The 72,089-nt window shown below is 43.9% G+C and overlaps 1 protein-coding gene across 1 annotated transcript; it reads right to left on the bottom strand.

The window, feature by feature from the left end:
* Positions 1 to 35,720: 35,720 nt before the first annotated feature.
* LPL (lipoprotein lipase) lies at positions 35,721 to 62,598 on the bottom strand. The gene is made up of 10 exons (XM_030567415.1): positions 62,347 to 62,598; positions 51,961 to 52,136; positions 51,426 to 51,605; positions 49,110 to 49,221; positions 45,899 to 46,132; positions 45,117 to 45,359; positions 43,857 to 43,977; positions 42,945 to 43,127; positions 40,828 to 40,929; positions 35,721 to 37,854 (listed from the first exon to the last, which is right to left on the bottom strand). Exons 1-10 carry the CDS (start codon positions 62,441 to 62,443, stop codon positions 37,836 to 37,838), a joined length of 1,467 nt encoding a protein of 488 aa, XP_030423275.1. The 5' UTR covers positions 62,444 to 62,598; the 3' UTR covers positions 35,721 to 37,835.
* Positions 62,599 to 72,089: the final 9,491 nt, after the last annotated feature.

Genomic DNA, 72,089 nt, shown 5'->3' with positions numbered 1-72,089 from the left:
ATTGAAAAGTGCATCCTTAAAGTTAAACACATGTTTAAGTGCTGTGTTGAGTCTGAATGGACTCCTCAAGTGAGTCCTTAAAGAACAGGACTTTGATTCTATGTGTCAGGCAAGAGACAGCTTGCCAACACAACAGGATTTTGTACTGCTCTAACATGCATTTTGAATCAAACGTTTCTAAAGAGTTAATATCCCTTATATTAGTGAATCAGATTGTGTGATTCTTAAATTAGTATAATTTTTCATTCGTTTTTCACCTATTTAAAATTTTTTTTTCCTCTGATGGCATATTCAAATTAAAATGTTTTTCTTCCTGGGAGCAAAGAAGAATTCATGAGCATAGCCCAGATAAAAAGCAAGATCTGTTTGGATTTGTCTGCAAAAAAAATAATCATAATGGAAGATAACTTAATCTGGAGATAAATTAGAGATAATTGAGTGTAAACTGCATGTGGTCAAAACCTAGATATTGCTTAGTGCTATAATTCTTCACAGGTATTGTGGTCCAGTGGATAAGGCATGGCTCAGGGGACATGGATTTTGTTCTTACCTCTGCCACTGACCTACTCTGTAACCTTGGCCAATCCACTGCCCTTCATTATGCCTCTGGCTACGTCCAGACTACCCGCCCTATCTGCGGGTAGCGAGCGATTTATCGGTGATTGATATATCGTGTCTCATCTAGACACGATATATCGATCCCCGAACACGCTCCTCATCGACTCTGGAACTCCACCGGAGCAAGCGGCAGTAGTGGAGACGACGGGGGAGCTGCGGACATCAATCCCAAGCCCTGAGGATGAGAGGTAAATCGATCTAAGATACTTTGACTTCAGCTGAAGTTGCGTATCTTAGGGCTGGTCTACACTACGGGGAAAAATCGATCTTAGATACGCAACTTCAGCTACGTGAATAACGTAGCTGAAGTCGAAGTATATGAGATCGAATTACTCACCGTCCTCACGGCGCGGGATCAATGTCTGCGGCTCCCTCTGTCGATTCCGCAACTCTGTTCGGGTTGGTGGAGTTACGGAATCGATATAAGCGCATTCGGGGATCGATATATCGCGTCTAGATGAGACGTGATATATCGATCCCCGAGCAATCTTACCATCTGTTGTCTGTCTGATTGTGAGCCCTTTGGGGTAGGGACTCTCTCGCTCTGGGCTGGTCTATGCTAGGGGAGGGGATTGAGCTAAGCACAGCCTATGAAACAATTCCCCGCCTCACCATCCCCACCCTGTTTGTCCTCTAGAAAGTCAGCCAGCGAGTCAGCTTTTCTTTTTTCAGTCTTTTCCCCATAAACCTGGGCAGTGTTCTCTGTTGTTTATGTAGCAACTTCAGCTACCTGACTAGTGTTGCTGAAGTTGAAGTATCTTAGATCGATTTATTTCTCGTCCTCACGGCGCAGGATCAACGTCAGCGGCTCCCCCTGTCGATCCGCTACCGCCGTTGGTGCTGGTGGAATTCCAGAGTCAATGGGAGCACATTCGGGGATCGAGAAATCAATTGCTACCCGCTCATATGGTAGGTAGTCTAGATGTACCCTCTATTTTATATATTAATACAAACAAAATCTGTACTGCCCCTCTGATGTAGTTTAGGTGCTTTACAAAATCCATCACTGATACCAAAGTGGCAAATTATCAATGAATGAATGATTGCTCACTGTCCTTCCAAGGTCCCAGCCCTGCAACTCAATGCACAGGGTGGGAAGCTGCTGCTCCTGCATGCAGTGCCATTGATTCCACATCCAGAGGAATTATTTTTTTTCTGAGGGCCCCCTTCAGTGCAAAGTCCTCTCCCTGGAAGCAGGATAGCTTCTGAGTCATATCAGCAAGTGAGCTGTGTGTAGGATTGGAAAGCTTGAATTCAGAATTAATGCTGAATATCACAAAGCAAATCTGGAGCTGCAAATGTGGCTTCCTTTTAGAAATGCAGTGAATCAAGAGCACTGTTTGCTCTGTGACCCTGCAGCAGAGAACACTGCCCGGGTTTATGGGGAAAAGACTGAAAAAAGAAAAACTGACTCGCTGGCTGACTTTCTAGAGGACAAACAGGGTGGGGATGGTGGGGCGGGGGATTGTTTCATAGGCTCTGTGTATTCTGAGCTTACTGGCTCCTTTGTGCCATTGCATCTGCTCTCTCTCTTGCTCGCTCTTTTAAGCTGTTTCCTTGCTTTCTAATGTAAGGGTTTCATTGTGAGGGGGAGTGCCTCTAAACGTCCCTACGGATTCCAGATACTGGTGTAGTGCAGAAATAGGCCAGGGAAATAGGCCGCTACCCCCTTTCTGAGAGGGCCCTGAGGCATTCAGCCACAGGAATATCAGTAGTTCATAACTAGACTGGATGCATGCTCGTATAGCCACTCATTCGGCTGGTGAGAACAAGCCATGGGGGCTGAGCTCCCCTGTTTACTCTAACACAGTTCCATCGATTTAACCAGCTGAGAACCTGGTCTTGAGTTTGTGAGATGAGCTGGCTTGACCTCTTCATGTTTCTCCCAAAATAGCATGCTGGACTTCCTTAAACAGCCTGGTTCTCACTTTGCGTTGAAAAGATGACACCGGAATTTGGGATGAGGTGTAAAAAGCACCTTGCCTGGAGATTGTATTATAAGAGGAGCTACTGCCAAGGCCAAAGTAATGGCCCCCAAACAAGAAGCCTTTGGTGCGCCTTCCCTCATGGCCATCTACTGCTTCCAAAACTGACCCAGGATTATGGGTGACAGTGTGGCTTTTGTGACATCCATGAAATCAGAGGAAAAGTTTCCTATAGCCAAACAACCTCTGTCTGCTAGACACATGCCTCTTGCTCAAAGCCTGAGGCCGGCTGCCCAGCAGGGCTGGCTTTAGGAATTGTGGGGCCTGATTAGAACAGTTTTGATGGGGCCCGGAAGAGAAGAAAAAAAAATGTAAAAAACACGTAGGGCTTGTACTCAACTGGGCGATGCTCCGAGTCTTCAGCAGCTCTTTGGCGGTGGGTCTTTCACTTGCTCCAGGTCTTTGGCAGCACTGAAGGACCCGCCGCCGAAGTGCCGCTGAAGACCTGGAGCACCGCCAGGTGAGTAAAAATTAAAAAGGCATTTCTAGCCAGGGAAGGGATTCTCCCTGGGCGCGGGGCCCTCTTAAGGCATGGGGCCTGATTTGGGGGAATTGGTGGAATAGGCCTAAAGCCGGCCCTGCTGCCCAGAAGGTACTGCCATTGCCCAGTAGCAGGTGGGATGTGTCCTGAAGAGGCAATAATTCCACAGTGTGGAAGAAGGCATTGAGAAGCAATAAGTCAGCCTCCAAGGGGCTTCTGCAGCAAAAGCTGGGAGAGGAAACCAAACCTCACTGGCAGTAAGTGAGGGGGCTGAACTCAGTCAGCAGGATCCTGACTGGACCAAACTTTGTCAGCTAGGACTTCATCACAGCTTGTTACAACATAATTTTAATCATTAGTTTTTATAGTGCTTGGAAAAGCGGGTAGGGGGAGAGGCTGATTCAATTTCAAATGTTTGTTTGCAGTAAATAAAAGGTAGCCTGGGAAGTAGTTTGCTTAAGTTTTGTAACTTAAAACCCCCTCAGAAAAACAACCTCACCTAATTTTTGTTAAGTCATTGTTTAAGAATGGAAACTTCCAAAATTCCGGGAAATGTCGAAGCAATGGTCATACGTGCTTTGTTGGACAGCAGGATACAGTACAACCTCAGAGTTACGAACCACACACCATATTTGGAACGGGAAGTGCACAATCAGGCAGCAGCAGAGATGAAGGGGTAAATGCAGTACAGTGCTGTGTTAAATACAAACTACTAAAAAAGAGGGGAAGTTTAAAAAAACAGATTTGGCAAGGCAAGGAAACTGTGTCTGTGCTTGTTTCATTTCAGTTAAGATGGTTAAAAGCAGCATTTTTCTTCTGCATAGTAAAGTCTCAAAGCCTGTAAAGTCATTGTTCCGTTGTAAACTTTTTTGAAAGAACAACCATAATTTTGTTCAGAGTTACAAACAAGCTCCCTTCCTGAGGTGTTTGTAAGTTTGAGGTTCTACGGTAATTGTTTTTCGTTTTGTTTTGTTTGCTGTCCAGCAAATCTCATTCTCTCCCAGCCCCACATCATCCCACTTTCTGCTGATTCAGGCTCCCTTGATACTCTCACACTACTGACCGGAGAGTCTTCAGATATATTTCCTCCTAGTCCTGCCCAGTTTGAGGCCCTTGCCACATTTAGAAAGCTTCTAATTCGGTGGCACTTCAAACAGGCAGTTCCTTTTCATACACAAGCTCTCACACACTTGTGAAATCCTACACAGTTCAGTCATCACTCTCCTCTTGTTAAATGTCATGTCAAGGCTCCTAGAGGTCTTATATAGGTATATTTTTTATGTAAATATAATAATAAGAACATGAGAACAAACACAGTGGGTCAGACCAATGGTCCGTTTAGCTGAGTGTTCTGTCTTCCAACAGTGACCAATGCAGATGCTTCAAAGGGAATGAACAGGCAATCATTAAGGGCTCCACTAATAGCTGTCCGACACTAGGGACACTCAGAGAATGGGGTTGCATCCCTGACCATCTTGCCTAATAGCCATTGATGGACCTTTCCCCCATCAACTTATCTAGTTCTTTTTTGAACCCTGTTATAGTTTTAGCCTTCACAATATTCCCTGGCAATGAGTTCCACAGGTTGACTGTGTTGTGTGAAGTAGAACTTCATTTTGTTTTGTTTTAAAGCTGCTGCCTATTAATTTCATTTGATGACCCTTAATTCTTGTGCTATGTGTAGTAGTAAATAAATACTTCCTTATTCACTTTCTCCACACCATTCATGATTTAGGGCTGGTATACACTAAGGGGGAAAATCGATCTTAGATACGCAACTTCAGCTACGTGAATAATGTAGCTGAAGTCGAAGTATCTAAGATCGAATTACTCACTGTCCTCACAGCGAGGGATCGATGTTCGCGGCTCCCCCTGTCGATTCCACAACTCTGTTCGGGTTGGTGGAGTTATGGAATCGATATAAGTGCGTTTGGGGATTGATATATCGCGTCTAGATGAGATCCCCGAGCAATTGATTGCTACCTGCCGATACAGCAGGTAGTAAAGACGTACCCTTATAGACCGCTAGCATATCCCTCCATAGTCATCTCTTGTTGAAGTGCAAATGTCCATGACTTTTTAATCTCTCCTCATGTGGAAGTTGTTCCATCCCCCTAATCATTTGTGTTGCCTTTCTCTGTACCTTTTCCAATTCTAATACATTTTTTTGAGATAGGGGGACCAGAACTGCACACAGTATTCAAGGTGTGGGTATACCATGGATTTATATAGTGGCATTTTGATATTTTTCTGTCTTATTATCTATCCTTTTCCTAATGGTTACTAGATTTTTTGACTTTCACTACCCATAGAGTGATATTTCAGAGTACTAGCTATAATAAAGCCAAGATCTCTTTCTTGAGTGGTAACAGCTAATTTAGAGCCCATCGTTTTGTATGTGTAACTGCTATTATGTTTTCCAATGTGGATTACTTTGCATTTATCAAAATTGAATTTCATCTGCATTTTGTTGCCCTGTACCCCTTTTGTAACTCTTCACCGTCTGCCTGGGACTTAACTATCTTGAATAGTTTTGTATCATCTGAAAAATTTGTGACCTCACTGTTTACCCCTTTTTCCAGATCAATTATGAATATATTGAATAGTAATGGTCCCAGTACAGACCCCTGGGGGATCCCACTATTTACCTCTCTCCATTCTGAAAACTTGTCCTTTGTTTCCCATCTTTTAACCAGTTACTGATCCATGACCTTCCTTCTTATCCCATGATTGCTTACTATGCTTAAGAGGTTTTGGTGAGGGATGTCATCAAAGGCTTTTGAAAGTCCAAGTACATTATATCCACCACACCACCCTTGTTCATGTTTGTTGCCCCCTCAAAGAATTCTAGTAGATTGGTGAGGCATAATTTCCTTTACAAAATCCATGTTGACTCTTCTCCCAACAAATAGTGTTCATCTGTGTCTGAGAATTCTATTCTTTATGATAGTTTCAAGCAATTTGCCTGATACTGAAATTAGGCTTACTGGCCTGTAATTGCCAGGATCACCTATGAGGCCTTCTAAAAAAAATTGGTATTACATAAGCTCTCCTCCAATCATCTAGTACGAAGCTGTTTTAAATTATAGGTTATCTACCACAGTTAGTAGTTCGGCAATATCACATTTGAGTTCCTTCAGAACTCTTAGGTGAATACCATCTGGTCCTGGTGACATTACTGTTTAGTTTATCAATTTGTTCCAAAATCTCTTCTCTTGACACCTCAATCTGAGATAATTCCTCAGATCTGTCACCTAAAAAGACTGGCTCAGATGTAGAAATCTCCCTCACAACCTCTGCAGTGAAGACTGATGCAAAAAAAATCCATTTAGTTATGACAGGCATTCAATATATTATGACAGACGTAATGTATTGAATGTGCTGCTACTATGTCTTCCAAATGTGTGGTATGCCAGCAAATGTTGAGCCTAGGGAAGGCATGCTGTGTTGTGAGTTTTGAAGTATTCTGGTAGAGGCAGTGGTCCTTGAAAGGGAGTTGTGCAAGCAACAGGAGGGTTTGCTCTCTGCCTTGGGCTCTGATTGGAGTCAGTTCTTGAGGCAGAGTTGCTCCCTGCTGGGACCCACCATTGATGTTGTACTGAGCTTCCTGAGAGAAGGGGTTGCCCTTCTCTCCAGGTCTAGTGAACAAGTGTAAGTAAAACAAATTAAACTTAGAGCATACTTAGACCCCACCTCACTGATTTCTCCCACACTGGGAGGTTACTTGCAGAGGCCCTGGACGCAAGCATCACTGACATCAGAACAGAGCTCTGGCATTGAAAGAAGGGACAATAACAATAAATAACTGTTTATTATGGTAGCATGTAGGAACCCCATCTAAGGATCTGAGCCCTATTGTGGTAGGTGCTGTACACCCTGCCCCAGAGAGATCACCACATAGGTTTTAGACAGAATGCAACAGGACTTAAAAATAGAGAAACAAAGGCGGAATGTTAGCAGATGGCTGTAATGCAAAAACATATTTCGCATAAAAGCAGAAATCAGAATTCACCACTTGCCTAAGAAAGACCAGACAGAAGTCAAGGCAGAAGCAGGCTTTAAGGACGGATTTAAAACATAAAGTGGCTGTTTTGATGGGGCGCTTTTCCCATGTATAAGGGACAGCATGGAAGAAATCATAGAGAAGTAGGCAAATACAGTGAAACAATATGAAATATTAAGTATTTTCCACAATTAGTCTAACCGATCAATCCAACAGTAATAAATCAACCACATATAACTGACTGAAACATGTCTGTGTCTCACAATTAGCCATTTTTCCATCATTCTAAGGATAATGTTGATAAAGTAACAGGTTTCTTAGCAACATCCTACTTTTGTGTATAGGCTCACAATACTAGAGTACTCCAGACAAGAATGATTTCTTTGGCATGTACAATATACATATGATGTATTAGAGTAAGAAAAGGGTGGGCTTTGTTGCAAATATTCTTTCTTAAGATCTTCAATGTCTAATTTAACAGTAAATTGGCCTAGTATGAAATATATTCTATAGAAGTAATGATATTGAGCAAGAGGAAAAGAGTGGGCCAGATCCTCACCTGGTGTAACTAGATAGTGCACCACTGAAGTCAGTGGAGCCACACCATTTGTATCAGCTAAGAAGTTGGCCCAATGTTATAATTTTGCATTCATTTTTTTCCTGAGGCCTTTTTGTGCTTAGAATCACAGTATTTGGCTTTTCTTTCTAGCTAGATTTTATATTGCCCCTGTTGTCATTTCATCTGAGCACCTCCCAGGAATTCATTTACCCTCACCACACTCCAGTGGGGCAAGATTTGACCCTGTTTTTCCTGAGGCACAGAGAAATTCAAAGTTTTGCCCAAGGGCATAAGGAGTGTCTGTAGCAGAGCAGAAAGCTGAACCTAGATCCCATAAAGCCCAGACCAGGGTCTTCCCCAGCTTTCTCATCCTCTTTTCATTGTCAGGATCAACCTTGCCTTATATTTTCCTTTTTTATGTAAGGGAATTAAATACCACTTAGAACTGATTCACCAAAACCCAGATTGGATGGGGGAGGTTCTGGTGCTACTGTAATGTCTTATCGTAATTCATAAATTGGTTATCACTGTTCTGCACTCACAGCCACAACAAGTAAGAGGTAACAAAAATTAACATCAGGTCCATGTTGACCTTTTGAGAGTGTTTTTAATGTAACAAAGTATTGTGGATGCAGCTGAGCTGTCTTTGCTTTCATATCTATTATTGTTTCACCTGCCTTGACAAGGGCAGTGGGAAGCACTCTGATAAGCAGACTGAAAGGTCATCTGGGCTCTACATGCTGCTGGATCTTCTAGTAGAGTGATGTGTTGAAATCTCCCAAAATTACCCTTTTCGGTGAATCATAGCTGATATCCCAGTTTTTCCTGCAGATATATCACAATTTTGTACAGCAATAGTATATATGGAGATTATAGTTTGAAGTCAATGGGAGTTTTACCATTGGCTTCAACAGGAGCAGAGTTAGGCTAGTGCTGAATGTTTCTGAACCCTTCCTTCCCCACTCCTATTCATTCTCTGTTTTGTCCAGTTGTGGGAATAAAGAAGTACTACAAAAGACTCTGCCATGCCAGTAGTGGCAATATAGAACTAACAGACACTTTACTCCAAGAGACAGACCTAGAACAATTAGATTAAGATTTATAATGTTACTAACTTTTATACATTTATTTTAAATTACAATCTTAGCATTTAATATTTAATGTTATAAATTGTCTGGAATTGGAATACATTACTTATTTCATTCCCAAGGATTCCTGAATATCATCCTTCAAGAATCTGTGTGAAGTCTCACATTTTCCACTGACTTTTTTGGTTTAAGGTCTGAAACAGAAGTGCTCTTTCTGGTGGGTTTCTTTTCTTTATACTATGTATGTATTAACATTTCTTTATCATACAAACACAATAGCATTCTAGTCCCAAATCTGCCCTGGATATGTTGTTTGGCCCTGGACAAGTTACTAAGAGTGAAATCTTCGAAAGCAGTGAAGTGCCTTCAGCACTTTTGACAATGTTACCCTTAAAAAAAACCAAACTCTTTGTGCCTCAGTTTCCCCATCTGTAAAATGTCAAGCCATACTGTTTACCCATATTTTTAAAGTGCTATATTTGGGGGAAGGGTGAAAAGCACTATGTGAATGCAAATTATTATACATCAAATATTTTCACATGGGGGAAGACTCTGAAGTTTAGCTTGCTTTAAAAAAAATCTGAAATTTTCAAAGCCACTAAATGGGATTTTGGCACCTAAATCCCTTGGGCTCTTTAAATCCCATTTTTTGTGTAAACCAACCTGTCACAATGTTAAATGTTAAATTCCTTCTCCTTGTATTCTTGTTAAATTCCTTCTTCTTGTTCTTGTACTGATTGCCCTCTAGGTCCATACCTAGTCTATTAGTGTGCTCAGTGTTCCCACTGTATTTGTGTATGTGCGTTTTTACAGACAATTTTAATCGTTTGGTTTAGGGAGCTGAGATTTCTAAACACCTGCTCCTAAGACAGAAAACATTTGTGCTTGTCATCAGGAGTGACAGACCTTCTGCTGTCAGAGCTTTCCATCAGAGTTTGGAATCTTAGGGAGAAGTGAGTAAATAAGAGGCATTTTATAGTATTCCAGCCTTTACATAGTAGCATACACCTCTTTATAAATTGACTCTTGTACACCATTTATAGAACATGTAATGTATCTCCTTGAAGTTGGATTGAGTCCCAGTAATAATGGGGAAAGGAGGAGCAGCGTGGGCTAGTGGATACTGGACTGGACTGGTCCCTGGCATACCTGAGCTCTGTTCATGCCACTGACCTGCTGTGTGACCCTAGGCAAGTTACTTCATCTCTGCATGCCTCTGTTTTCCCTCCCAGCCTCTGCTTATTTAGATGGTAAACGCTTTGGGGGGGCGGCCTGCCTCTCCCTGTGTCTGTACCATGCCTAACACAATGATGTCATGATCTCAGCTGTGCCTCTCGGTGCGACTGGGATATTAATAATCAATACAGCATGTGGCTGATGCTAATTGAATGATCATGCTCTGTTTCTCCCCTTGTGGAGAGGTCACTTTGCACCGGTGCTGCTGAGGGAACTTCACGGGTTGCTCCCACCTGTCCGTTAGCGCTTGTGCTGTGTCCTGTGCTCCTGCTGTCAGAAGGGCAGACGAGGGAGATATTGGCATGTAGCATGTCCCTTTGCTCCTCTGCTGTTCACATCGCTCTGCTGAGGGGAAGAGGAGGGAAGAATTTCAATCCATTCTGCAGAGCAGAAAGCTGGCACAGCCCTACCACATGGGAAATGCTTTGGGGACCTCACCTTTTCCCATGGGTCCTTCTGGGCCTTTGCCAAGGACCCAGGTCTTTGGGAGGTTTGTGTGGGCATTTTGGGAGGGCACAGCTAGCTGGGTTAACGCCAGCCATCCCTCATCTGCATTTGGTTTATAAAAACGGCCAGTGCTACCATTAAGGCACACTATGTGGTTGCCTAGGGTGCCAAGATTTGGGGGCACCAAAAAGCGGTGTCCCCAATTTTTTTTTTACAGCGGTTCCTCCCCGAGCGCACGGTTGCTGCTCCACTTCTCCCGCCTCCCAGGCTTGCAGCACTAATCAGCTGTTTGGCGCTGCAAGCCTGGAAGGAGAATTAGAGCAGAGCTGGTGCTTGGGGAGGACGTGGAGCAGAGGAGAACTGGGATGGGGAGGTGCTGCATGGCTCCCGAGGGTCGGGGGGAGCCTCAGGGCAGGGAGGGAGCTGCCGCAGGGCTGGAGGGAGGGCACAAGGTGGAAGTTTCGCCTAGGGCCCAAAACGTCCTTGTTCCGGCCCTGCTTATAAACCTCAAGGGCTGCTCTCTGGGCGTGCTGGTCAGCAGCCAACAGAAAATGTCTCTTTGTTCTGAAGACTGAGGTGGGGGTGGGGAGAGAGGAGTACAGACTACCTGAGAGTGTGCTGTCAGCCATCTGTTTTATTTGGAGCTGGTGGCACCTTACCCACAGCTAGTCCCATTCGGGTCAATGAGCACACCCATGGAGTAAGAGCCTAGTCACCATTAGGAAAGAAGGGCCTCACAGTCTGTTCCTCAGAGCTTTGAGCACCTGCCACAATGATTAGATTGGCAATAGCAAAGCCTAGTCGGTTTCAAAGAGTCTCTGACTCTTTCCCCCTTTGCTGTCTCATGCCACTGTCCTGCGAACCGATTTTATGGGCTGGAAGCTGCAGATCTGGAGCAACGCCATTTATAGAGCAGGCAACCTCCATCTCCCAGCTTCCCTGGTCCGAACTGTCCAAAGGATTAGTGATCTGCTCACAGCCAAACCTCTGAGTACCAGTTCAGAGGTGGGGTGCAAACCACCAGTCGCCCTTGCATTCTTCTGGGCTTCTGCTCAGAGAGGCTGTGATGCTTCAATTCACTCTGCTCAGAGGCCGTGTTCAGATACCAAATCGAGTCTTCACCCATTTCATACACGTCTTGAAATTGCAGCCAGTGCGAGAGGGCAACCTGAGGTCAGGGAGGAATTAAATAATGATGCAGTATCTGACACAGTGGGAAAGAGGCAACAACCGATATGGACAAATTGTGATCCAGGTCAGCATCTAATGAGATAGAAAGGATAATAAAGGGACTGTCTGAGTCTAAAGCAGATGGCTGACAAAGCAATCTGTTTGTTTTTCTCGCAGATCACCATTGCTCCTACCTCGCCTTCCATCACAAGTCAGTTCCAGGATCCTGCAATCAGCAAAGCAACTATTTGTTGATATGGTCACTCATCTGCCATAGCATCACTGCACCGATAAAACATTAGTTCAGAATGTGGTTGCTGGAGCCTGATAGAAGAGGATATATAAACCACAGCTTTCTCTCCTTGTCCGGTCTTATATTAGTTTTGCCAGAGGCAGTAATTTCTCATTTACTACCTTACCCATTGGAAGGAAAAACTTCCAAAATCTCACCAAGAGAAACGTATGACAGAGCAAAAAGAAAACAAAGTGCCCACACTTCTCTTTTGTACGCAGTCACACACGTAACAGTAGTAATCATTGGGACTGCTCTGAACCCAGGTACTTTTGACTAGATTACTTGAACAAGCAGTGACTTGTTGGAGGTCACCACTGTGGCTTTTATGACATGCATATACAGTCCAAGTCTCTCATCCCTAATGTCATCTGAGATGTTTTCCTATTCACTTCCACCGTTTGGTTTCCCTGAAGCATTTGTGGATCTGGTACGAGGGTGCCTGGTTCTCCTCTTGTTGACTCTAGCACCACTATGCTGGAACGCCATTGATTTCAGTGGCGTGACTTCTGATTGGCAGGGGCCAGAAATGGATCCCTGCAGCGTATAACTGTCAAAGCGCAGCACTGGCTGAAAGGCTAGGGTGACCACATAGCAAATGTGAAAAATTGGGACAAGGTGTGGGGGGTAATTGGTGCCTATATAAGAAAAAGCCCCAAATATCAGAACTGTCCCTATAAAATCAGGACATCTGGTCACCCTATGAAAGGCTAATGAGTACCTTAGAAATCCAACTCACTCTGCAGGAGGAGGTGGTGCAATTCCCTCCCCTTAACCCTGTTAACCATGTAGTAACATGCAGCTTGTCTCTGACTTGCTCTGTGACTGCTGTCTCTGGCTTCTGCAAATGCAGCCTCTCCGAATGCTTGCAGGGAGCAGCTGAAGTGCCCAGGTGATGTCTCTGAGGGCCTTAGGTGGAGCACACTGAGCAGTGCCTCTGGCTGCCCCTCCCAGTGGGTGTTGCCTTTGCACCCCTGCCAGCATTTGTTGGTACGTGCTTGCACTAACATGTTCCATCTGGTATAGCAGCAAGGCTGCTAATTATGGACAAAACTGTGGCTTGCCCTGTGCTCCGGCTCAGGGGAGAGAGGGAGTGCTGGGTGGCCTCTTATCCGGCTACCCGTATCATGAGTCACAATCCAGGAGAGAGTGCTCTCTGCAGGGCTGCTACTCCCCATACCGCACAGGTGGTGAGGAGCAGGGGCAGCCTTGACGCCTCACCCACACAATGCATTAGCTATGGGGCCAGGGTGCCGGACATCAGCAGCTGTACCAGCACTTTGTATAGCCAATTAAATAGCTGTGGAGTAAACCTGAGGGACAAAGCTGGGCCTAATGGGCAGATTAGATGGGCCTGGACAGCATGGAAGCACTAATTAGCTTATGAGTGCAGGGAGTAGAAGGAAGGCAGTGGCAGGGGGGAGGGGGTAGAGAGAGTGAACAAGGCTTTGTGAGCTAGAGCCAAGAGAGATCTCCTCCCCATCCCATCCTGGGTACAAAGGGCTGAGGAACGCTATGCTGTTGTTGTCAGCAAGGTGCTGAGCAAAGCTGTGATGGTGAGGGGGGAATGCTGTCACCCCTGGGGTTTACAAGCAGTGAGTCTCCAAGCTGTCTGTGCATGTATAGGATATGCTTGGTCACAGGCAGCAATCTGCACCTGGGAAAAGCTTTGGTTCAGTCCCTGACCTGTGGCTGGGCTAGCATAGCTATGTAGTGGCCTTTACTTGGGACTATTGGAAAATCTATAATCTAGCTCCCGGAGTTGATGGCACCTTTCCCATGACAGCACCTATTATTTGACTCTCAAAGTATTTTTTTTTCCTTTGCCAGATATTTCCAGGCTCTCATGCAAAGTTGGATTTGCCTCAGGAGCAACTGACATTTCTCATGGCATCCTCTCCAAATCTATTGCAGACAGACACGCTAGCAAAGTCCTCCCACTCAGACACAAGCCATGAAATCTCAGGATCTTCATTTTACATCACATCGCTGTGATTACCGAGGCATTCCAAAGCCCTTAGAAAGCATCTGTCTCTGATGTCCCCATCGGGGAATGATGAGACCAATTTAGCTTTAGAGCCTGGGTTCCCCTCCTGTCTGTGCCCCATACCTTCCCACTTGGGTACATGAGTGAGCAGCCCCCGCTCTCCCCACCTTGGCTGGAGTTAGGAAAGGCTGGGAGGGCCATCCCCCACATGGTTGGCCTCAGTGAGCTCGACCATTAGCCAAGCAGTCTGGTGGCAGGAAGGCTCAGAATCCCATATGGAGGAGGCATGAGCAGGGAATAGTCTAACTACCTGTTGTGCTTTATACCACTGATCGCAGGTCTAGCTGACCAGTCTGGTTGATGGTACATCAAGAAGTCGGGCTCACACTGCAAGGGCCCAGCTGCAGCTTCAGGATGTGCACTGGACCTCCAAAGCTCATGGGCCAATGGACTGTGGCCCACGTTCTCAAAGGCATTTAGGCACCTCTATCAAGCACCTCTATCAATGGCAGTTGGGTGCCTAAATACCTTTGAAGATCTGGGCCTGTGTCACTAAGGCTCCAACCCAGGGACTGAGGGTCTCAGCCTTTGCTAATCTGTGGATCAGGACTCTAGTTTGTGGTGGCAGTGTAGTTGGGAATATACCTGCTTAATGAATTGTTATACCCTAGATCATGTGCTTGCTTTCTCATTATGACCCCTAAGGGCATAATTTTGCACCTTGATTTACCAGGCTTCTGTCTGCTCTTAATTAGGCTGAAAGTATGAGTTCCTTAGGGAGGGAAAAGGAGCACAAAAAATATCTCCCTCCCTCACAGTGTGTTCTCAAGCCATCACCCATGAATGACTGCCAGGTGATAAGTGTAATACTTAGATAATAATCCTTGTTTTTTTACGTGTGCTTGCTCCAGGCCATGCTCATTGGTATTTTCTTGGAGACAAAATAGTCTCAGATCTCAGTCATTCAGTCTAGGACTGTCTTTCAAGATGTCTACTCTTTATGCCTATCCACTGCACTTCTGGCTCTGTGCACTTTAAATAAAATAGCAAAAAGAAGTACACAGAGTCCTTCCGAATGTCAGACCTTATGTTTTCTTCCCATGCCAGCAATAGTCACATGGGAGTGACAGTCCTGCAGTCTCAGCAGGAATTTGGCCGATAGTAACCTTTCTTCCCTGAAGCAGTCAGATTGTTTTAATGCAGTTCTCAGAGTTAACATCATGGTGAGCTGTCAGGACAGATGATTCCCGAGTGAAAATCAAGAAGGAAAAGGAACTCAGTATTTCAACACAACTTAATTTATTTTTGTAAGGGAAGTTGATATTATTCCTTTTTCAGAAATCAATAGCGCTTTTCACTAACCAGTCACAGCTTTCTCTTTAAGGCAGCAGAAGCCTTAATTTTCTTTAGGGAGTGAACTTGACTAGGGTTCCTTGGTGTACACTTTCATATACCTCTCTCTGCTATTTACCGTGCCCTGGGGCATGTGGAAGAATTTAAATCTCACTGCTTTTGGAGGGGCATGTTCTGTGCCGGAGGAGTTCTGTGCCCTCACTGATTATTGGGGGGGGGCATGCCGCCGCTTTCCTCCCTTGTGCACGCCCCTGACCATGCCCTCTGTTATGTGAAAGCGCCATGGAAACAGATTTGCACTCCATCCTGCAGTCTTGGAAAGTTAAAGGGCTAGTTTGTGATTTACCAACCCCCCTGAGTCAAGGGTGGCACAGAGAGGGCCAAGGAATGAGTTGGGGAGCTCATTTCGCGGTTCTCCCACCTTGTTCCAGTGGGATGTCATCTGCTCCTGGTCCATATCAGTTGCAGATTGCATCCTCTTTTACAGCTGTTCAGCTCCACTGGCTAATGGACTGGAAACATGGAGTCAGGCAGTACTTAATTTGTTCCAGGGCTGAGTCTCCACACTTCTAGGCTAGGCAGCTCACAGCCCTGGCATCCTGGGCTTCCTGCGGCAGTTATGAAAGTGAAAACATTGCTTGAATCTCAGCACCTCTTTCGTTACAAGCTAAGCCCTGGAATCAAAATTCCACTCACTCTCTGCCTCCTTGCCTGCTGGCATCCTAAAGGCTCTGAACTAGAAGCAAGCAACAATGTATTACTACTTAAAAATGTCATGAGGGTGAGGGGTGGAGTGGGGGAGGCAGCTGACTCATTGATTTTGAACATTTGTGGCTGGCAGTGATGGGGACCTCAGACATGTATAGGAATGTACAATGCAGTGCCACCAGAGGTGGTTGTGGAAGAAGTCATCTAAAATTTTTACAAAAAGGTAAAAACGCTTCCTCTCCCCCTAAAAATGCAATGTATGCTGCTCTCCCCCAACTCTCAAGATACAGGAAATATTTTCCCCAGTCAAATTATTTAATATTGGCTGTACCATTGCAGAGCTTCTTCACTGCTGTCCTGTCCTGAATCCCCTCATGGTTCCCAGAAGGCCTTCAGCCCCTAGCTGTCTGTGGCCTAGGAGCTGCAGTGCGTTCTGGAGATGGGAGCAGAGCCACTGCATGTTTAACATCTGGTGGGGTCGGGCATGATGCCTAGCAGCCTGAGGTGCTGCTCCTCTCACCACACCCTGCTGGTGAAAATAACAGGGCCACTCAAAGTCTGCTTTTCTCCATGTGAACAGTATATAAGGGAGCCACACCATCCCTCAAAACCAACCAAAGGCTCCTGGGTCACTCCATTAGTCCTCTCAGTCTATCTTGTGATTAAAAACCCATGGCTGGCTCATGCCAGCTGACTCGGGCTTGCAGGGCTACCAAGCTGTTCAGTTGCAGTGTAGACACTCGGGCTGGGACCCAGGTTGTAGGGCACTGCAAGGTGGGGAGGGTCCCAGAGCTCAGGCTGCAGCAGAATGTGTAGACTGCTATTAAACAATCCTGCAGCCTGAGCCCCACAAACCTGAGGCAGCTGGCACAGGCAAGCTCCGGGTGTCTAATGGCAGTGTAGATATTCTCTCCAAGGCCTCTAACCCCTGCTGGAAGGGAAGTGGGAGAAGGAGAGGCACACAGCACATGATTTAGCGCAGGAGAAGTGATTCATGTGAAAGCTAGAGCACACTGCATGGCATGGAGCTGCGTTCCGGGATAATCATTTTGTTCAAAGCTGGTATAAAATAATAATTACAATAAAATCAGTAGCAAATACTGCAGAGATGCAGTGGAGAAACCTGTAAAGCTAGTCCCTGCATACAAGATGGCCAGCAAAACATTGTGAGCCTGCAATCCATAAATCAATATCTTTCCTCAAATGAATAGCGGGGGAAGAAAGAGTGCCAGCTTTTCTGAGTTCTAATCTGGGCCAGCTCTAGGCACCAGCAAACCAAGCACATGCTTGGGGTGGCAGAATTCCAGGGGCAGCATTCCGGGTGGTTGGGGTGGCACAATTCTAGGGGCGGCATTCCAGGTTGTTGTGTGTTTTTTTTTGCTTCAGCAGTTGCACTCTTGGAGGGTTTGGTTGTTTTTTTTTGTGTTTGGGGCAGCAAAAAACCTAGAGCCGGCCATGTTTCTAACAAGGGTTGGTCTCTATTTATGCCTGCCAGAGTGTTCAGTACTGTGGGTAAGAGTCAGTTTGTTTCACCACCTCCCAGTCTTTACTTAACAGTTTGTCTTTTAGGATGGCTCACTCACAGTTGCAATCAGGGTTGTGAAAAGATCTCTTGCCCTCTGCCTGTTTTTTCTCTTTTTTTCAGAACAGAAAAAAAAATGCATTTTGTATTTTTTTAAACATATTTTAGGATTTTTCCAGGTCTGTTCAATTTTTAGTTCCCAAGTCATTCTGTAGTGTTTACCATGAACTTCAATGAAGAGATGAAAAGTTTCCAAGGCTAGAAACGTTCAGCTTGGATTTCAGTTTGTGAATGAAAACTTCATTCTGAAAAGTTAAACAGGAAAGGATGAGGTTCTTGTTATTCCCTTCAGGCCTGTGAGGAAATGAGATGGTTCTAGAAGCCTAGAGGGGAAGGGGAATAGTTGGAGATGCTGGTGATTGGAGAGAAGGGTGTGGCTGGTAGGTGGTAAGAACTGTCATTGGTAGTTGGAGAGGAGCGTGGGTGGAGTCATAAAGTGGTAAATAGGACTTTATTGGCTAGACTGTGGAATCCCCCTAGAAAGTGAGTAGGACATGTGATAGCCTGGTTATATTTGAAGATGACTAGCTTATGTTTAGGTTTCAGTCTTCAGAATCTTGAATTCATTAGGAGGCTTTTTTTCCTCCTTCTGTCTGTAAAAGCTGCTGATAAATACCACAAATGTGTTATTAAAAATACTGAAAATGGGTGATTAATATTTACAGATCACTGATCCTCGGTGTGTGAACCTGAGACCCAACATAGCTGACACTGAAGGAAGTGGTAGGAGACAAACTCAAAGGACTGAAGAAATGAAAGTAGATAATTCCTCTGAAGTGAAATATATTTAAGGAACGATATGAAAAGGATTTATGTAGAAAATTGATTTCTTTGGATTCTTCAAGATCAAATGTGCCATTGAATGAAGCCTTGTCCATTGAAGTGGAAGGCGCAGAATACTGATAATTCTGATGACAAGTATGCTGTTAGTGAGATGTTTTCAATATTTTATGATCATCATCTAATAAAGCCATGATGACTTAAATCCCTGTTCCAGACCATCTAGTTGCTCTTCCATTTCATTTGGAAACAGAATTCATCTTCAACATCCAAAAACTGGCAACAACCAGTCTGCAATGAGATCATTAAACAAAGGAAAGAAAGGGAGACGTGAACTTGATGAACAAGTGGCAGTCTTCTGTTCTGCAAACAACCTTACCTTTACTGTAGCTCAAACTGAGTGATTGAAAGGAACACTTGAAGCACACTAAATCTGTCTGGAGGGACATAGCTTATCTCACAAGCCCACTTCTATGTGGTGAAAATGAAGGAAGAGAGGAAAAATTCAAGGAAGAACTAAAAGTATCTACCCTGGTATTAATGCATGATGAGTGGTCAGATAAGAGACATGAGCCAATAATAGCAGCATACAGCTATACAGGGAAAAATGAGTTACACTCAATAGCATTAAGTAAGATGTCAGACAAGAAAACCACAGGACATACATTGTGTCAAAGCTGAAAACGCCATCCAATAATGCAGAAAAGATTCTGACTACAAGGTCTCTCCTATTTGCTCAGACAACAAAAATATAATGAAAAAGAAGAAACCTTTTCATATAGTAGTCATTCATCCTATACTGGACATGAGGCTGTACACCACACTAGTTAAACCTTGGTGAGAAAGGAGTATCACCTAACAATTCTGAAGCATATCGTGGAAATTCAGAGTGGGGTTTTCAAAAGAACAGGCCCTCAACTTTTATTGAATTTCAGTGGGATTTGGGTGCATAGCTTCTTTAAATGCCAGCTTCAAAAAAGTCTCCCATTTTTCAAATTTAAATCAAAATGATTAATATATAAAAATGTTATGTAAAATCTTTTCAAAGTTCTTCATGAGGTGTCAGTGGATCTTTTAAAGTGCTGAAGTTAAAAAGAGAAACAAAGAAATACAGCCCAAGTTGCATAATGAAAAAGCAAGCCATGTTCCAAGTCCTGAGCAAGTCCTTGTGCTTACATTTTTACACTCACCATATTCCATGATTTATCTCTTCTCTGAAAACTTAAAATCGGATTGATATGGGGCCATGCTTTTCCTGGGCCCAGCTTTGGCCTGTATCTCCTTTTTCAAAGAAATTAAGATTGCTGGGCAAAGAAGATAAGCCAAACTCCTTTAAACTGCAGGCAGAACTTTGCCAAAAATAATGAGGAAATCTGGCTTAATTTTGTGTCTGGCCTCTAAATATTATTTTTTAAAAATTAGTGCATATATAAACAATAATTTTGATTAAATTCCAAAATATGTGGGTGGGTGTTCTGCCTTAGCAAAATATTTCATCCAAAACACTCCTTTACTTTCCCATGCCTACATTTCACACATCTAATAATTAACCAACTGCAAATGTAGCCTCTACTCATTTATTCTGTATTTCTATCTGATGTGTATCTTACTCTGTTATTGTGTAATCAAGATGATCTTTATACAATAGTTAGATTCATCACTTTTCTTTAGGATTTATTTATATTTATTTGCTTTGCAATTTTTAATAAAATTCACCACAATATGGCCCCATCTGGCAAAGCACTTAAGCATGGGTTTAAGTGTGGGCTTAAATACCATTTAAGTCAGTGGAACTTAAGCACGGGTTTAAAGTTAACTTCCTTGACTTTCAATGGGACTGGAGACTATGGAGCACCATTTAAAGGGGGCCACTATAGATTTTCTCCCCTTGCCTGACCCTCCTCTTCTCCCTCTCAAGCATTCTCCCCCCGCATCATTGACCTGACCTCTCCCCCTACACCTATCCCCTTCAACTCTGAGTGAGTGGCCTTGCAACCTGCTACTCAGGTTTGACCCGGCCAAAAAGTGATCAGTCCACGGCTCAGGTAGTCCCCAGCTGCATGGCCTCTGAATGGGAGTTTGGTGAATAAATACATTTGTGAATCTAGGCCCTAAGGGGTGGGTGTCCCACAGCATTCACAGTCACTTCCTGCAGCAAGTCAGCTGCAATATACCTGTAAGTGCGAGAAGCAAAGTCAGTAGCTGCCTGTTTTTTTCTGCTCTAGGTAAGGGTGAGTTGAGTTTTCCTGTTAAAGTGAGATATCGTTCTGTCTGTGATGGCCTGATACGTTGAAATCAATGAGAAGACTCCCACTGACCGCCATGGGCTTTGAATCAGTCCCTCAGTAAGGAATCCACTCACCTCCCAGCCTAATAGAAATTCACATGTTCACTGGTAGGGTAGAGATGGAATTTTGGGGAAAGTTACAAGGAAATACTTCAAAATATCTAGGAGCTCTAAAGAATTAAAATAGCTTCTTTTTAAAATGGATGGGTTCTCTTAAGTGGGCAATATGGGGCCAGCAGCCCATAGCCTTGGGGACTTCCAAGAGCTAAGCAGATCAATGCAAGCATATCTATCATACTGAGGAGATTTAAACTTCAAGACTCCCTTATCAGAAATGGAAAGGGAGGTGGATATATTTTGCTGTTTTTAAAATTAAATAGGCTGCTAGTGTCATGTATCCGAGGGGTAGCCATGTTACTCTGAATCTGTAAAAAGCAACAAGGAGTCCTGCAGCACCTTAAAGGCTAACAGACGTATTGGAGCATAAACTTTAATGGGTGAATACCCACTTCGTCAGACACATGTAATAGAAATTTCCAGAGGCAGGTATAAATATGCAGGCAAGAATCAGTCTGGAGATAACAAGGTTAGTTCAGTCAGGGAGGGTGAGGCCCTCTTCTAGCAGTTGAGGTGTGAACACCAATGGAGGAGAAACTGCTTCTGTAGTTGGCTAGCCATTCACAGTCTTTGTTTAATCCTGATCTGATGGTGTCAAATTTGCAAATGAACTGAAGCATAGTAGTTTCTCTTTGAAGTCTGGTCCTGAAGTTTTTTTGCTGTCAGATGACTGCCTTTACATCTGCTATTGTGTGGCCAGGGAGGTTGAAGTGGGCATTGCTGGCACATGATGCTGTATATAACATTGGTGGATGTGCAGGTGAATGAACCAGTGATGTTGTTGCTGATCTGGTTAGGTCCTGTGATGCTGTCGCTGGTGTAGATATGTAGGCAGAGTTGGCCAGTGGAGTTCTGTTGGTTTCTTTCTTGGGCTTGTCTTGTAGCAGAAGGCCTCTGGGTACACGTCTGGCTCTGTTGATTTGTTTCCTTATTTCCTCGTGTGGGTATCGCAGTTTTGAGAATGCTTGGTGAGGACCTTGTAGGTGCTGGTCTCTGTCTGAGAGGTTGGAGCAAATGCGGTTGTACCTCAGCACTTGGCTCTAGATGATGGATAGTGTGGTGTGTCCGGGGTGGAAGCTGGAGGCATGAAGGTAGGCATAGCGATCGGTGGGTTTTCGGTATAGGGCGGTGTTAACATGACCATCACTTATTTGTAATGTGGTGTCTAGGAAGTGGATCTCCCATATAGATTGGTCCAGGATGCGGTTGATGGTGGGGTGGAAGCTGTTTAAATCGTGATGGAATTCTTCCAGAGTCTCCTTCCCATGGGTCCATTTGATGAAGATGTCATCAATGTAGCGTAGGTAAAGAAGGGGCATGAGTGGACAAGTTCCAGGTCGGCCATAAAAATGTTGGCGTATTGTGGGGCCATGTAGCGGTGCCACTGGTCTGGAGGTATATATTGTCACCAAATTTGAAATAGTTGTGCATGAGGATAAAGTCACAGAGCTCAGCAACCAGTTGTGCAGTGGCATCATCAAGGATACTGTTCCTGACAGCTTATATTCCATCTGTGTGTGAGATGTTTGTGTAGCAAGCCTCCACATCCATTGTCTCTAGTATGCTGTTTTCTGGGAGATCACCAATGCATTGTAGTTTTCTCGGGAAATCAGTTATGTCACTGTCATAACATTTCTTCCCAGATCTGGACCTTAGCGTCCAAAATATGGGTGTTAGCATGAATTCCCCTAAGCTTAATTACCAGCTTAGATCTGATAGCACTGCCACCAATCAGGAATTTTTAGGGCCTGATACCCTCTGGTCCCCCCAAAACCTTCCCTGGCGGACCCCAAGACTCAGATTCCTTGAGTCTTACAACAAAGGGAAATAACCCCCTGCCCTTGTTTCCTTGGTACTTCCTCCCAGGCTCCCCTCCCTGGAATACCCTAGGAGATTCCCTGCTTCCAGTCCTGGAAACACAAGTACCGAGAGAGCTAATCTCTCTCCCCCCGCCTCACCCAGAGGGTACGCAAAGTCAGGCTTAGTAAATCTAACAAACAGATTTTCCCCCTGACTTCTTCCTCCCACCAATTCCCTGGTGAGCTGCAGACTCAATTCCCTGGAGTCCCCACTAAAGAAAAACTCCAACAGGTCTTAAAAAAAAAGCTTTATATAAAAAGAGTGAAAAAGGACATAATATATAGTCTCTGTATCAAGGTGGCAATATACAGGGTCAATTGCTTAAAGGGAAAAAATGAATAAACAGCCTTATCCAAAAAGAATACAATTCAAAACACTCTAGCAACTACACACATGTAAATACAAAAAACCAATATAAACCTATTGTCTTACTATCTTTGTACTTACAACTTGGAAACAGAAGATTAGAATACCAGGAGATAGAAAAATCACTCTCAGAGCCGAGAGGGTCAGACCCAAGACAAAGAACAAAGAACTCACACCCAAAACTTCCCTCCACCCAGATTTGAAAAAGTCTTGTTTCCTGATTGGTCCTCTGGTCAGGTGTTTCAGGTAAAAGAACATTAACCCTTAGCTATCTGTTTATGACAGTCACGAAGATAGCTGGGAGAGTTGGTGGCATACAGTCGGAGTAGAGAGTCCACATATCTGGATAGTCCTTCAGTGAGAGTGCTGATTCCAGAGACGATAGAGCGTCCAGGGTTTCTAGGTTGTGGATCTTGGGTAGTAGATAGAATAACCCTGGTTGGGCCTCTAAGGGTGTGTTGATTTGTTCCTGTGTTAGTGTAGGGAGTGTCCTGAGTAATTGGTGCAGTTTCTTAGTATAGTCCTCAGTGGGATCTGAGGAAAGTGGCCTGTAGAATTTGGTATTGGAGAGTTGTCTGGCAGCCTCCTTCTGATAGTCAGACCTATTTATGAGGAAATAAGGAAACAAATCAACAGAGCCAGACGTGTACCCAGAAGCATCCTGCTACAAAACAAGCCCAAGAAAGAAACCAACAGGACTCCACTGGCCAGCACCTACAGTCCTCAGCTAAAACCCCTTTAACGCATCATCAGGGATTTACAACCCATCCTGGACAATGATCCTCCCTTTCTCAGACCTTGGGAGGCAGGCCAATCCTCGCCCACAGACAACCCACAAACCTTAAGCATGTTCTTGCCAGCAACCACACACCACACCATAACAACTCTTACTCAGGAACCAATCCATGCAACAAACCTTGATGACAACTCTGCTCACATATCTACACCAGCAACACCATCACAGGACCTAACCAGATCAGCTACAACATCACTGGTTCATTCACCTGCACATCCACCAATGTTATATACTCCATCATGTGCCAGCAATGCCCCTCTGCTATGTACATCAGCCAAACTGGACAGTCCCTAAGTAAAAGGATAGATGGACACAAGTCAGATATTAGGAATGGCAATATACAAATACCTGTAGGAGAACACTTCAACCTCCCTGGCCACACAATAGCAGATGTAAAAGTAGTCATCTGACAGCAAAAAAACTTCAGGACCAGACTTCAAAGAGAAACTGCTGAGCTTCAGTTCATCTGCAAATTTGACACCATCAGCTCAGGATTGAACAAAGACTGTGAATGGCTAGCCAACTACAAAAGCAGTTTCTCCTCCCTTGGTGTTCACTCCTCAACTGCTGGAAGAGGGCCTCATCCTCCCTGACTGAACTAACCTCGTTATCTCCAGACTGATTCTTGCCTGCATATTTATACCTGCCTCTGGAAATTTCTATTACATGTGTTTGACGTGGGTATTCACCCATGAAAGCTCATGCTCCAATACATCTGTTAGGCCTTGGCTACACTTGAGTTGCAGCACTGGTGGTGGCTTTATGGCGCTGTAACTCACTCCCCGACCACACTGGCAAGGCACATACAGCGCTGTATCTCCGTGGCTACAGTGCTGCCTGTACTCCACCTTGACAAGAGGAATAAAGAAAAATAGCACTTCAGCTGTAGCACTGAGGTGCCAGTGTAAACAGGGAATAATCTAACTACGCTGTAACTGACCTCCAGAAGCTTCCCATAATGCTTTTAAGTAAAGATAACTCTCTTTGTTTTGTTGTGAACTCGGGGCACCCGGAGCTGCTTATCAAAAAAACAAACACAGCTCCTGTTTGCTGTGAATGAGCTCCCTTTGGAACGCCCACAGCTAGTGTTTGTTGAAGAGAGGGGAAGGAAGGGGCTTGAGGAGAGAAGCAGAATGACGTGGGGAGAGATCCATTTTGGGGAGGCTGCTTATCTGGTCTGTGAGGAAAAAACCAAAGAGGGCTATTTGCTTTCAGTGAACGGGTTGGAACTTGCAAGGCAGCTGCTGACAGAGTGTCGGCTCCAAAAATCCACTGTCTCTCCCCCCCACTCTCCCTGTCACACTCCACCCCCCCCTTTTGAAAAGCGCGTTGCAGCCACTTGAACGCTGGGATAGCTGCCCACAATGCACCTCTCCCAGTGCCGCTGCAGATGCTGCAAATGTGGCCACGACAGTGCGCTGGTAGCTGTCAGTGTGGACAGACTGCAGCGCTTTCCCTACACAGCTGTACGAAGACAGCTGTAACTCCCAGCTCTGTACAGCTGCAAGTGTAACCATACCCTCAGTCTTTAAGGTGCCACAGGACTCTTTGTCACTTTAGGCTGCTAGTGTTGTTTTTAAACTTGTTATGAAGAACAAGTGTAAGCTTCGTTGTAACATACGTTGTGCCTGGACTGCTCAAGACCTGAATGCTTGTGTAGGAGGAACTCTTTGAGATGGCTTCTTAAATACCTTCATGCTGTTTCACACCTGATACTCCTCAATGAAACACAGGAGCCTTGTCTTATAACAGGCTTATTCAAAGAGATACAAGCTACGAAAGTGAGATCTGGGAAGAGTGTTGCCGTTTTCATAATGTAATAAAAATACTGTAATGATAAAAAATAATTAATAAATAGTGTTGAATAAGCATGTCATAAAAACAAATTTTGTATTTCCAAGATCATTGATTTTATAATTTATACTCAAGTAAAGGAGAAAATCCCTGGAAATATTCATCTTTTAGGAGGGGGTTCATGAACCTTGACATTTTAGTGAAAGGGGTATGACGGGTTGGTCACAGAGACCCCCTTGGGACTGTCACCTGATGTGTTGAGACTACCTCTGAGCCCATGTTCCCTGGCAGGTTAGGACTTCAGAACCCTGTCCTGTTGAGCCAGAAACACCAGGCTGCTCCAACACAGACCCAGGGTCTGAACCACATCCCCCCAAAACTTCAGACTTAACTGAAAACAGCCTAGAAAGTGCTCCTGTCTCTAGCACCCAGACACCCAGCTCCCAGTGGGATCCAAACCCCAAATAAGTTCGTTTTACTCTGTATGTAACCCTTTTGCCCATTTGAGTTGGCAGCAACAAGGACTGTGTTCAGTATTTAAGGGGTTCCGTTTTAATAATGCAAATTTAAAACCAGCTTGAGCACCCACCCAGTGACCTGGGACAATTACATACCATGCCCTTGGCACCTCTAGGAGGCAATACTTCCCCTTTTGCAAGCACGGAGTCTGAGTGTAGCAAAATCCTTTTAATAAAGGAGGGAAACAATGTGGCATTATGTTGGGGAAACACCACAAACAGGATTCATAACACAAACCATGAGCCAAAGACCCACCCCCAAGTAAGTTGGCAGTGTCCTTTTGCCCTCAGGGTCTTAAGTCCAACCACCCAAAAGATCACCCCAAAGGTCTTTTGAGTCCAGCAACCCAAAAATCCAACAATCCAAAAGTCTCTGTTCCTGATCAGTGCAGCCCCAGAGTTCAAAAGTTCATTTGCAGAGGTCTACTCCTCACCCTCTTCAGCTGGGTGGAAATGGGGGGGAAGAAAGGGGCACATGGGCACCTTACATGGTCCGAGGCCGACTGCCCCGCCTCTCTATGGGGTTCTGCTTCCGCCTTCACCACGAACTGCTCCGTTCTACCAGCTGCTCCGCTCCTCCAGCCGTTCCCGCAAAGTGCTCCACTTCACTCACCATCCCATGGGCTGCTTCAACTGGCCCACAAACTGCTCCACTTTGCTGACCACTTAACAATATAGCTATAGGCTCTCCCTCTAGTTAATACAGCACTCAGTGATTTTAGCTTTTAGAGATTTTTGTTTGTAGTAGGGAAGCCCAGTGCTGGTGCCCCTATTAGCCCAAAATGAATTCATCACAGCAGTCTGTAATTAGAGTCCTAACAGAATCAAAATTAGCATTATTATTTAACAGTGGAGAAAGTGCAATTGGTGTTTAAAGCTGGCAAGGAGTGCTTGGGAGAGCATTACATGCACCTACCTGCCCCCAACCTTTCTCAATTCACCAGGTTTTGGAACCCATGTCCCTTGTCTAGCAAGTGCTACTTACTTGATGGTGAGACACTCTGTCATAAAACAGTTTTATTGTCCTTGATTCACATAATTAGGGTAACAACACTTTATTCCTCCTGCCCCAATAACAGAGAAACTGGGGATCCCACAGCTGCCAAAGTGACAATTTTGGGCTGCTGTGCACTTATGCTAGGCAGGGTGGGTGTGCCTACACAAACAAGATCAGTCCCTGAAGTTCTTTTCCACACTCATCACAATTCACCGCCAGATGTCAGGGTAGAGCTCATACTGGGACTCTGCTTACATGTATAAAGCTTATATCTGAAATTGTGAAATTTATTATTATTTAAATCCTATGGCCATGAAATTAACCAAAATGGATTGTGAATTTGGTAGGGCCCTAGTGATAATAATTGATCCAGAGTCAATCTGAGTAAAGAAAGAAAAAGGTGTCAAGTTACAATTGCATGTTACATGAGACGTTCCTGTGACTAAGAACACAGAGTTGATGTGACCCAAATGACTTTTGGATTATATTATCTGAAGGTGATGATACAGTTTGTATCCAGTCCTGGAGCATCTACTCTCCTGATTTGTACACATTGTTCTAGCTGGGTTAACTTTGAAAGCACTAAGACCTCCTGTCATAAACAGATAGCTAAGGGTTAATGTCTCTTTCACCTGAAGCACCTGACCAGAGGACCAATCAGGAAACCGGATTTTTTCAACTCTGGGTGGAGGGAAGTGTGTGTCTGAGTCTTTTGTCTGTCTGCCTGCTTTCTCTGAGCTTTGGAGAAGTAGTTTCTGCTTTCTAATCTTCTGTTTCTAAGTGTAAGGACAAAGAGATCAGATAGTAAGTTATATGGTTTCTTTTCTTTGGTATTTGCATGAATATAAGTGCTGGAATGCTTTGATTTGTATTCTTTTTGAATAAGGCTGTTTATTCATATTTCTTTTAAGCAATCGACCCTGTATTTTGTCACCTTAATACAGAGAAACCATTTGTATGTATTTTTTCTTTCTTTTTTATATAAAGCTTTCTTTTAAGACCTGTTGGAGTTTTCCTTTACTTCAGGGAAATTGAGTCTGTACTCACCAGGGAATTGGTGGGAGGAAGAAATCAGGGGAAGATCTGTGTGTGTTGGATTTGCTAGCCTGATTTTGCATTCCCTCTGGGTGAAGAGGAAAGTGCTTTTGTTTCCAGGACTGGGAACGGAGAGGGGGAGTCACTCTGTTTGGATTCACAGAGCTTGTGTCTGTGTATCTCTCCAGGAGCACCTGGAGGGGGGAAGGGAAAAAGGATTATTTCCTTTTGTTGTGAGACTCAAGGGATTTGGGTCTTGGGGTCCCCAGGGAAGGTTTTTCAGGGGGACCAGAGTGCCCCAAAACACTCTAATTTTTTGGGTGGTGGCAGCAAGTACCAGGTCCAAGCTGGTAGCTAAGCTTGGAGGTTTTCATGCTAACCCCCATATTTTGGACGCTAAGGTCCAAATCTGGGACTAAAGGTATGATACCTCCGTTCAGGGAAGTGAACTTTGCTGAATAGTGAGACACACGTTCTAAAAGTTAAGCATGTTCTTGAGTGCATTGCTGAACTGGATCCTGCCAAAAGTCATTCTCCCTCCCCTGCCACTTCCCATTCCCATGTTCCCTTTGTGCGTCTTGTGAACTCCAATCCCGCCTTCATTTATTTGTGACTTTCTGGGCATGCTGCAAAAGGTATCTGTTTGGAGGGTTTGGAGAGGAGGACTATGGGTGTGCTTCCTAGAGGATGAAGATGTAGGTGGCAGGCTGAGTTCCTGTAGCAGTGATGATTTTTAATGTTGATGAGGTTTAGTTCAGTTAATTAATGATAGGGCATCTAAAGCCTCAGATAGATATCTCTATTTAAAATGTAAAAGCATAACTATTTTATTTAATCTTTATTCTTCTGTCTTTCTTTTTATTAAAAATAAAGTGACTAGACACTAGTCATCTGGTCACGTTATTTTTTGTGAATAGACTGAAGCAAAGTAGGCATTGAGCAGCTCTGCCTTCTTATCTTTCATTGTCAGCTCATTTTCTCCATTGAGCAGCAGGGCCCACACCATCCTTGATCTTTCTTTTTTGTCTGACATATTTGTAGAACCCCTTCTTGTGGTCTCTTAACATTTCTTGCCAGTTGTAACTCATTCCTTGCCTTGACTTTCCTTACTTTGTTCCTGCGCTCTCATGTTGTTCCCATGTATATTTCCTTAGTGACATACCCCTCCTTCCATTTCCTGCATGTATCCTTTTTGGTTTTTAGATAGCTAAAAAGATCCTTGTGCAGCCCTATTGGTCTCCTATGGTGGCTCTTATCTTTCTTCTGCACTGGAATAGCTTGATTTTTGAGCTTCTAGTATTATAGCTTTTAGGAACTGCCAGCCCCCTTTGACTCCCTTTCTTTCTAATTGGTCTCTCCATAAGACCTTGTCTACTATTGCTCCAAGTTGGTTGAAATTCATTTCCACTAGTGCTACAGTGAAGTGCTCAGACGCTAGAGGGATAGGATCAGAGGGCAGAATTTGGCCCTCTGGTTTTCCTGGTATTTCAATTCTCAGTATTGTCTGTCCAAAACATTCAGAAATCAAGAGTGAGAACCTAAAAAATTCATGAAATTGGCTTAAAATTGTGCATTTTTTAAAAATCGTGTGTCTGGGATTTTAAGTCTGTCAGTGCCACGTTGAGCTTTTCTCTGCAACACTGAGGGCTACATACTTATTTTGGTATCAGGGCCTCACTTAATCCATGATTCCAGGACCTGGGTGCTTTAAGACCAAATATTGTGAGACTTCATATAATTATAGTGAAAGCTGGGAGCTCTGAGTTCCTTCAATGGGCGGGGGAGGGGGCAGAAGTACGACACATGGCCAGGAGAATATCCCCTGCTCTTATTTTGTGAGATTCTCTTAGCGCTGGTAGAAAAACAAACATCCAACAGAGGGACTATAACAAAAATGTTGAGGTCACCACTTCCTCTTGCATCCTATATTCACATCAAATACTCCTGCCCCTCCTCTACCTCCCATTTCACTTCCCCAGCTGACCCACCCTCTCTCATCTTCCCTTCCACCCTTTTCTTTGGAAATCTCATGTCTCCCTTCCTTCTTGCAACATTCTGGAGAGCATTACAGGGTCAGATAAGCATTGCTGTGGGATTACTTGGGGTTGGTCGTGCTTTGAGGAGGGGGTTGGACTAGATGACATCCTGAGGTCTCTTCCAACGCTAATCGTCTATGATTCTATGATTAGGGAGACGTGCCCTGCTGTAACTTTCCTATGAAATGGCAAAAGTTAGATAAGAACAGCCAATGCAGCCTCTCCCATATAAAGAAAGGAGAACTGGGTCAGCTACAATAAGCGTGAGATCAGCTTTATCCCCTCCCTCAAACCAAACCTCTCTTATGGCTCATCTCAGGACTCCAGAACTGGTTCCTGAATTTATGCCTCTGACCATCCATCTAGAGCTGAGAGAATTATTGTTTTTTCACTTCACTGGCCAAAGTGAAAAAATATATATAATTTTGGTTTGAACAAAACATTTTGCTCCACTTGAAGTTTTGTTGTGGAGAGTTGACATATTTTCAGGGGATTTTTGCCCTTAATTTTGTAAAACAACTCTAGCTAAATTTCAGAATGAAATATTGTTTCAAAGTGGAAAGTTGACATTGATTTCAACTTTTGATTTTTTTTCCCCTTGTGCATGTGGCTGAAACTGTTCATGGAGGTTTTGGCTACACTTGCAGATGTTAAACCAGCCCTTGGAGACTGCAGCAGGGAAAGCACTGCTATGTGTTCATGCTGTCAGCTGCAAGAGCACTGGTGTGGCCATATTTGTGGCACTTGCAGTGGTGAATATATATATATGGAGATATTACCTATCTCATAGAACTGGAAGGGACCCTGAAAGGTCATCAAGTCTAGTCCCCTGCTTTCACTAACAGGACCAAGTACTGATTTTGCACCAGATCCCTAAGTGGCCCCCTCAAAGTTAGAACTCACAACTTTGGTTTTAGCAGGCCAATGCTCAAACCACTGAGCTATCCCATAGAGTACCTCTTCCCATTCTGGCACTGTGTCTTCTGAGAAGGGGGAGGGAGGGTGCAGGGCATCCTGCATCCTGTCCCAATGGTCCGTGATGCATTGCTTCGCATCCCAGTAATCCCTCTGCTTCCATCAACAATTGGCACCATCTTTCAATGGTTTTCGTACTGCATGCTCTGTTCAAGGGTGGCTCCAGACACCAGCATGCCAAGCGTGTGCCTGGGGCGGCAAGCCACGGGGGGCACTCTGCCAGTCGCTGTGAGGGCGGCAGGCAGGCTGCCTTTGGCGGCATGCCTGCGGAGGGTCCTCTGGTCCCGCGGCTTCAGCGGACCTCCCTCAGGTGTGCCGCCGAATCAGTGGGGCCAGGGACCTCCCAGAGGAAAGCCGCCGAAGGCAGCCTGCCTGCCATGCTTGGGGCGGCAAAATACCTGGAAGAGCAGCAAAGAATCCTGTGGCACCTTATAGACTAACAGACGTTTTGGAGCATGAGCTTTCATGGGTGAATACCCACTTCGTCAGATGACATGCATCCAACAAAGTGAGTATTCACCCACGAAAGCTCATGCTTCAAAATGTCTGTTAGTCTATAAGGTGCCACAGGATTCTTTGCTGCTTTTACGGATCCAAACTAACACGGTTACCCCTCTGATACAAAATACCTAGAGCCGCCCCTGGCTCTGGCTCTCTTTTGGTCTCTGGGAATGGATCCCAAACTGCTGAGAAATATGCTAATGGGTCTCGCCAGCACGTCTCAAATTACAGTCAAGTTACTCCTTAAACTATGAAGTGACATGAAGAGTCCAACAATGATGTCAACTCACATAACGCAGATTACACAAGATTGCTTGTGGCATTCATGGAAATGCTCACCACAGTGGAACGCCGCTTTTGGGCTCAGGAAACAAGCACTGAGTGGTGGGATCACATTGTCATGCAAGTCTGGGATGATGAACAGTGGCTGCAGAACTTTCGGATGAGGTGCCCTGCTGGTGGAGAAGTGGGTGGCTATTGCAATCTGGAAGCTGACAACTCCAGACAGCTACCGATCGGTCGCTAACCAGTTTGGAGTGGGAAAGTTGACCGTTGGAATCGTGTTGATGCAAGTTTGCAGGGCCATTAATCGCATCCTGCTTAGAAGATCCATGACTCTGGGCAACATGCGTGACATTGTGGATGGCTTTGTGTGATGAGTTCGCTCCCACCCTGAAGCAAAAGGACATTTGATGCCAAAAGCCACCAGTAATGTTTGGTGCCCTGCATGGGAGTGAAGTGCTGTGGTTCCAATGCTAGTAGGCATCTGTGTTTGCTACATATGATACATTGACTAGTAGTGCCTGTTGCTTTCCTGGGCTATGCTATCTTTTACTTAATGCAGTAAAGAATGTTTCCAAAACCAAAAAAATCATTTATTTAAAAGAAACACAACTGCTGGAGAAATACACGTGGCATGACACATCTGTGCTGAGGAATACGCTGAAGGGTCTCGCCAGCACGTCATGAATTACAGTCAAGTTACTCTTTATGCTACAAAGTGACAGTAAGGAGTCCGATGATGTCGACTCATGTAACGCAGACAACACACGATTGCTTGTGGCATTCATGGGCATGCTCACCAACGTGGAATGCTACTTTTGTGTGGGAGGAGGGAAGGCGGCAGGGTGGGGAATGGGACAATCACAGATTTGTGTATGTCCTGTTATCATATTCAGCCTTCCTGGCTGGAGTGCCGCACAATGAGTGTGGCAATTCAGGCTGGCTAAAATGCATGGTGATGGGGGTTGAGTGCAGTGGGTAAGGGTCATAGTTTGCAGGGCTGGGTGGTGAAGCTACAGGTGTTGGAGGCAGATGGTGGTGATAAGAAATCAGATGTTGGGTAGTGGGTTGGCAGTGACAAGGAGGCACAAAGGAAAGAGTTTTGGGACAAGAGCTGCGGGTGCGGGTGTGGATCTGCTCCATATGCGGTGCTATGAGCGCCTGCATCGAGTCTGCTTGGTGCTCCATGATGCTTAGCAGCCACTCCATGGCTTGCTGCTAGTGATCCGCATTCTGCTGGTGGAGCCTCCTTTCAGTCTCCCGCCACTCTTGTACTTTTTGATTTTCAGTAAGGGACAGCTGCATGACTCCATGCAGAAGGTCCTCCTTGCTTCTTTGTGAAAGCTTCCTGAGTCTTTGCAGCCTTTTGGCCGTTGATAACAAGGACAGCTGGGATCTCAAGGTTTCGTCTGTAAAGCTAAAATGCAACATTTAACAGAGGCAGCATTGTTCACACCAGGCCGAGCAATGATTTGGCTGAATTTAAAGACATGCACAGTGCACACAATAGCACAAACAGCCTGTTTCAAGGAAAGTGCATATAACCCACAAGAGCCCCAAAATGGTGAGTAACCACAGGGATGGGGAAGACTGATTGTTCCTGGGTTGTACTGTCCTCTGGGGTCCTATGCCTTGGGGAGAGCCAATAGCTGCAGGTGGCCCCTATACTCAACACTGTCCCCACATTTTCTATAAGATTGGTTCGGCCTGGAAGGTATCTCGCTGCTGTGGGTGACCTGGAAAGCAGGGGAGGGTCTTCTGCAATAATGTGGCTTCTGCCGTGGCCCGTACGCGGCTTTCCTGTGTGCAGCAATGGTCCCCCCCGTCTGTCACGGCACAGTGGTGCGGACATGTTAGCCTGACTGGGACAAGGAGCACAGCAGCTCTGCCAAGGGACCTGCGCAAGCAGATTGCCCAGCTTCTGCCTGAGACCTTCAATGAGATCACTGAGGCCGATTACCGCAATGTGTGAGAGCACATCAACTCCCTATTCTGCATCTAGGCATGTATGGAGCCCTAACCTTTCTTTCTGCAACCCTCCTCACCCCAACAGCCCGCACCCAACAACTCCCTTCCCAAAATAAAAACCGCTTACCGGGCACCTCCTCTGCTGTTTGTTCTTCCACAAGCACCGTCTGCTGCAACTGGCTTCCTTCTGCCTGGCTTGAGAACAACTCCTGGCTGCATGCATCTAGGGATGCCGGGCTGTCCTCTGGCTCTGGGCCCCCCTCCTCCTCAGCACCCTCGCTCCCACTTTCCTCCTCCTGCCTTGTTGCACTCTGGGCTGGCATGGCCTCTGAAGTGTCCATGGTGCTCTTTGGAGTGGAGGTGGGGTCGCACCCAAGTATTGTGTCCAGCTCTTTGTAGAAACAGCAGGGTGTGGGGGCAGCACTGGAGAGGCAGTTTGCCTCTCGTGCTTTATCGTAGGCTTTCTGCAGCTCCTTCACTTTAACCCTGCACTCCTTCCTGGTCATGGCCCCTTTCTATCATGGCCCTTTATATCTGCCCAAAGGTATTGTAATTCCTATGGCTGGAGCGCAGCTGGGACTGGACAGTTTCCTCCCCACTGATGAGGTCCAGCACCTCGCCATTGCTCCATACTGGGGATCACCTGGTGGGTGAAGGCATGGTCACCTGGAAAGATGCACTGAGAACACTCCACACCTGGTTGAGCAAACAGGAAGGGGATTTTCAAAATTCCCAGAGAATTTAAAGGGCGCGTCTGAAGGTTGGTCACCTGAGGGCAGGGCAGTAGAGGTCAAATTGGTGACCAGAGTGGCTAGAACAGGCATTGTGGGACACTTCTGGAGGCCGATCACAGCACATTAACAGACCAGGGCATCAACACTGGTGCTGCGGCAAGTATTATGCCTCTCATGGAGGTGGAGAACCAGGATTGCTCCAGCCACAAAGTATGAGTGCGCTACGTGCCTTGCCACCGTGGACACTTCAGGAGTTAGGGTGCCTGGGGCTGACTCAATGCGCTCTAACTTGCATGTGTAGACAAGGCCTGAATTTGACTTGAATTCACAAATGGCTTAGGTTGCACTCAAACTGCATTTTCAATTGAATAATCTATTTGTCAAAAAGTTCACCTACCTCTGCAGCCACAAGCCTAGCTTTATTCCCCACCAGTGTCCCAGCTCAGTGGTCACTTAAGCCTTGCCTTGTGCTAAACCAGGGCTGCTTTAATGGCTCCTACGGGTCTTCTGTCTTCACTCAGCAAGTGACTGGTGCTTCTCTGCTTTCTAGCTATCCCAGTCTATTGTGGTACAATACATCGTAAATTACAGCTTGTGCCGGGTGAATTATTATGGTGCAGAATGACCCCAAGAGCAGGGTGTAGTGATACAAATGCTAAGTGGATTACATCTATCTTTGTCATACACAAAGCCACCCATCCCTCTGGCTGCACCAAGCACACCTCAGTCATGAACAAGTTTCTAGTCATGTGTTTGGCAGCCCTAGAAATGTAATTATGCCACATGCAAAAGAAAAGAAACAAGACTTTCAACATTATAGAAATGGACAGTGTCAAGTTTGGAAGGCCCAACATTCGATTAACTACTTTTTTCCTTTGGGCCAAGATTTTCAGGAGTGGCTAGTAATTTGAGGTGGCTTGATTTGGGGGTGTCCACCTTGAAGTATCTTAGAAGGGTCTGATTTTTTCTGCCATTTCCTTAGGATCTGGCCCCTTTAAGGCATCTCAGGCAGGACAACCAAAATTAAAAGCACTGACAATCACTAGTCGCTTTTGAAAATGTCTCCCTCTACCTGTTCCCAGAGTCCAGCAAATTGTGTCAGTTTTAAAATACCACTAATATTCAATGCTTATTTCTGCAAAACAAAACTAGTCTAACTAGGGAATTAATTTGACAATTTTATTAAAACCTTAGGTTTCCATTCTGTACAAATTGAGATGCTTTCTTTAGAAAATGCATATTACAGTGCATTATTTCGTAAGCATGGTTAAGTAGCTTTTTGAAAGCTATATACAGGATTAATAGCACACAACTGAATAAATGGAGATAGTCTTGATAATCTCAGCAATATATACAAACTACCTTTATACACATAAAAATATATATATTTACAGGTAATAAATAACATTTCAAGCTAAATCATGTGTCCACATGTATAGAGACCTTTCACCACTGGGCATTCAAGTGCTGTAGGTGTTTTATTAGATCCTGTATTAAAAGTATACATGTCCTCACATCTTTCAGGAAAATGCAAGTAAAAGCAATGTCAGCTGGAAACATGAATCACTTTGTTTTATCACTTTTAGAGGTCTTGAGTGATATGCTCCAATACCCACGGAACACCTCTCTCAGCTATAATTCATTGGGTTAAGACATCACATTTTTAGCACCTTTTGAGCTGTTGGCATTCCGACATATTGCACTGGGTTAGCTCTTTGTTCACCTGATCCGCTAATGGTATGTCGATTGAAAAATAACATACAGATAGGTGTCATTTTTTTGTTCTGGAAGACTTAGCACAAATGCCACCTTCACCATATGCTTTGTAATAAATGCAAGGATTACGAAAAATGGCTCTGTAATCATATTCTAACTCGTATTTCCTCCCCAATTTTTGATTTATGGTTTAAGAGAAGAAGGCTATTGAAATTTTCATGGCATTTGAATAAATATACATTATTTATTATAAAAACCCCCAACCCTTCAGTTTTACAGTACTTGTGTGTTTGTTTGTGGCACTTTTAATTCAAGTGATCTCAGAGCATTGTGTTTTGTGAACAATACACTCAGGCTCCTTGAATGGCCTAGATCCTGCACCTTACTGAAATTTGTGACATTTCAGACCATCTTGCAGCTCACAGCTTCTACCCCTATGTCATAGGCAAGAAATAAATAGAGAGTAGTCTTTGGAAACAAGAATATCAGAAAAGAGAAGGATGATCATGCAGCCCGTCCATTTTCATGTCTGGAAAATACAGGAGAACACAAGGCTAGAACAGCTGTGGCTCGAATGACTGAAACTCCAGGGTCAGAGCAGAATGGTCTGGTTTTCACCTCATTTTGCATTGGTGTTGTAAACAGGTGATGAAAATAAGTTTCTGCAGTTTTCAGTTTGTTACTTCTTTTGAAGCCCCTAACCTAGAGCGATGTCAGAGTTTAGATGGCTTTATTTGAAAAAGATGTTACCCATTAATGTTAAAATATCATCGTAGGACAATGAAAATGCTAGCATCTCCTATGACTGGAAATTTATTGCAGGATGAACTATTTAACAGAGTATAGATTAACAGGTCATACCTAAGGATAAATCAGTACTCATAGCACTGGAGTTTACCTCAAGTGCAATGCATTATTATCCAGAATTTTCTCTTTCCATATTCATTCAGGCCTGGGCATCTTTTGAGTACTAGCCTTAGCAAGAGCAGGTGTATGCTTTCCCGAATGCTAAATACATATTTGACCACCTTGAGCGACGGTCAGCGAAGGGCCTTTAAACTCATTAATTAACTGAATGGATGTTGCCCAACCACAAAAACAGACATCTGTCCAGTTTTAGAAAAATCTTTAAAAGTAACAAATCAAGTTTAAAAAGCCAAAATACAGGCCCAGAAATTAGACTTTTCAATAAATACTAAGAATTTGCTATACAGTACATTATATCAAGAAACCTTGTTACAAGGTGGTATTTTGAGGCAAAATATCTCTTAATTCTTCCCGGTAATCAAGATGTTGCACTTTCTGTAGATGTATTTTAAACTACTTGGCTAATATGTTCTTTATAGTTAAGTAACCACTTTGTGCGTTCTGAGACTCTGTACAAAAGAAAGAGTCTACTAGAATAACTAGGAATAGCAGACGAAAAGGCCAGCAGTATTACAGCTGCTAAATATTTCAATACATTCAGTTCTCAGCATCCGACATAAGGGGGATTATTTTTCCATCCAAAGCAGAAATGTTTCATCCACTTCATTCTTCAGAAAATTCACGAGCTGATCTTTCTTTAAGGTCTTGACTGGTCTCTAAAAGAGAAATAGGAGAAGTTTATAACTTATATTAGCTTTATTTGTGGGATTTTTTCAAAGTCTAAACAATTGTTGTGTGACAATATGTTAGCTGCTCAACTCTTTGATGGCTGTTGGTCACTAATTATTACACACACCTGATTTTTATAGAAGTGCTGAGCGCCAACAGTTCACATTGACTTCAGTGGGACTTAGCCGTGGAGTGAGGGCCTAGTGCACCACTATGGCGAACTGAGACCTAAATAGGCAGGTGCATCCATGAGACCTAAAAATAGCTACTGTATCAAATACTGCCCCACCACTGACAGTCTGAAACCTAGCTGTAAATCCCAAATGAAGATGGACATGTTTTAAAAGAAACCACAAATGGTCCTGAAGACAAGAGTGTGCTTGTTTCCTGCTGAGTTAGATGGTATCACTTTATATCCTACTTGGCCCCTCATGTGCAAAGCATGGTAGGGCTTTACACCTCTTGTGCTCTCCCTTTGCACAGGGGTCTATGACTATACAGGGTGGCAGAGAACCAGGACCAAATATTCAGTCACTTGAGTTTTGATAACCTTGGCAAAGTTCAGACGCTTCCCAAAGCTCACCTAGCACTGACCAGCATTACCATGGAAGTCAATGTGGCAATCTCATGAGACTGTTTTCTCACAAGAAAGCTACCTTATTGAGGTCAGAACATGTAGGGATAAAGTTAGAAAGGCCAAAAGCTATGTAGAATTTTTCCTTGCAAAGGGAATTAAAACCAACAGTAAAAGGTTCTCTAGCCATATAAATAAGAAGAAAACAAAGAAAGAAGAAGTGGGACTGCTAAACACTGAGGTTGGAGTGGAGGTTAAGGATAACCTAGGCATGGCCCAATATCTAAACAAATACTTTGCCTCAGTCTTTAATGAGGCTAATGAGGAGCTTAGGGATAATGGTAGGATGACAAATGGGAATGAGGATATTACCACATCCGAGGTAGAAGCCAAACTCGAACAGCTTAATGGGACGAAATCAAGGGGCCCAGATAATGTTCATCCAAGAATATTAAAGGAACTGGCACACTAAATTGCAAGCCCATTAGCAAGCATTTTTAATGAATCTGTAAACTCAGGGGTTGTACCATATGACTGAAGAATTGCTAACATAGTTCCTATCTTTAAGAAAGGGGAAAAAAGGTGATCTGGGCAACTATAGGCCTGTCAGTTTGACATCTGCAGTATGCAAAGCCTTGGAAAAAATTCTGAAGGAAAAAGTAGTAGAGGACATTGAGATCAAAGGTAATTGGGACAAAATACAACATGGTTTTACAAAAGGTAGATTGTACCAAACCAACCTGATCTCCTTCTTTGAGAAGGTAACAGATTTTTTAGACAAAGGAAATGCAGTGGATCTAATTTACCTTGATTTCAGTAAGGCATCTGATATGGTTCCACATGGGGAATTATTAGTTAAATTGGAAAAGATGGGGATCAATATGAAAACTGAAAGGTGGATAAGGAACTGGTTAAAGGGGAGACTACAACGGGTCGTACTAAAAGGTGAATTGTCAGGCTGGAGGGAGGTTACTAGTGGAGTTCCTCAGGGATCGGTTTTGGGACCAATCTTATTTAATCTTTTTATTACTGACCTTGGCACAAAAAGTGGGAATGTGCTAATAAAGTTTGCGGATGACACAAAGCTGGGAGGTATTGCTAACACAGAGAAGGACCAGGATATCATACAGGAAGATCTGGATGACCTTGTAAATTGGAGTAATTGTAATAGGATGAACTGTAATAGTGAAAAGTGTAAGGTCATGCATTTAGGGATTAATAACAAGAACTATTGTTATAAGCTGGGGAGGCATCAGTTGGAAGTAACAGAGGTGAAGAAGGACCTTCACAGGCTGTGAAAAAAGCTAATGTGGTCTTGGGAAGCATCAGGTGAGATATTTCCACTAGAGATAAGGAGGTGTCAGTACTGTTATACAAGGCACTGGTGAGACCTCATCTGGACTACTGTGTGCAGTTCTGGTCTCCCATGTTTAAGAAGGATGAATTCAAACTGAACCAGAGAAGGGCCACTAAGATGATCCGAGAAATGGAAAACCTGTCATATGACAGGAGACTCAAAGAGCTTGGCTTGTTTAGCCTAACCAAAAGAAGGTTGACGGGGGATATGATTGCTCTATAAATATATCAGAGGAATAAATATCAGGGAAGGGGAGGAATTATTTAAGCTCAGTACCAATGTAGACACAAGAACAAAATGGATATAAACAGCCAACAGGAAGTTTAGACTTGAAATTAGACGAAGGTTTCTTACTATTAAAGGAATTAAGTTCTGGAACAGCCTTCCAAGGGGAGTAGTGGGGGCAAAAGACATATCTGGCTTCAAGACTAAGCTTGATAAGTTTATGAAGGGGATGGTATAATGGAATCGCCTAATTTTGGCAATTACTTAGTCTTTGACTACTAGCGGTAAGTATGTCCAATGGCCTGTGATGGGATGTTAGATAGGGTGCGATCTGAGTTACTACAGAGAATGCTTTCCTGGGTGTCTGGCTGGTGAGTCTTGCCCACATGCTCAGGGTTTAGCTGATTGCCGTATCTAGGGTCGGAAAGGAATTTTCCTCCAGGGCAGATTGGCAGAAACGCTGGGGGGTTTTTGCCTTCCTCTGCAGCGTGGGGCACAGATCACTTGCTGGAGGATTCTCTGCACCTTGAAGTCTTTAAACCATGATCTGAGGACTTCAGTGGCTCAGACACAGGTTTGATAAAGGAGTGGGTGGGTGAGAGTCTGTGACCTGCATTGTGCAGGAGGTCAGACTAGATGATCATAATGGTCCCTTCTAACCTTAAAGTCTAGAAGTCTATGATTGAGTCTATGAAGACTTTCAGCACTGCCTGGTTTCAGCCAATACTGAGAACATCCTTAAAACAATGTTCTACATTCATTGATTTGTATGTGTGGCATCATATGTTGCAGTAGAGCTCTTACCCTGTGTCTGTATTGTTGGGCTTAGCAGTGCATTTCACAAATACCACAGCCTCCTTCCCTTTTGTGAGGTGAGAGATCCCATCGCGAGAGCAGAACACCATCCTGCAGATCAAACATAAGAGTTTTCACACAGTTGAGCAGGGACGACCATTTTAGCTCTTAAAATGCAACCAATGCCCAGAAACAGTGTGCCTTTGTCAAGGATGGGGTCATTTGTTTCTTAAATGCATGAGCAATTGGTTAAGGAATGGCTAGAGCTGGGAGAAATTTTTCAGCTGAAAATTTTTTCAGCCAAAAAAAGTACGGTCGGTTTGGCAACACTGAAACATTTCACCAATTTGTGCCAATTTTGCCAAGTTTTTCATTTCAACCCTATTCTCCCCTCTATCCACCGCCCTTCAAAAATTGAAAAATTTGTTTTGACACTTTCTTAAAAAAAATGTTTAAATTTCAGTTTGCAATGGACTTTCCATTTCAAAATTTCCTTTAAATTTTACTTAATCCAAAAACATCTAAAAGTCTAAACAAACTATTTTACCAAGACAAAACATTTTTGTCCAAACTAATTTTTTTTAAAAATGCCAACAAACCAAAAAAATCTATTTACACGGTGCTAAAAATAACATTAGATATCCTATGTGAAAAATAAGACCAATATTTGTTTTTAAACATTCCAGTAATGTCATTTATAAAAATTCTGTACAATCTCAAACAGCACAGGCAGTTTCTAGAGAACTTAAGTACAACGAAACTTCATTGGTAAGAGATTTTAAAAAGACACTGACTTGTTTCAATGCACTGTTATGGACAAATGGCTACTCCACTTGGAGTGAAAACTGCATGCAGCCAAATTGTGTCATTTATTGGCCCAACTCTGCGAAGTGCTAAATGACCTCAACTCCTAAAGGATCACAGTGCAAGGTGCTGAGCAATCAGGCCCTTGGGACCTGATTCAGGAAAGCACTTCTTTCCCAAATTTATTTCTGCATGTATAGGAGGTAAACTGGACTTTTTGCAGGCCCTCTCCACAGAATTTCACCCTTTGTGATTAATGACATGTTTTTTAAATAGCTGTAAGAACCTCACTTCCTGTGCAAATTCTGGCCTAGGAGTTTACACATGTGAATATTCATGTGACTTTGCATTCTCTGAACATTCTTGGTTAAAAATCTTGCTCCCCTGAAACTTTGTGAATGAAGTATGTTGCCAGTTTCACCCAAACCCAGCAGCTGCTTTTATTGGCCAAAGTTACTTGATTATTTTTTCCATATTTGTCCAGCTCTCATTACTGTGTATTTTGGAAAACTTACTACTGTACCAAATTCAGAGCTGGATGTATTACACTACAAACAATTGGTCAGATTTAAGTCCCTTTTTCAGTTCAGATTTTCTGCCAACAGATTTCGAGGTTTATGAATATGGTCACTGTTCAAAATTTGGTTTATGTGAATGCATTTCTGCTTCTGAACTACTCATGAGTGCTGCTTGGTATGCGGTATTCATTCATAACAAAGTCACATGCTGTAGTTGCTGCCCTCCTGATCGGAGGATTCCCAAGCGAATAAAGAGTTTCCAAGATGGCCACACACACATTTCCTGTGGGAATACAAATGTGGAAGGGTGTTCAGGAGTCCCTCCCTTCTCATGAACATTCTTTGTGATGAAAAAGTGTTATTTACACAAATGCTCAGAAGGAGGCAGGCGAGCTGGTCTGCAAATACCATCAAAGTTGCTGATTCAGCAAGATTCTTAAGCACATGAATAGTTCCACTGAAGTCCATATGATTACTCATATCCTTAATGTTAGCCACATACTTAAGTGCATGGCTGAATAGTGCTGAGTGCAATTTATGGGACCAGAATCACTGAGGTGCTCTAGCTGTTACAGTGATGTGAAACATCTGTAAACCTAACCTAATTAGCTGCTTGAGCCAGGTTGATGACTCTTTGCATCGCTAGAGCAGCACAAACAAACAAACAAACAGCGTGTAGCTGTGACTCTGACTCCTGGCTTTTATTCAAATAAATGCTCCTAATCTCTTTCCACCCCCACCAGATATCTTGAGAGTCCTGACACATGGCAATTAAATCCAATATTCAATTTTTACTGTAATTACTTTTTCTGCGTTTCTCCTGCCTTCACTCTGACCCTCTGGATGTCAAAAGCATAGGAGGTCCACCAGTCCGACCAGCTGAAAATGGATTCCTTCTCCCACTGGAGTGTCAGCATGAGGAGATCTCCAATATTGATCTCGGTGTAAACCAGGGAAGAGTAGGTCTTGTTCGTGGAAATTTCAGGTCTGTGGAAAAAAATAAGTTACAATCTGTGAGTAGGCCTTTGTGTATTTTCAGAGATAGGCAAGCGTGCTCTGTCTCACTTTGGGCCTGATCCCACGTGTTCTGTAGTTAATGGGCATCTTTCCACTGACTTCAGCTCAGGCCCTTACAACCCACACTAGCTCCCATCTCTGAGTCAATCTGTTGCTGGTCAGCTCCTACGCACCCCCATGTGTGCGGCTTGTGGCAGAACCATGTTGGACAACAAAACTCTATGTTAAGATTCAGATAAGTCTTTGCCTTTAACTTAGTGGGAACAGGACATTAAGACTCCACCATGGGGGAGGAAAAAAAGCACTTCTCTTGCGTAACAGCAAATCCAAGCTATTATAGTGCAGGGAGCTCTGCTTGAAGACTGATGTCATAATAAGGTCTTGAATTTCTTTGGCTTGGAGAATTTTTGATTATGATGAGCCACAAGCCTGACCTGACGTTTCTTTTTCAAATCTCTGATCAAAGTGGCCCTTATGGAGACTATATGCTAAGCCTCAGTACTGCACAGCTGACAGCTGCTATCTGAGCCAGATTTGAACCACAAGAGCTCAAAGCATGTCTCTACTGCTTGTGCTAGAGAGCCAGGTTCTTTAGTTTGGGCTGCAATAGATTCATACCCTCTGTGGTTGAAGCCTAGCAGGAGATAGCCTGAGCAGTGGGTTGTACTTGTGCTTGTCTGGATTTCCGTTGATACTCACAATATCAAAGCAATGTTCTTGCTCTCATCGGCAGTGCCATACAAAGAGACCAGGAATGGCTGATTTGTCTTGGTCACATTCACCTTTCCAAAAAAATGAACCTTGACCTGGTAATGAAAGACTGGGTGGAGGAAGAAACAGAAAAGGAAAATTCATCATTAAGAACAGCCTGCACAGAGAGAGAGAGAGAGAGAGAGAGAGAGACTAGCAAATCTGACAGCTTGGCAAAACCTGGTGTGGATCTGCCACTCAAGCTCACTAGCCCTTTGTTATGTGAGTAGTTCCACAGATATCAAGGGGACTCTCTTGTGTTAAGGATTACTTAACAGGAGCAAGGATGGCAGAATCGAATACTTCAGGATTATTTATCGCTTGGCATTGGAATGGCAATATAAATTGTTTGCTGGGGCTTCAGTGCTGGCTTGGGGTCGTTTCATGGGGAAGGTTCCTGTGTCTCAGTGCTGGGGCTAACCCTGCACACCCAGACTCAAAGGAGTAGTTCTTTCTTGTGCAAAAAGTCTCTGTGAAGTTTGTTGTAACTGATTCAGTGAATCACCACTGCACTGTAAACACCCACAAATTCCAGTCTGCCCACGGTTCCAACACTGGCAGCACCAGAGAAACGGGGAGTACCGCTTGTCCTTGGTTTACTTCTGGAGTAGTGCAGCTTTTTGCTGCTCCTTACTCAGTGCTTGTGGCACACCATACTTGGGTCCTTCATATGTTACTGTTAATGCTGCTAGGCTGACCTAGCTAGCCATCTACCTTTAACAGTTCCTCCCTGGCTGAAAGCTTTCCGATTCTTTCCAGCAATTTCCTCTTCAGACCAGCCACTGTGGCAATTAGAAAAAAAAAAAAGCGTATGTCTTGCAGTGGCAGGCTTTGGCACAGGCATTACTCTATAGAGTGTGAGTTTGATGCCTGCACATCTCAGAGCAAGTCACTTGCCACACTTTGGTTTGCTTTTAGTTTTTGCAGCAACAGTTTGGAAAAGAAAGAGATGGAAAAATTCAGAGAGTCAGACTGTTCCAAGCAGAGTTACTGACTACATTAGACAAGATAGGATTTTTTCCCTTTGGATCTCTTAACACTGTGTTACATCAGTTTCCTCGCCCTCCTCTCCTTAAGGGAAAAACTCAAAGATCTTCAATAGCTCAATGTCTCCTGATCTCAGTTCGCAAAGAAGCAAGATCATTCTCCTCCCACACAACGCAGCATGAACAAAAATCGCTTTTCCACAATGAAACGGCTGCCACCTACCTTTATAGGGCATCTGAGAGCGAGTCTTCAAATACATTTTGCTGTTTCTCTTGGCTCTCACTTTGTTGACTGTATAGCCCAGATTGTTGCAGCGGTTCTTCCTGCAGCTCAGACACAGCCCCTTCTCAAAGGTTTCCTTTGTGTTGCAGCGGTAGGCCAGGCTTGGCTTGTCTTCGTACAAGAGGGAGTCAATGAAGAGGTGGATGGAGCGTTCATGAGAGCACTTCACCAGTTGATCCACATCTTAGAAGGAAGAGAATCAGATTACCCAGTCAGAGTTATCAGTGATAAAACAATCTATCTGAGATGAGGGCCTTGTGGGGGGATTGTCACAAGTGCCTACAGAGCAGCAGTCCCATTGACTTTCAGTAAGATTTATGCTTCTAAGTAGCTAAGGGTCCATCTAGGCTGGAGCAGGAGGAGCAATTAGCAGCTCGAGTAGATGTAGCGTGCTAGTTTTGATTAAGCTTGCCCAATAAAAATAGCAGCATAGTTGCAGCGGCGCAAGTGGGAGGACAGATGAGTTGCCCGAGTACAGTCCCATCCAGGACCCTAGGTACTTATTTGGGCCAGCTAGACCCAGCGCCCACATAGACATGGCAACACTGCTATTTTTAGCATGCTAGCTCAATCAACGCTGGCATACGTATGTCTACCTGAGCTGGAACTCACACTTCCAGCTGCAATGTAGCCTGGCCTTTAGGTGCTGTTGGAAGTCCCTCCCACTCCACCCCAAGATCACTTGGGCAGGTGTTAGCCTTCTCTTTCCAAACTAGCCTTACCTGCAAGGCCTTTTTCTGCAATAAGGCGCAGAGCTTCACCTAGATTACAGCCTGGCTGGAAGCCTCCTCCATTTGGGTAGATGTCAATATGCCCAACAGGCTTCTGTATCCCAATGCTGCGATCTGGAGACCCCCTGGTGTAGGTGTGTAGGACATCGACAAAATCAGCATCATCCGGGGAGAGGCGCGTGGTTGCTTCAGCATATTCAAAGTTAGGTCCAGCTGGATCTAAACCTTCATGGGAGTAAAAAAATTCAAACCAATGGATGAAACTGATGTAATCTGTTACAGTCCCCAAGTTTGGGGAGCCTTAGTTTAAAAGTTGTTTTGTGTGCATTATCAGCTCCTTAAATACATTAATGAAAGCACACATTCATGTATGCTAAAGTATTAAATACAAACATTAAAGCTTCATTATTATTACACAGAATATGATGTATATAAAAGATGTGTAAAGAAATTAGGCAGTTTAACTCTTACAAGTTTGTGATATTTATAGCTGCTGGAAAAAAATGACTTTTCTCAAAATGTTTTCCCATTTTTTCCAGATTTTGAAAAAAAACTAATGTTTTAAAAATTCAAAATGTCAAAAAAATTTAAATATTTCAACCAGCTCACCTGCTGGTCTGAAAACAGGTGTGTATGGGGGGGATGACACGAATAATGAAAATAATCATTGTCAATTTTCCTGATTTTTAAAGAAATTTCAAATTTCAAAATTACATCAATTACAAAAGTCAAAAAAGTGACCTGCTCTAACAGTAAATAAAAACCTCAATTGTGACACTTAAATCCACTTCCCTTACTGTGCAAATTCCCATAACATAATGGCAAATGTGTCTAAAACAGATGGTTAACGTTGCTAGGACAGTTCTATGTTTAATTCAGGGGCTCAGCACCTGGGTCTGAACACTGGGGTTAGCTTCACCTCGGTGTGAGCATCAACACTGCAATACCCTACCCAAGTTACTGTGTCCTCACTGGTATAGTGCTGCACTCACCCGGGGGGAACACTGGGTGCATATTCTGGGGGCATATCCCATTATTCTTTGTGTTGTAATGAATTGAGCTGCTCTACAATTCTCTCCTAGTGAATTGTGAGAAGTGTGTTCTGTCTTTCTAGGCATAAGTGGGGCAGGAAGGGAAAGGAATTGTGGGAAGGCACTGGAGGACTATCAGCACTCGAGTGAGTTAACCTGTGTCCTCACTACAAAGTGGATGGGTTACCAACCCAAGTCAAAGCAGCACTTGTGATCTAGCCAACAGCCCCAGCAGGGCCAACCAACCTGGGTTTAAAACACAAAACTCTGCAGGTGGACAGGAAGGAGGTTAGAGGCAATATCAGTGTAACAGCCTGAGCTAGCTCTGCAGTGAAGACAGACCCACAGACAAACTGGGGGTTTTCCTGCCTGCTTAGGTCAAAGTACCGTGCCTAGCGCAGTGGGGCTCAGGCCAGTAGGGCCGATCATCACACAAATCAATAATCACTATAGGCCTCGCAACTCAACAATAAAAGGCATAAAACAAAGGCACAATCACCATCGCTAAAACTAGGGCTATCGAGAGATAAAAACATTAATCGTATTAATCGTGATTAATCGCAATGTCGTAACAGAATAAATTTAAATATTTTTGGATATTTTCTACATTTTCAAATATATTGATTTCAACTACAACACAGAATACAAAGAGTACAGCGGTCAATTTATATTTATTTTTTATTACTTTTTTTTATTATATTTATTTTTGATTTGCACTGTAAAAAACAAAAAATAGTATCTTTCAAGTCACCTAATACAAGTACTAAAATGCAATCTCTTTATCATGCAAGTTGAACTTTACAAATGTAGAATTATATACAAAAAATAACTGCATTTGAAAATAAAACAATGTAAAATTTTAGAGCCTCCAAGTTCACTCAGTCATATTTCGTATTCAGTCAATCGCTAAGATAAACAAGGTTGTTTACATTTGCAGGAGATAATGCTGCCTGCTTCTTGTTTACAGTATCACCTGAAAGTTTGCAAACATGCCATTGTTGTAGCCAGCGTTGCAAGATATTTACGTGCCAGATGACCTAAAGAGTCATATGGTCCCTTCATGTTTCAACTACCATTCCAGGGGACATGCCTCCATGCTGATGACAGATTCTGCTTGATAACAATCCCAAGCAGTGCAGACTGATGCATCTTCATTTTCACTATCTGAGTCAGATGCCACCAACAGAAGGTTGATTTTCTTTTTTGGTGGTTTGGGTTCTGTAGCTATCTTTAGAAATCTCATATTGGTACCTTCTTTGCATTTTGTCAAATCTGCAGTGAAACTGTTCTTAAAATGAACATGTGCTGGGTCATCATCTGAGATTGCTGTAACACAAAATATATAGCAGAATGCGGCTAAAACAGAGCAGGAGACATACAGTTCTCCCCCAAGAAGTTCAGTCACAAATTTAATTAAAGCATTATTTTTTTAACGAGCGTTATCAGCATGGAAGCATGTCCTCTGGAATGGTGGCCGAAGGATAAAGTGGCATACGAATGTTTACCATATGTGGCATGTAAATACCTTGCAATGCCGGCTACAAAAGTGCCATGAAAATGCCTTGTCTCACTTTCTGATGATATTGTAAATAAGAAGTGGGCAGCAGTATCTTCTGTAAATGTAAATAAAATTGTTTGTCTGAGCAATTGGCTGAACAAGAAGTAGGACTGAGTGGACTTGTAGGCTTTGAAGTTTTACATTATGTTTTTGAGTGCAGTTATGTAACAAAAATAAAATCTACATTTGTAAATTGCACTTTCAGGACAAAGAGATTGCACTACAGTACTTGTATGAGGTGAATTGAAAAATACTATTTCTTTTGTTTTTTACAGGGCAAATATTTGTAATAAAAATAATATACACTGATTTCATTTGCAACGCAGAATACAATATATATGAAAATGTAGAAAAACATCTAAAATATTTAATAATTTCAATTGGTAGTCTATTTTTTAACAGTGTGATTAAAACTGCGATTAATCATGATTAATTTTTTAAATCACGATTAATTTTTTTGAGTTAATCACATGAGTTAACTGTGATTAATCAACAGCCCTAACTAAAACCAAACCAAATTTCAAGAAGAAGGTAATATTCAAGCCAGGGGAGAAACAGGCTCCCCCATTCTCTCTTTGTGAGCACATAAACCGCATAGCAGGATTTTTCTTACCAGTGATCCTGTTAATCTTCGTTTTGGTTAGACTTCCAGCAATCCCAGCAGCATGGGCACCAAGACTATAGCCCAGCAAATGGAGGTTGTCGAGTGGGTAATTGAATTGTTCCTATGGAAGATTTAAAAAAAAAAAAGTTTAAATTCCAAGGGTGCAAAACCAAAACAATTAAGACAGAAAAAGTATCTGAAAAATTGCAATTTACTGTAAACCTACTCAGTCCCTGACTGAAGACAATATGGTTTGACATTTATTTCAGTGGGGACAGGATTAGGTGCCATGTAAAAGATTAAAGGCAGATTTGGGGGGCTAGACAAGATGACCCTTGCGGTCCCTCGTAACCCTGTGGTTCTATAGTTCAAAGGCACAAAGGCAGATAGACTCCCAGTGAAAGCCATTGGGAGTTGGGCACTTCACTCCCATTTGTGCTTTTGAAAATCTTCTCCTAAAGAAAATTAATGTCAAACAAGGCTGACCTCATATATGCTGCTCTCATCACTGCCCAGCTCAGAGAGGGTGAGCTGTGCACATATCCCATAATTGATTTTCATACGAATCACAGCACTACCCTGATACCATAGTAGCATTGTTCCCTATGCTATATTTTCTGGTGCTTTGTCCAGTCTAGTTTAACCTGTCCCAGGTGAGGAGTTTCCACTTGGCACTTGGGAGGCTATTCCATAGTTTAAGAGATTTTACCACTAAGAAATGTCTCCTGCTATTTATCCTAGATTTTCCTTTTCTTAGCCTTGTCCCCTAGTACCACCCTACAATAAAAAACCCCACTCCTTCTGCCATTCCAATATTGGTAGACTATTGTTATAATACAAGAACAATGGATTGTTGAGTCTAAAATCTTAATGGGGTTTTAAAAAGGTGTAGGGGGGACTTTCACAAGCACTTGGCATTGGCCACGACATCAATGTGAGGAGAGCAGGCCAACTTTTGAGCACCGAGTGCTTCTGAAACCCCTTCCCCGAGGAGTGGAATTAGCCTACGGGTAGCGGGGTTCTGATCCTGACCTGCTAACTCATGTGAAGACTCTGAACTGCCTTTTTACTAGGATTTTATCTTGTGTTAGTGAACATGATTTAAGAACACCCCTATTCCCCAGTGAAGCCACGGCCTTGACATTTAGATAGATAATGAGAACATCCAAAGTTGCAGAGAGGATTAAGACATTTTATGTATATAAACACTTATGCTTCAGGACATAAGCTCACCACTGACAGATGGGACTTAGGAAGAGATTCTTAATTATCCAACTATGGGGTTTCTTGCAACCTCTCCCGAGGCATGTGGTATTGGCCTCCATCAAACAAGATGCTGGGCAGTAGCTCAGTATTGCTCAGGGAATCAATATGCCCGATTCAGAGCTGTCCCTTGGGTAGGGCAAATCAAGGTGGCCCCCCTGGGCTTTGGTGGGCCCCGTGCTTTGATAAAAATCAGACTGTCCAGATATCTAGCCCTTTGTCCTGCATCCCAACCGATGTACAATCGGTCCTGATATTCAGGCGAGGAGGCGGGTGGCAAAGTGAGGCGGGAGGGCAAGTGGGATTAGGAGGCGAGCAGGCAGGAGGGGGTGAGGAGGCAGGCAGTGAGGAGAGGTGGGAGGGCAAGCGGGATAAGGAAGCGAACGGGAAGGCAAGCAGGCGGGCAGACGGTGAGGAGGAGAGCAGCAGACGGTGGGGGCGTGCTGGACGGATGCTGAGGAGACTAGCAGGCAGGCTGATTTGTCCCGGGCCCCGCGCCTCCCAAGGGATGGCATTCTCCTTCTTGCCCCAGTCACACTTTTGTGGACTTCATTGTGTACTGGGGTTGCTCAGCAACTATGAAATCAGTCCTAAGCATAGCTTTAGGCGCCTAACTTTAGACCATTGGTCTGCACCAATGTCAGTTCCTCTTACCATGTGCCCTGCCTTCATTGTCTTCTAGGAAAGCTGTAGTTCAATTCTTTTAACTTTTCCTGATAATTCAACCCCTCCATCCCTTTCTATTCCTCTCTGAATTCCCGCTGGTTCATCAGAATCTTTCTGCTGTTGAAATGATTACAAATGAACACACACTCTTCCAGTTGTGATCTCTCCAAAGCAGTTCAGACGTGTGTGTGTGAGCCACGTAGAACATGTACCTAGCTTTGCCTCCATTATTAAATATTTGGGTAGAAAAATCACACCCACTTTCTGAATGGCCTGAAGCTCCTCTTGAAAGAAATCTAGAATGGAGATAGAACAAACTAAACTGTACCGTTAAAGTAGTCTAACTCCTAGCACCTACACAATCCAAGTGATCTAGCCCTCTGTACAAGTGCTTACCTCCATCCAGTCAATAAATATTGCTACATCCTTTCCCACCAGTTTAGTGTAGGCAGCAGATACTGGATAATGCTGCTGGGCACGACTTAGCCAATCTACAACGACGACATTAGAGTCGGGTTCCCTCTTATACAGAGCATCCACCAGCTTTGGGACCCAGCTCTCGTACATTCCAGTTACCTGAAAAGAGATTTCACATTATTATTTGTATTGCAGTAGCACCTAGAAGCCTCAGCTGAGATTGGCTCCTCACTGGGTTAGATGCTGCTCATACATATAGTGAGAGAGAGTTGCCGCCCCCGAAATGCTGAAGGAGCCATACAATGGGGAAAGTAAACCCCTTTTTTACTGTAAACACACCTGCCATGGGCTAAAGTTTCAGTGCATTTCAGTGGATGGCACTGAAATGCACCAGGCTTATGCAAGTAACTCACTACAGGGCCTGACACTGCAGTTACTGTGTGGGTGTGGAGCTCCCACTGACATCAATAGCAGCTCTGACTGCAGCTCAGCTCCAGGAGAAGTTTCCTCTTACCGTCCATCCATGGATCACCACAAAGGTTTTACTGGTATGGTTGAAGTTGCATCGTGCCATAGTGTCTTCTTGACCAGGGACCAAGTAGCAGATGTCATCATCAGGTTCGTCAGCTGTCCTTAAAGAAAATTTGCTCTGGATCCCCTCAAAATCTCTCTTTGTTTCTATGGTGCTTCCTATAGTGGAGACAGCATATTGGAAACAGGTATTAAAACAGGTTTAGGAAGATGCATAATAAAAAAACCAAACCTTTCGATCATCACATATCTAAAGATGTCAGAAGACAAGGTAAAATCCATTTCACCCTACTCTAAGGCCCATTTCCCTGCCAGAACAAGGACGTAGAAACTGACCAATTATAGGAGTATGTGTTTGTTTTAGGCTTCTATTTTAATCCGGTAATGGAAGAGATAAAACTGGTGCATCTGAAAAGCAGTTAGCACTGGATTGTGGAGAAATGCCCAAGGTTTTCAAATTGAGGGGTGGGGGAAGAGGAAGAAATCAATGAGTTCCTAATGAGCTTCATAGTATTGATGATGTGTCTTCCCCATAATTTCAGCTTTAATGAAAATCACTTAAGCAATAACAAACTGATTCTTCAGTAATTAATGAGTAGCAGCAAACTCATCCATGCTTTTATTCCATGTGGGTGTCTGGGTTTGTTCTGACTAAAATAAAAAGCAAGCAGGAAGGTCAAAAGGCAGCCTTGGGGATTAAAAGTGAGCCAACGAAACAGAAGCTCATGTTTCAAAGGCAATATTATGGCAGACAATCTGATAACCTACTTTCTAAGAAAAGCTACTCTCTATCCATTCTAGGGAAGGAGAAAGGGCATATTAGTAATGGCATGTGGTATGCTATGCATGCAATGAGCAGCTCTTTTTTGGAGAAATTCCTCAGCTTTCAGAAAAAAAACTATAATTTACTTTTCATTTTTATGACAAGAGGAAGGAGGAAAGTCTGTGCTATTTGGATTTCATACTCAGTGCAGTATAAAAATCATACACTTTTATAATGGTATTTCCTCTGTTTAGAATATGCTCCTAAAAACTAGAAACCAATATTTCTGCCCCTTTTTAGGCCCTGATGTGTCCAGGCCATCCTTATTCTCAGCAAAGCACTTCAGCTTGTGATTAACTACAGGTTTTGCTGAACAGAGATGTATCTAGACATGTGCATATATGCTTTGCTGAACTGGGGCCTTAGTTGGCAGATTTCCTTTTAGCAAATATTGATTTCTCCTCTTCTCAACCCAGCAAAAGCTAATACTGCTCAGTTCTGTTTACCAGTTTGTTTATTGGCACCATTTCCAGCAGGATTTCACAGAGTTCTGGGAATATAATCATTAAATGCTCAGACCTAGAGCAGGGAACACAAAGATACAAAGTATGGCATTTTGCAAGACACACACAAATAATGGCCATTTTTCCTTGATTTTTTTCCATGACAGAAAGTTGATTTTCTGGAATGAAGATGTTAAGAATATGAGAATATTTCCTGCCTGGTATCTATATTTTTCAATATTGTTATTCTGTAAATTTCATGCATTATATATGTAATTCCATGTATTATATATGCTTCATTGATTTAAAACCCAACCTTTTGTGTTCAGTTACCTTGCTGAATAAGGCAATTTAATTAAGCAAGTGCCTAAATTTAAGCACTTGAGTAGATGCACTGAAGGTAATTGGATTCCTCATGTGCTTAAAGTTATACCCATGCTTAAATTACCTTCTTGAACTCATAGACTCATAACTGAGGCCTAACCTGTTAGTATTGCATGTGCTCTGAAGTCCTGCAAACAAAACATAACTGTTACTGTGGGTGTTAGCATCCAGCATCACAAATAAACAGCGATACAGCAATATTAGCTATATGGGCAAAGGCACTTTCATGCCAGCAGTACTGTCTACACTAGGGCACTTGACATTTGTACACTGGCCAGCTCCAGGCACCAGTTCAGGAAGCAGATGCTTGGGGCGGCCAATCGGAAGGGGCAGCACGTCCAGGTCTTCGGCAGCAATTCAGCAGCAGGTCCCTCAGTCTCTCTCGGAGGGAAGGACGAGCCGCCGAATTGCCGCCAAAGAATGAAGCAGCGTGGTAGAGCTGCCGCCGAAGTGCTGCCAATTGCGGTTTTACTTTTTTTTTCCCCTGCTTCCTTCTTCGCCGCTTGGGGTGGCAAAAAAGCCGGAGCCGGCCCTGACACTGGCAATAAATAAAGAAATAAAAGTCACAGCCCCTAAATGACATTGCAATACCAGTAGAAGTTTCTAGTGTCGGCCTGACTATATCTATTCCTTATAAATCGCTGCCTTTGGGGATTCCTCCCCCTCCCACCCCATATACAGCCCATTCCGAACTTCTCACTCTCACCACAAATGTTAATTATCTCTGCAATCCATTACCCTCTTTCTGAAAAACAGCCTCAGAGTAACTAGGATAATTTTTCTTCAACCCATAGAGAGAAAGCCCTGAAGGCTGAATAGTTCTTAGTTAAACATCAAACTTTCTTTCCACTCAGTGATGACTCAATAAAGTCTTAAAAAGGGATAAAAGCAGCTTTCAGCTATGAAATGCACAGAACCTCATAAAGACTTTGCATGTGTAAGGTCCTGTTTCACACAGGAAGGCAAATAAGAATACTCCAGCTGCATTCCCTTTATACTATTTTCTTTGTATTTAGCTACTACATGGCAATTCCCCACTGCACTAAGACTATTAGATAATCATCCAAAATATAGACTAAACTGGCATCTGCTTAATAGTGCGTCCATTTCAATACATAGACTATTATTTCTGATAGCTGACAGTATACCCTCTAAAAGAAAGATATTACCTCATACACCTTCTCTCTAATATCCTGGGGCTGACACAGCTACCATACTGCATGGAATAGACCCTCTAGCTTGTAATAGTTAAGTAACTCCCAGGAATGCTCTTACGTTGACGTGTATGTGATTATTAACAAGAAGAGCTTGCATTTCTATAGCACCTTTCATTGGAGGAGCTCCAAGTGCTTTACCAATATTCATTAATTCAGCCTCATAAAACACCTTTATATATAGGGACCATTTCATCCACCACTGAAATGCAGTCACCTCTGCGACCACATCAACCATGTAAGCATGCAAAGCCATGAGCCATTGGTCAGAGGAGGAGAAGGTGGTTACTATGTACAGCTGAAATTGCAGGAGAGATCTAGGAAGTCAAAATGAATAGCGATTCATCTAGACTGCCAGGATTAGCAACCCTGTACTTACAATAAGTGCCATGGACTCTTTAGTGGCCACAAATGGTCAGAGACTCAACTGAAGAGAAGCAACTCCAGCAGCAAGGTACACCAGATAGTTACTTACTCAGCATACATTATGTATGTGCGAGTCACCAGTAATTACTTCTTGCTGTTCAGAGGTGTTCATTGGCGGTCTTCCTCAAGTACTGGCCTGACCTCCCTTTGTTTGGCATGCAAAATCTGATTAGATCACAGCATAAGATGATTTGGCTGCAACTCACATCTTAAACCAAGAATTCACTACAATTACAATTCTTTCTCCCTTCTGACCATTTAGAATCTGCAATTTCAGTATGTGTGCATGTGTACACACATTCATTCATATACACCACACACACACTGAATATAGGCTGCAAAGGACCTCAAGAGGTCATCTAGTCCCTCACCACATACTGAGAAAGGACCATTCCTGACAAGTGTTTGTCTAACCTATTCTTAAAAACCTCCAATTAAGGGGATTCCCCAACCTTCCTTGGTGATCTATTCCAGTACTTGACTATCCTTATAGTTAGGAAAATCTTTTCTAATATCTAACCTAAATCTACCTTGCTGAACAGTGCTTAAATATATATGGACTACGTACTGTTTTAAAATAACAAAGAAGGTCTATGGGCTAAAAGTAGGCCCAGCTAAGACACATTATTAAACAGCCATGTACAGCTACTCAGAAAACTAAAATTTGCCAGTTCAATTTGTGCCCCTGTTCAAAGGATAAAAGCAGTATCTTGTCGTACTACCACAAATTAGTTTGAATAATAATACCTTTTCTTGAAGGCATAATGATTGTAGGGACCATAAAGAGAAGAAAATCTCATCACACCAATTTAGTTTCATATTTGTAAACTAGCTGCAAGGAAATTCTGATGCAGGGTTTTAACCGTTGAGTTCTTCCATAGAGCCAAAGAACCGTAGCGTTGTCTATACACAAACTCACGTCAGTTTAACTAAAAGTGGGTTTTAAAAACAATTTAGTGAAACTGCTGCATTGCCCCTCCAATCTTTTATTGGTTTAAAATGGCTTATATTAATTTAGCTGAATTTGGCACAGAATGGACATAAGCTAAAATTGATAGAAGTCAGGTTTCAGTCAAATGAAGAGTATCCACACAAAGGTTTTCAACCAATTTTAGGTAAGGTGGCGCAACTTTGTGTTTAGACAAGGCCTTATAGAGAATGGTGACTTAAGTGCAAAATTATTCCTTTTTAAAAATTAATACTTGCTATGGTCCTGATTCAGCAAGGTATGAAAGCATGCATGTTGCTTTATGCACATTAATAATATCATTGTAGTCAGTGCTGCAGTACCTTTTAGAGGCATATTTTTAAATACAAAGTATAATTTTCTGGCATTTGTTATCTGTGTAGGGATGATGCACTATAAAGAAACTCAATTTTCTTGCCATGAAATTCACTCTGGGCTTTTTATTGTACACATTTTAACCATAATATTTGTCCGGGAGCCAGTCAAAATAACAATCTACAATGTTTTGTTTCTTATTTTATTTTTGTAATTGAAGGAAGCAGAAGTGTTATGAATAACAGGCTAAGTGAAGATTCTGCACAGAAAGAACTTGCTTTTCTGATATTGCCCTTGCAATGTTGCCCATTCTCATGATTTTATCCCAAGTCTCACAATATTTGGTGTTTTTCTTAAAGCCCTGGCGCTGGAATCAGGAGGCTACAAGAGAATCTTAACTTTCCTTTTGTTAAAAAGGATACTTTTCTAGCCCTCTTGGTGGGGAGGAATCCACAAGTGACACAAGTGTGCCCATAAGCACCCATAAGCAAAATAAACATTTATTGTTTTTTAAAAAATCCTTGTGATTTTTAAGTCAAGCTCATGATTTTTTGAGGTTAACTTGTGATTTTTGACCGCATGAGGTTGGCAAGTTCTGCAGCCGTGAAAATCAGCAGTAACTCCACTGACGTTATGGCCTGATCTGTTGCCCACTGAAGCCAAAGGAAAGACTCCCACTGACTTCTATAGACATTGAAATGGCTCCTGACTCAAGTGGAAGGATAGAATCAAGCATTATGGACCCGATCCTGTTCCCACTGAAGTCAATGACAAAATTACCATTGACTTCAATGGCAGAAAGACTGTGCCCATCATCGAATTGATCTCTATTGTTGGGTGGGTAGACAATTGAATTTTGAGCAAGTGGAACTACCCCGTGTAGGTGTAGGATATGAAGTATCATAAGATCTAAATAATTATTCACTATGGATCAATGGATTTGAACTGTGGATTAAGGAAGGAATCTTGGAAAAACAAGAATTTCATCATTTGTCATGTTACATACGCAGATGTGGAAATTCAAATGGTTAGATACATAAAAACATCATGGGTTAGATCCTCGGCTGGCACAGCTCCATTGAAATTAACACACATATGCTCAAACATTGACACAAACAACAGTAAGAGTTCTGCTGAGATAACTAGTCCTACAGCTGATAAAGCGCAATAGAACATCACGTCTCAATCACCTTGAATAACCCACCAAGCTTCTTATATCAGCCCATGTTCCCTAACAAAGTAAAGTTTTGTAACTCAGACAAGTGAAATACCTTTGCAAGGACTAAATTACAGAAATAATCATGCTTGATTTGATCTGAGTGGTTTAAACAATACAATAGGATCACACTGTTTGTTACAACTCCACAAAACAACCCATAAAGCAGGCTATTGTTTAACTACAGTGTGCAAGAGCTTCAGCTTAGTTTATTAATCCCACACATGAGGAAAGAACTCCGTGGCTTTAATCCTGCAATAAATATTATGTGGTCTAACTACTGCACTTGCACATTGCTCCATAGGACTCAGATGGACTCCATGTGGGCACAAATGTCTGCACACACTGGTTCAAAGCCTGAGTCATTCCCTGTAGAATGACTGTGTCCCTAAAGTGCATTTGGTATGTTTGTAAAATAATATACTGGGGGTATTTTCCCATCCTTTAGACACACTGGACCATCTCTCCTACATTTTAGGACCATCCACAAAGCTCAGTGGTCCTAGCATCCTAAAACACTGTAAATAATCACACTTTAAAACAGTGTTAAGATGATAAAGTGCAGCTGTGAGCAGACTTCTACAATAATAAACACAAGGGCCCTTTTTATAATGATGCCCAAGGGAGTATAAGTACAGGGCAGTTTCCCAAAAATGAGATTTTCTCATACATAATAAATCTAACAGGATCCTATGATTGCACTATGCAGTTAGTTCTCCAATATGCCCTCTCAGAAGTGTCAAAAGATTCTGCTGGAAAGTTCATATACCAGCAGCTCTGGCAGAACTATTCCAAACACAGAATTTACAAGTAATATTAAAAGCTGAGGACCAAATTTTTCAATTGTTTACACTAATGTAAACTGGTGTAACTCCTTTGATTTAGATGGAATTACTCCAGATTTACACTGATTAAACTGAGATCAGAATTTAGCCCTGTAAATATAATCTTCCTTTGAACATCTCTGTGTATTGTTTCTTAAGGATTCAGACGTTATGTTTCCTGTGGCCCAGATCCTGCTGTCCTCTGCTCCTAAAACACCCATTGACTTCAATGAGAGTTTAAAGGAAAGCCAGGCTCACGGCATGGCTAGATCTGAGATGTTCTCACAAGTGGTTCCCACATGATCTATTATTAGGGAGAACTAACACATTAAGCAAAAAGGCTTCAAAGCATGGAAGTAGCTATAGTAATGAAAACGATGTTTACAAATTTGCTCTGGGAGAGAAGAGAATTCTCATTTTATGCTACTAAGCTATTATTGTGATGGGTGCCCTAGAATTACCACCGATAGAATAAGATTAGATTCAAGGTGAGAATATATTCCTTTTCACTGTGGCCTAGGGTGACCATACGTCATGTTTTGGCCAGGACAGTCCCTTTTTTAAGCTCTGTCCCAACCGTTCCGACTTCTTTGGCAAAAGTGGGCATTTGTCCTGTTTGCTCTTGCCGACTTGATATAGTCACCCAACTTGTGGCACTAACACTCCATCCATTTTCTTTTTAATGTTTCTCAAGGAAGTGTCAACAATGAGAAAAAATGTAGCCCCAGATCCTCAAAGGCAGTTAGGCATCTAAATACTGCTGACAGGACTGGTGCAAGGATGTTTCGCGCCCTAGGCGAAACTTCCACCTTGCGTCCCTCTCACCCCTGCCCTGAGGTGCCTTCCCCCCCCCCGGCAGCTCTCCTCCTCACCCTCAGGCACCCCCCCTTGCAGCAGCTCCTCACCTCCCACCCTCCGTCCTGAGGCACCCCCCCGGCCCTAGGTCACCCCTGCTCCGTGAATGATCACCCCGAGCACGCCGTGGCCGCTACACTTCTCCTGCCTCCCAGGCTTGCGGTGCCTAAGCTGATTGGCGCCGCAAGCCTGGGAGGTGGGAGAAGTGAAGCGGCTACGGCGTACTCGGAGTGATCGTGCGCGGAGCAGGGGTGAGCTGGGGCGGGGAGTTCCCCTGTGTGCCGCCCCCCTCCCCCCTATTTGCTGCAGGCAGCCCTCCCCGCACCCACCTGCCCAGCTCCCTCCACCTAAATGCCTGCGGCGAACGGGGCGGTCGTGACTGCTGAGGATCTGGGCCATAGCTAGCTACGATCTTAGTTTTGCTTGGTGGTTTCCACCAGATATGTCCAGATTTTTTTCTAACTGCTTAGATTTTTAAAATGCATTAGTCTCTCTCCCATCTTTGATGAAGAGTTGGTTGAAAGTTTCTTTGTTGAAAGTGTACTAGTTTTGTGGATTAACAAAGTGAAAATTAGTGAAATTCTACTATTCCCTAGATGATACAGTCTTCCATTCCATGTTCTGTGTGTGCTATATATATCTCCACTATGTGTTATATTCATCTTCAAACTTTACTCTAATTGCTTCATCTTCTTTAAAGGCATTAGTTACAACGCCAATGCATCATTACATGTTGCAACTAGTTTTTGTTTTTAAAACATGCTCAAGATGTTCCAGCTGTGTCTATTGTGCAACTGGATGGGCCACTTGACCCACCTAATAAACACACACAACTAGGGCCCAGCTCCTTTATCACCAACAGGGGGCAATCGGATGCCACATTGCACATGAAAAAAAAAGTAACCCAGTCCCCTGCTTGGTCACTGGTCAATACCTGCATGTCAGTGATGGAGAAGACCCGAGGGGCCAGTAACCAGGTGCCCTGCCTCGGGCTAGGGGCCTGATTCTCGTCTCCCTGGGGCAGAGCAGGAGGGACTCCAGCAGCTCAGGGCAGTGACAGCGGTGTAGGAGACCCCGGGCTGGGACTGTAGCAATTTGGGGCAGGGGCCAGTGTCTCCCGGGTGTGTGCAGCGCCGGGCACGAGGCGCACAACTGCTGGCCTGGCTCGCCCGCGCGGCTCCGGCACCCCGGGCAAAGGGCCCGCGCGCCCGGCCAGCCACGCCCCGGGAGCGGCCCAGCCGCAGGGACTTCCCCCGCCGCGCCGGACCGCGCGCCACGGTGACCTTGGCCCGCGTGCCAGGCATTCCAGCGCCGCGCCGCGCGCTACGGGCAGTCCCCATCCGGGCCTCCCCGCACCCCCCCCACTCCCGCGGCGCGCCCCTCGCCCCTCCCTCCCTCCGTCCCCCGTGCGTGGCCCAGGCTGCCCCATACCCTCCTCCAAACAACCTCCTGCCTGCCCCACACCCTCCTCTGTGCATGCCCCCAACTCCCCGCTTGCCACACAGCCTCCCCTGTGCATGTCCCACACCCTCCCCCTGCCTGCCCCACACCCTCCTCTGTGCATGCCCCCCGCCACCCTGTCCATGCCCCCAACCCCCCGCTTGCCACACAGCCTCCCCTGTGCGTGTCCCACACCCTCCTCTGTGCATGCCCCCCGCCACCCTATCCATGCCCCCAACCCTCCCGCTTGCCACACAGCCTCCCCTGTGCATGTCCCACACCCTCCTCTGTGCATGCCCCCCGCCACCCTATCCATGCCCCCAACCCCCCCGCTTGCCACACAGCCTCCCCTGTGCATGTCCTACACCCTCCCCTGTGCATGCCCCCCGCCACCCTATCTATGCCCCCAACCCTCCCGCTTGCCACACAGCCTCCCCTGTGCATGTCCCACACCCTCCTCTGTGCATGCCCCCCGCCACCCTATCCATGCCCCCAACCCCCCCGCTTGCCATACACCCTCCCCCTGCCTGCCCCACACCCTCCCCTGTGCATGCCCCCCGCCACCCTATCCATGCCCCAACCCCCCGCTTGCCACACAGCCTCCCCTGTGCATGTCCCACACCCTCCTCTGTGCATGCCCCCAGTCTCCTCCTGCCTGCCCCACAGCCACCCTATCCATGCCCCAACCCCCCCGCTTGCCACACAGCTTCCCTTGTGCATGTCCCACACCCTCCCCCATGCATGCCCCCAGTCCCCTCCTGCCTGCCCTACAGCCACCCTATCCATGCCCCCCCCACTTGCCCCACACCCTCCCCCTGCCTGCCCCACACCCTCCTCTGTGCATGCCCCGAGTCCCCTCCTGCCTGCCCCACAGCCACCCTATCCATGCCCCCAACCTCCCCGCTTGCCACACAGCCTCCCCTGTGCATGCCCCCAGTCCCCTCCTGCCTGCCCCACAGCCACCCTATCCATGCCCCCAACCCCCCCGCTTGCCCCACAGCCTCCCCTGTGCATGCCCCACACCCTCTCCTAAACAAGCTCCTGCCTGTCCCACACCCCTCCTCCATACATGCCCCAAATACCCCCTCCTGTCCACCTCACATCCTCCCCTGTGCATGTCCCGATGCTTCTTTCCTTCCTGTGCACGCACCCAACATCCCCCTGCATCTCTCTAGTCATAACCCTGGGCGCCACCATGCATGCCCCCCCAACCTCCTCTCTTTCTGACATGCACATCCCCAACAGCCACCTGTACATGCCCCCTGCACCTCAATCTTGTCTCTCCCATGCATGCTCTGATACCCACCTGTGCATGTCCCCAGCAGCCCCCCTTTCCGTTGTGCACATCCCAGCACTCCCCCCTTTAGTATAAAGTCAGAAACAAAAGTTAAGCTGATGTTTGCAAAAGTGATATTGTCTCGCAGCTTCCAGTGTTTCTCCCACGCCAAGGACTCAGACTTACTTGGGACAGTGGCTTGTGTCGTGGCAGTAGCTGTACAGAGAGCAGCGAGGTAGTGGATCCACAGGCCCAGGGCTGCCAGCAGTGCTCCCCTTGCCATCACTGGAGATGTCTCCCTTTCCCAGTGTCCAGAGGAAATCAAGTGAGTGCAGTTTGTGCAGCCTGGGGCTCAGTGCAAAGTTTCCCTAAAGTTAAGGGCAAAAAGTGCCACTAGGTCTCCTGGAGTAGGAGAAGCCCCTTTCTGTCACTGCTTCAGGCTCCTTATGTGAATGGAAATATGCAAATAACCCTCACCACCTATTGGCTATAAAATCATATGTGAGGGCGGAGGAGGGGCCCCATGCTCAGTTCCAAATACCAGCACTCAGTCTCTAACTCTGTAACCACGCTCATGCTTCCCATCTTCTTGCAGGCGAGAGTTCAGCTGCAGTTTGCTGTGCTTTTGCTTAAGCAGTTTGCTGGGGAGTTTCTTGCATGAGGAGTAGTGATGGGTGATTACTCCTCATGCACATTTATTTTGTAAACCCATATCCTCTAATTGAGCTCTTCTGTCAGCTGGAGAGCCCAGTTTTAAAAACCTTTACAGAAGGATCCTCAAACTCAGGCATGCGCTTCTGGAAAGCACTCAATACAGCCTAAGAATCTATATAGAATTAGGGCTTGTCTACACTTGAGTTAATTTGGATTAATAATGCCTGATTAGTGCCGTATGTGGACATTCTTATTCTGGAAAAAGAGTGTCTTGTTCCTGTTTAGCTTAATCCACTTCCAAAGCTTTTTCAAATAGCTATCCCTGGATAACTCCATGTGTAGGTAAACCCTTACACACACACAACTGCATGAAAACAACATTAAGGTTGTAAAGTCAAGGACTCATAAGTTAGGAAATGTTAAAATTGAGGTCGCCTGTGAAACCGTTATTCAGCCTCCTTGTGTGTGTGCATTATAATACAATCTTTAATTACATGATCACATACTGTTTTTTCCCCCAAGATGCCTGACTCATTCAATGCAGGGGCTGTACCGTGCTCTGAGTATGAGTGAAGGCCAGTGCTGGCATTTTCTAACTTCTAAGTGCTTGAGTTTGCAACCTTAAATGTAGGGGTTCTGTGTGTAATTTCCTAGGTTTAAAAAACAAAGTAGGAAAACAGAAATCCCATCGTGTGGGACCATTTTGATACCCACTTGGCAGACCAGCAGGATTGAAATCTTTAGATCCTCTGCCCCTTGAGCTAATAGAGTGACTGTAGTAGTAGGTTTTCACCCTCTGTGTGGGTCAGGCACCAGAGGGGAAAGTGACACGCTTTGCCAGTGCATTTCAAGAGATATTTGCTGACAGAAGAGGACTGCCGGGACTCAGGAATCTTGGATTCCATTTTGTGTTTCAAAGGAGAGTGTTCTCTCATGAACGGAGACTCATCTTCTTGAAGCCTGGCAAATTTCTGTCCATGTCTCCTCCAGTTCCTCATTCCAGTCTCACTCCCATCCCTGGCTCCCAGTACCAGTCTTCCCTTACTGCTCCTTGTCTCAATCTACTCCCTCTGTCCCTTCTTCTTGATTCAGCTCTTGTCCCCTCAGCATTTCAGTCAAGCTGCTCCCCTTTCCAAGTGGTACGTCTGCATCCCTTTCCAGGGAGGCTGGAACAATTTTTATAGGGCGGGGTGTGTGTGTGTGTGTGCTGAGAGCCACTGAACCAAACTGTAAACCCTGCATATAATGGAAACCACTTCAGGCCAGAGGGTGCCCTCCTAGTTCCAGCACCTATGTCCCTTTCTTGCCTCCATTCCTTGCCCCCTCTGCAGTGAATGAGGGTTCTTCTCCAAGGCCTTCATGCCTTCAGGGGGAGCGCTGAGAACACGGGAGAGACAGTCTCTCTGCTCTCAGTTCCAGGGCCTGCCACTACAGCAGCCTGCAACAGTGATTGCAAGGAAAATCCTGCTCAGCCCCTGCAGTCCTCGTCTGGAGCACGCTTGCTGTGGACAGAATCTTTGGAGAATTTAGCTGTTAAACTCTGAATAGTCTCTAATGAGTATGTGTGAACTGAGATTTTTCAAAGGCTTATATAACACGGCCAAATTTGAGTAGCATTTAACAGGAACAGCAAAAGGCACATCCCTGGCACCAGAGTAACCACTCTGCCAAATTTCAAGTCCTGCTGTAAAGCAAGGAGGTGCTAGAACTTCTCCACAAAACAATTGTAAGATTTTTTTTTTTGTAATATGGGCAAACCAACATGTTTGTCCCTCATCTAATTCTTGCAAAGAGCTAAACTGTTTTAGATACAACCCCCCCCCCCCCCAAAAGCAAAAAACAAACAAACAAAAACCCATCAGCCCAAATAGTAAAGTTTGGCAAAATGATAAGGAACTTAAAACAAGCTAATAGACTAATAGACTTTAAAGTCAGAAGGGACCATCGTGATTATCTAGTCTGACCTCCTGCACACAGCAGGCCACAGAACCTCACCCACTCCTGAAATAGATCCCTAACCTCTGGCTGTGTTACTGAAATCGTCAAACCATGGTTTAAAGACTTCACATTACAGAAAATTCATCATTTACACTCGTTTAAACCTGCAAGTGACCTGTTCCCCATGCTGCAGAGAAAGGCAAAAAATCCCCAGGGTCTCTGCCAATCTGACCTGGGGGGAAATTCGTTCCCTACTCCAAATATGGTGATCAGTTAGAGCCTGAGCATGTGGACACGACCCACCAACCAGACACTTGGGAAAAAATTCTCTGTAGTAACTGAGAGCCCTCCCATTTAGTGTCCTAATGGAAAACGTCAGGCAGCCATCACAGGTGGTGGTGCTACCAGCTCCATCTAGAATAGAGAGCGTGGCTGACGGAGACCTACCTCTTCTTACATCTATGACTCCAGCAATCACTTGTGTTGTAAAGGAAGGTGTTTAATATATTTTAGCTGCCTTTTAATATGATTTAGCAAATAGAAATAAGGAGGCAGAGCCAGTATCATATAATGAGCCAACTCTTTATAGACCACCCGCAAATGTTGTACAGACAAGCAGCAATCTCCAGAACAGAATTAATACTGGGGCTCTCTGGTCTGTGCACTCACTCACTTGCACATCTTGTAAATACCAGCTGCAGGATGTCACCCCTCCAACTTGAGTACGATCAAGTGTGTTACCAAGAAATTGTTCATTGGAATCAATTTCTCCCTTTTTCTGCTGCCCTGGCCCTTTTTTAGGAGGATGCAGACCCTCAAACGCCATACAAAAATCCCCTCCTGCTTGTGAAATTCAAGGAGGAAGAATAGCAGATTCTTGTAACTTGAACAAATGAGTCGCCAGTTACAAGAAAATCTGAGAGATGTGCGACGTGACAAAGGAAGAATGAATCCCTTATCTCTAAATGGTTTGCAGTTGTGCTGTTCTGAATGTGCGCATTTCCCAGTGCTTCCAAATTTTCCTTTCGGCTGCAGATAATTGTGATCAGATTGAGAAGAATCTTCCTATGTAGATCTAAATATACTCAGTCCAACTATTATTTGGATTTGAATCTTGGAACCGCTTAAAGTAAATGATGTTATGGGGAAAGCATAGTTAATAAAAGACAAAGTGATTTCTAGTACTGGCAAATGTAGAAATGGGTGGAAGGTAATAAAGTTCTCCAAAATACAAACAATGTTATTGCTAACAAGAAAAAAAAAGGTCTAGTGGAATGGAATTTATCAAACACTGGAGTTGCAAAATGATGCTGTTAATTGCACCAAAAGACAGTGTAGAAGGTTAACATCAAAATAAGCCTGCAGAAATGTCATGGTTCCCAAAAACAAAAGGGTTGTATGCACCCCTCACTTTGGCGTAAATGCATTAACTCCAATGGCAGTACTCCTAATTTACACCTCTGCAACTGAGGGGAGAATCACATTCAAATATTTCATTTGTACTCTGAGATAGCAGTGACACTAACAAGGTGAAGTTTAAGAAACTGAGAAAAAAGTACCACTCTCACTTTTTAATATTTTCACACTTTTCTAGGGGAAATATTTTGAAAGTGTCATAATGTTTTACCCCCTCCACCCATTCATACACACACTTTCTCTCACTTTTTAACAAAACTTTTCCCCAACTTTTTCTAATGAGAAAAAGTAAATGAATGAGAAGGTGTGTTTTTCTTCACTTTCTCCAGCTTTTTTCCTTTTTGTCCACTGGGGGAGGGAGGAGTAGTTAAAAAAATGGCGAGAAAGTGGAATTTTTTCCCACTATTTGAAGACAAAAGTTTCAATTAAAAAATAAAAAATCTTCCTTTTGAAATTTGTTCAAAAGCATTTTTTATTGAAATTGATTTTTTTCCTGAAATGTTTCATTTTTTTAATGAAATCCCATTTTTTGGCTAAAAGATTTTTACCAGCCTAGTCCCTAGTTCTGTACCAAATTTATTTTACTTCAGCAGCATCATACAAATTCTATTTCTTAGAACTGAGTCTCCTGGCTCTGGGTCCCGTTTGCCAAGGAAAGAGGGACTGTAACCTTGTGATCTGCCCTGAGTAAGGAGCAACACATTGTTGGCCTGCCCCAGGAGCAAAGGAAGGGACTATATTATCATTCCATCCGTGTGGTCCTTTAGCTCTCTCATTGTTCCATGGGGAAAATGATCTGCACCAGCCCTTTTCCTAGCACACACTACTTATCCTAAATTCTAGCTAAATTGGGATGGCATGTAATATGGGGCAGAGCCACTCCCTGCCCACTTGTCAATAAGGGCAGTAGCAGGAATCTGTTTTCCCCCTTATACTCATACTGCTACCTGCAGTATGGGGAACAATCTCACAGGAGTAATGTGGCTCCTTTTGTCCCCTTATTTCCCTGCATGCATGATCTGGCCCTTGGTAAATAGCTACTGTAAAACTCAAATTATATAGTGTTCCAATTACTACTGTGCTACAGTGCTGTATTTCTCCTTTTGTAGTCACTCATTGCAGCCCACATCCCGTCTGATTGTCACCAATAAATACCTGCAACGGTTTCACTTCACTCTGCCCTGCCTTCCCCCCGTCCCCCTTATTTTTAATGCTAAACAGGATCCTCTTGTTTATTCAAGCAAATGGAATTGGACAATAGAGAAACTCTCCCCTTCACCAGTAAACTGCAGGCTTTGGGTTTAAAATAACTTACACTGCGGTGTTGGTAACTGTGCTCTAATTAATAATCATCCTGCAGATACTGCCTGCCAGAGTTATCTAATCCTCCAGCCAGACACTGCTTTCAAAATGCAATGCAATAGCACAGACATTGCTGATAGGGCTCCCTTCTGGAGGGGGTGGGTAGAGGGTGTGGAGGCCAAATCGCTTCTCCCATTGGTTGTTTTGCTGGTATGGTGATCAGGTGCAGATCCACTGAAGTTGAAGTCAGATGATAGATTCCTAAGTTATTGTTGCAGTAGGTCAAAGATGCCACTGTTCGAAACTTGTGCAAGGTTAGGAAAATATGCAAGAGAAAGAGAGACAGGAGGGGTCTTTGTCTAAGTGATGGAATTTCATCCTAGCAGTGCTTTGGCTCAATTACAACCAGCTTCAAGTTTCTTCATCATGCCAGCAGGATCAGAGCTAGGGAAATGAGGCAGTTCCCACTCTCTTTAGTCTGCTTCCTCTATTTATTAAACACATTATTTTAGCAATGGGAACAGAGCCTCTTTGCTCTGGGCCCTGCTTGCCAATCTGAATCCCTGCTTGCCAAGGAAAGAGGTAATAGGATGAGCCGGAGCAGTGCATGTGGCTGTGAGTGTGGGAAAATGTATTTATCATTTCTTTATTAAGAAACACCCCAAGATGAGCCATGTTCCCTTATCTCTGGGCTCTCCAGCTGGGGCCAGAAATCATGCACATTCTGCTTACCCTTTATTTTCCAGTGAAATTCTAACAGATGGTGAGTGATGCATGCTGCAGTTGAGGCTGAATTTCAACTCCTATTGTGTCCCCCCCCCATATTTCTCTTAGGTGCCTGTGAGTTTCTTGACCAAAGACCTTTTGGGCTAACATTTTCTATACTCAGGCTCAGCCCAATCGTGAGTTTTTTAAAAAGTTTGGGCCAAGTTAGCACAGCCATTTTGGAGTTATTTCAAGCAGAAATAAAGCCTCCTCCGCCCCCCATGTTTTGAGTGGACATTTTGTGCTCATACAGAGCCAGAGAGGGACTGGCCTTAAAGCAGCTGTCCATGTTAGGGCTCCCTACATCCCAGTTCAGATACAAAGGGAACAGCAACAGCTGCCTCTGCAGTACTTCTTTACCAAACAGATGGGCAAGGTGAGACAGAGAGAGAAGGGTAGGTTGTGAGCAGAACATGCTCCACCCCCAAGTGTTGGCTGGCAGAGCTGAGCCAGCAGCATTAGTGGAGGGAGAGAATTAAGCTGCAAGGAGGACAGCATAGTGACTCTTGGGAGGAATATGGCTAGTGGACAGAGCACTAGGCTGGGGCACAGGAGCCATGGATTCTGTTTCTGGCTCTGCCTCTAGGTATCCTTGAGCATGTCACTTTCCCTCTGTACATCAGTTTCCTCATCTGTAAAATGAAGCACTTTGAGATCTGCTGATGGAAAAGCATTTGATAATAGCTGGATACTATTATTATGCTATTCCTTTTCTGGACAGTTCCCAGCTTGCCATGATGATATGCCAGCCCTTACTCAGGATTTAGAACTAGAGGTCAGTCTGGCCCACAGCTAAAACATGAATGAAGCCAGATATGACCACCTTGTCTTGTAGCTCTCATTAAGATCTAAGGTTCAAGGAAAGATTGAATTAAACCAGCCAAGCAGTTTGAAAGCTATTATTATGTAAATAGCAATTTTGGCACTTGTGCGGTAGAATTTTTTCTGTCTAGTTTTATTATGAATATTATTATTAGGTGTCAGTTTTGATCACTTAATGGGAAAGTTACAGACCCTATCCAAAGAGATTGCCGTCCAAACTCAGAGATGACCGCAAATGAGGAATATACGTAGACCATAGGGGAAGGGGAGGGAAAGGACAAGAATTTCAGTAATAAGACTGCACAGTATACTAAAGGTATCCCAGTTCAAATACACACAAGATGGGCGAATTCGTGTTTTCCTAACTTTCAAACTACTGACCTTATTCTTTTCAGCCTATGCCAGGAGGGCTACATGTACAACAAAAAAAAAGTTTCATTAAATGCATCCTTAAGATGGAAAAGAAATGTATCAAAAATGTTTTTTGTCATGAGTCTGTTCAGGAAGGGCATTTGAAGTAAGAGGTATGACTGTATGCTCTGGACTCTATTGGTAGAGAGTTCAAATTCAGGCATCTTTATAATCCCTCTGCAGTCACCAAATCTTAGGCAACTTTCACTTGATTTTTAAGTCTCTGAGAGCTCAGTTCTGCTACTGAGGGTTGTCAGTCATTTTCTAGAAGTGTCCGTGGTCTTAGCTTATTTCATAGTACCCAACTTTACCTTCTCCTGTACGTGTCCAGCTCCTATTGCATGCTTGAAGTCCATGGGAATTGTGCTCACATCTCTAGGAGTCCGTCATTTGTGTTTATACATGAACCTGAAGCTGCGTAGATGGAAGGTCGATGAATGAAAATGGCTATTCTTGCAAATCTTCCTGTTTACTTAATATCCAGTGCAGCTAAGGTAATAATTGGCCTTGTATTCATAAAGACCCCATTCAGAGACTCACTAAGAGGCTTAGAATTCTGTGAAGCTCAAACTCCGGGAGAGAGTTAGATAATAGTCGTATTTGGGTAGTGTGGTTTGTGTGGCGGCTGATAACATTGTAACTAACCAAACTGTGACATAAATATGACTGAGGAAACAGGCACATAGTTTGGTTTATTTCAAATTATTATTCCTGGGGGGATTTCAAGAATTCTAATTAGATAATCAGGGACACATGAGTTTGACTCTAGTTTTTCTGATGTCATAAGAATTCTGGGAAAGCTGCTGCTTAAGCACTCTAGGTTTTTGTTTTTAAAAAATATTTCCCCAAAAGATTTGCAGGATCATAATCTTTAACGAAGACAATGGAGAAGTTTTAATATTTATTACAGTGGCGCCTAGAGTCCCAACGCCCCATTGTGCTATGGGCTGTTCAAAAATATAACAAAAAAGATGGTCTCTGACCCAAAAAGCTTAGGGATATAAAAGCAGACAAAAATGGAAAAAAACCCTTTAGCTCTTGAACTGTTTCAAGGGGCAAGATATGCCAAAATTGCAGTGAGACGGTTTGAAAGAGGGAGTGGTGGAGTTTTAATTTAAATGGAATAAAGGGGCCCCAAGAGTGTTAAAATGACCCTGAAACTGTCCAATATTAAACAGATTTATGCAAAGTTCAGGGTTTGGGATTCAGAGACCTCAGCATGGCAAACACATTTAGGGTGACCAGACAGCAAATGTGAAAAATCGGGATGGGGTGGGGGGGGTAATAGGAGCCTATATAAGAAAAAGACCCCAAAATCGGGACTGTCGCTATAAAATCAGCACATCTGGTCACCCTAAACACATTATTGTTTTTTAACCTTTTATGAAAGAAACAGAACTGAAGGAAAATAGTTAAAGCATTTGAAATGTAAAGTATTCAGTGAGATGGGAGTGTTTTAACAACATTTCTTGTTCCCTTTCCCTTTAGCTAGAGAAAACTTTTAAAAGGAGCCCCCCTTCCTCATTTGACAGTCTTTTAGATGGTACTAGCAATGAGAAAAACTGTTTTTTCTTGTGGAAAAGATTTTTTGTTGTTGTTGAACTGGACTGGAGTTGTCGTTCTTGCTGCTGCTGCTGTTAAAGTCTGATCCCATTTTCCAGAAGGGAGAGCAATATATACACAAGAGAGAAGAGAAAAGAACTGCAAAGATAGAAAATGCAGCTTCTATGTCTCTTGCTGATTTTTACTTGCAACCACAGTGGTGGGAAAAAAACAGGCATAGCAGGCCTTCTTATCAGCCGTTCCAAGACTTGGCAACCTTGTACCAGCAGCAGACTGATTTGGCCATTACTTTTCTTTGCATATTTTGCAACACTCTTGTAAGCCTGTGACCAGAGACGCAGTCTTGGCTGGCTAAGCCAGATTCTAATTAGACAGAAGGAAAAAGGAGATGGTGTAGGTGACAAAATGTTATGTCCCAGGTGATGGTTGGGATTTACTCAAAGCAGGTGGAGGTAGCGATGTCATCTGGGTCCCTTTTTTTGGCCTGGCCTCATCAGGACATTTTTGGGGATTAAAGGCCCAGTGGTGTTACAGTAGAACCCAAGGGCAGGTGGCAGCCATAATGGCTAATTTCATTCCTTCCCTTCTTTCTGTCAGCAATTGTTGTGTTCACTTTCCTCCTTGTTTTTCCCCCAACATCTTTTCTTTTAAGGGCCCCAGAAGGAAGTGATGAATGGAATCGCCTTATTATTTGGTTTACCAATTAGGTTTCATTTTTGCCACACCAATTTTGGTCCACTGATTTCTGCTCTCATATGTCCCTTATTCACCAGGCATGGTTTTAACACAGTTCTTAAATTATATAAGTAGCTCTTTTTTTGTTTGTTTGTTTTCCTTTTGTACCTTTTTCCATTAACATTTATTGTTGTGGGTTATGGTAACATTCTATAAACTTGTACTTAGTTTTACAGTTGAGCTTACAATCAGGATAAATTTTTTTTACAGTAGAGGGTTCTATCTACCAGCAGGAAAAGAACTAGGTCAGACCAGGTGATCACGATGGTCTCTTCTGACCTTAAAATCTATGAGTTTAACCATCAAATTGTTCCCTCTGTGGA

The sequence above is a fragment of the Gopherus evgoodei genome, chromosome 6 (assembly GCF_007399415.2).
Source record: "Gopherus evgoodei ecotype Sinaloan lineage chromosome 6, rGopEvg1_v1.p, whole genome shotgun sequence".
Taxonomy (NCBI): Eukaryota; Metazoa; Chordata; order Testudines; family Testudinidae; genus Gopherus; species Gopherus evgoodei.
Note: the sequence above shows the minus strand (reverse complement) of the source record. Positions and strands in the feature narration are given on the sequence as shown.

What these genes read in the sequence shown, in the direction of transcription:
- LPL (XM_030567415.1), bottom strand. Translation starts at nt 62,443, where the DNA reads ATGGCAAGGGGAGCACTGCTGGCAGCCCTGGGCCTGTGGATCCACTAC. An exon ending in GACACAAGCCACTGTCCCAA is followed by an intron (nt 52,137 to 62,346) that starts GTAAGTCTGAGT and finishes TCTCCACTATAG; the next exon opens with GAAGCACCATAGAAACAAAG. An exon ending in TGGTGATCCATGGATGGACG is followed by an intron (nt 51,606 to 51,960) that starts GTAAGAGGAAAC and finishes ATCTCTTTTCAG; the next exon opens with GTAACTGGAATGTACGAGAG.